At 36.7% G+C, this 58,999-nt stretch overlaps 5 protein-coding genes and 2 pseudogenes across 8 annotated transcripts; 2 read left to right on the plus strand and 5 right to left on the minus strand.

Moving 5' to 3' along the window:
• The first annotated feature begins 3,597 nt into the window (after nt 1-3,597).
• Nucleotides 3,598-3,912, plus strand: LOC143530628 (uncharacterized). Its single transcript, XM_077026114.1, has one exon. It carries the CDS (start codon nt 3,598-3,600, stop codon nt 3,910-3,912), a length of 315 nt encoding a protein of 104 aa, XP_076882229.1.
• Nucleotides 3,913-6,593: 2,681 nt separating this feature from the next.
• On the minus strand, nt 6,594-11,176 carry LOC143530568 (protein EARLY STARVATION 1, chloroplastic-like). Of its 2 annotated transcripts, XM_077026063.1 has the most exons (12): nt 10,747-11,175; nt 10,200-10,291; nt 9,601-9,791; nt 9,087-9,126; nt 8,893-8,974; nt 8,742-8,819; nt 8,194-8,319; nt 7,860-7,981; nt 7,325-7,364; nt 7,143-7,220; nt 6,789-6,965; nt 6,594-6,750 (listed from the first exon to the last, which is right to left on the minus strand). In XM_077026063.1, the coding sequence occupies exons 1-11, from the start codon at nt 10,986-10,988 to the stop codon at nt 6,803-6,805; spliced, it is 1,254 nt and encodes a 417-aa protein (XP_076882178.1). In that variant the 5' UTR covers nt 10,989-11,175; the 3' UTR covers nt 6,594-6,750; nt 6,789-6,802. The 2 variants fall into 2 exon arrangements, with proteins under 2 accessions (XP_076882178.1, XP_076882179.1); XM_077026064.1 differs by having other exon boundaries at nt 6,594-6,965; nt 10,747-11,176.
• A 1,296-nt stretch (nt 11,177-12,472) lies between these two features.
• LOC143530569 (dolichol-phosphate mannosyltransferase subunit 1-like) lies at nt 12,473-14,764 on the minus strand (annotated as a pseudogene). Its single transcript, XR_013134890.1, has 8 exons — nt 14,652-14,764; nt 14,150-14,249; nt 14,022-14,055; nt 13,872-13,948; nt 13,729-13,754; nt 12,941-13,104; nt 12,755-12,869; nt 12,473-12,667 (listed from the first exon to the last, which is right to left on the minus strand). The product of XR_013134890.1 is annotated as a dolichol-phosphate mannosyltransferase subunit 1-like (transcript).
• A 1,385-nt stretch (nt 14,765-16,149) lies between these two features.
• LOC143530609 (BTB/POZ domain-containing protein At2g30600-like) lies at nt 16,150-22,196 on the minus strand. Its single transcript, XM_077026096.1, has 13 exons — nt 22,031-22,196; nt 20,794-21,621; nt 20,048-20,380; nt 19,426-19,656; nt 18,922-19,083; nt 18,190-18,402; nt 18,043-18,090; nt 17,597-17,655; nt 17,371-17,497; nt 17,199-17,273; nt 17,043-17,123; nt 16,867-16,935; nt 16,150-16,438 (listed from the first exon to the last, which is right to left on the minus strand). Exons 2-13 carry the CDS (start codon nt 21,592-21,594, stop codon nt 16,220-16,222), a joined length of 2,418 nt encoding a protein of 805 aa, XP_076882211.1. The 5' UTR covers nt 21,595-21,621; nt 22,031-22,196; the 3' UTR covers nt 16,150-16,219.
• Nucleotides 22,197-32,692: 10,496 nt separating this feature from the next.
• On the plus strand, nt 32,693-37,178 carry LOC143530610 (U-box domain-containing protein 44-like). Its single transcript, XM_077026097.1, has 3 exons — nt 32,693-33,295; nt 34,070-34,376; nt 35,469-37,178. The coding sequence occupies exons 1-3, from the start codon at nt 32,741-32,743 to the stop codon at nt 37,037-37,039; spliced, it is 2,433 nt and encodes an 810-aa protein (XP_076882212.1). The 5' UTR covers nt 32,693-32,740; the 3' UTR covers nt 37,040-37,178.
• Nucleotides 37,179-37,506: 328 nt separating this feature from the next.
• Nucleotides 37,507-40,056, minus strand: LOC143530571 (F-box/kelch-repeat protein At5g42350 pseudogene; annotated as a pseudogene). The gene is made up of 2 exons (XR_013134891.1): nt 39,943-40,056; nt 37,507-39,186 (listed from the first exon to the last, which is right to left on the minus strand). The product of XR_013134891.1 is annotated as an F-box/kelch-repeat protein At5g42350 pseudogene (transcript).
• A 1,554-nt stretch (nt 40,057-41,610) lies between these two features.
• Nucleotides 41,611-45,758, minus strand: LOC143530611 (glyceraldehyde-3-phosphate dehydrogenase B, chloroplastic-like). The gene is made up of 9 exons (XM_077026098.1): nt 45,593-45,758; nt 45,337-45,450; nt 44,641-44,808; nt 43,975-44,142; nt 43,127-43,287; nt 42,963-43,024; nt 42,830-42,879; nt 41,978-42,384; nt 41,611-41,886 (listed from the first exon to the last, which is right to left on the minus strand). Exons 1-9 carry the CDS (start codon nt 45,695-45,697, stop codon nt 41,751-41,753), a joined length of 1,371 nt encoding a protein of 456 aa, XP_076882213.1. The 5' UTR covers nt 45,698-45,758; the 3' UTR covers nt 41,611-41,750.
• Between the last annotated feature and the right edge of the window lie 13,241 nt (nt 45,759-58,999).

Consider the following 58,999-nt stretch of genomic DNA (forward strand, 5'->3'; position numbering starts at 1 on the left):
CTTTAAAAAATTAAGTTAAAAATATGGCGAATTGAATATGTGGAAACTTGCAAGTTACAACTTATGCATGGGGTATGGGCCATGGTGCAGTGTATCGTGGACTCTTTTCCGTGGGCAGTCAAGATGGCCCGTGCCCTGTGAGGATAATTCAAGGCTAGTTGGCCTAGTGAGCCCAATTGAGCCATTACAAACTTCCTACTAGGCTATGTAGAGGTGTACAAATCAGTTATTTTTTAAAACTGGTTCTGGTTTTTAACCGGTTCGGTTTTTCTGTAACAAAAAAAAACCGTTTTTTTTTAACCGTGACCGGTTTAAACCGGTTTCAGCAGTAAAAAAAACCCTAACCGTTACTAACCGGTTAGAACTGGTCTGGTAACTGGTTTTAAAAAAAAAACCGGTTATTAAAACTGATTTTTAAAACTGGTCTGGTAACTAGTTTTAGAAAAACCGGTTATTAAAACTGATTTTTTAAACAGGTCTGCAGAATAGGACTATAAAACCGGTCTGCAGAATAGGACTTTAAATTCCAAAAAAACGAATGTTCGGTGGAAAGTTCGTTAATGAAATAGCACAAATATGTTGGAGGACTTGCCTTTTTGCCCCTGCATTTACACCATTACCTTAATGAACCAGCACAATTACCTTTTTGCCCCTGCTGAAATTTACACTAGTAGCATCTATATGCATATTTAAGGTAGTCTTTTCGCCCCTGTGTATTTAAAAGCAATCTGTTTCATGAGAACCACATAACACTATTATGATAATAACCATAATAACTGGCCCATAACAATCTGTTATGATAACATGCCCTGAACTGTTCATAACTGGAAGAAAATTAATAATAATAATAATAACAATAAAAACATCATACGATTAAGTCTTGGAACAAACGGTTACATACATAACTGGTTAAATACGAACGCCCACTAGGTTATATTTTATTTAAATATGACTAATATATGTCTTGATGAGCTGCGTTTAATCTTCTTAGTCCGAGCCCGAGCCCGAACCCGAACCCGAACCCGAACTAGAACTATTGCGTAGGAGTTCATCTAGTTCGGCTTCTTCTTCGGTCATTGGGGTAGTCAATCCGGCTTCAACCTCGTCCTCGTACACTTCGGCTTCGTAATCTAATTCTCCCTCGAGTGAGCGTATGTGTTGCCATCTCTCCGCCGCATCCAAGCAATCTTTCAAGCAAATCGACATCTCAACCGCCTTTGGTGTTAGTCGAGTCCTCCTTATCGAAATCACCCTACCACTTATAGAAAAAGCACTTTCCGAAGCTACCGTGGAAGCTTGGACCGTTAGTAAATCTCGGGCCATGGTGGCTTAGATCGGAAATTGATCTTCCTTACTTTTCCACCAAGCCAACAAATCAAAGTTTTTAAATTCTTGTGAAGTCATCGATCGTAGAAAGTTCGACCCACCATACCGACCGAGTTCGCTACTACTAGTGTTACCACGTTGCATTTGACTCGACTCATCAAACAATTGGTTATAAACATACAAATCTTGATCTTCCATAGTTGATGAACCTTCGCCGAAAGCGGCATTTCTCATTGACTCGTGAATGTGTAATGTGCAAGAACCATATTTTGATACATAAACATCAAACATTTGGTTAAGTTGAGTATTGAATTTGGCACTTGCAGCTTGTCCAAAGTTTGGGTCTTCGGGGGTGTTTAAATCTAACGCACTTACAATTTTTTCAATCAAAGACCCGGTTCCAAAAATATTAAACAAGGGTTTTAAAGCGGCGGAACAAGTGAAAACCGCGGGTAGTTCTTTAAAATATTTTCTTAATTTTTCCTTCATCGTATCCGCCATATCACAATATGGTCTACCTCTATCTGCCAACTCGTTTAATTTTAAACACATTTTAAACAAATTGTGAAGTACCAATGAACTTGTTGGGTAGTAAACTCCCGATAAAGTCTTTGTTGAAGTTTTGAAAACTTGAAGCAATTGTGTAACCGATTAGATAAGGTTTGTAACCGAACCGGTTATAAAAAAACCGGTTTTCCATCCAAACCGGTTTCGTTTTTTTTTTCGATTTCAGATACATGATCAGTTTTTTTGTACATCTCTAAGGCTATGTGTAGTGGAGGGGTTACAAAATGGAACGTTTTACGTAATGTGGTGCAGTCAGCAAAGGGCAGGTTTTTGTTTTAAGGGTATAATGGTATTGTAGCCCCAATATATATATATATATATACACACACATATATATCAACACACATTTGAATATAACAATATTTAAACAAAAGAATGTTTGGGCGACGGCTGCTTCTCGCCCCCCCCCCCCCCCCCCACACAAATCGCCCATTTGTAGCCTGGGGGGGCAGTGTTGTAGCCCCTTTTCGCCTCAAAACATCACTTTGTCGTCCTTTTCTCCTTACCACTACACACACCCATATAGAACGGCTCGGGTTTGGTCAAAACCAATTCGGTTTAAGAAACGGAGTTCTCAAACCGATATCAAACATTCAAACTGGTTGTTTGGTTTGAAACCAGGACTGGTTCTACCAAATCGGTTTCGAGTACGTTAAAAGTTGGTTTCAGTTTACAAACCAGCCTATATAAACTTAGCATTTTTTATCTTCACTCCGTCCCCGGTCAAAGTGTCTTAGTTTGAAAAACACAAAGTTTAAGATAGATTAAATTATTTTTTTCTTTGCTTACCAAATGACAATAATACCATTGGAAATTGGGTCCATCAATACTGCTTATTAATGTTAGTTGTGTGTGTTTAAGGGTTACTTGAAAATTGACTAATAAGTTTTGAAAGTGAACATTTGTAATAGGACAAATAAAAAATAAAATGTAAACACTTATAATAAGACAACAGAAGAAGTACTATTTATTTGAATGGGGCAAAATTTTACTAAAGAATAACATGTGTTTTGATATTTATTTATTTTTAAATTTTCCGGAGAACCAAACAAAAATGAGAGCGTAATGCTGCTTAAATAGAAGTTGTCCGGTGCATTTATTATGATATAGTGTGCAATACTGCACCATAAAAAGGTTATATATAATACATGTAACATGTATTATTATTACAAACCTTTTAACGTGTATATAAGTATTTTCCATTCTTGGTTGGCCTTAAAAGGTGACTCCTGTATTTATATTTATTTTAATATCATGATGATTTTGACTCCTGTATTTATATTTATTTTAATATCATGATGATTTTGAATCTATTGCTTCACTCTTCTACATTTTGTAATATATCCATCGACATGCATGTATGTGCAATATAATATGTCGCACTATACATATCGTATCAGCTATACTATGGTTTACCGTTACGAAACAATCCAATTTAACTAGAGTTGTAAACAAGCCAAACAAAATTAGAAAACGTATAAACTCGAGCTAATTACATGTTTTAGGCTCTATTTATAAATCTCATGCTATATTTATTCGACTTTGCTTGATGACGTCTTTATCCTGTTAAATACGTGGTTCTATTGTATTAACAACACGTGTCAAGTAACACACGTGGCACTATATTTCCATGCGAAGTTTCTTATTATAAATAACAAAATTCATCCACCAACTAATTATATTTTATCTTACAAAACACACAAAATGCAGAAAGAAGGAGATAAGGAAGAGACCCGAGTGAAGGCGGAGGATGTCGGTGCCGGCGAAGGCGAAGAAAACCGGCTGAGGCACCCGGTGATATCAACCATGGAGCCTCTCACACATGAGGACTACGGTGGTGGAATGTATGGTAAAGACGACGAGAAGCCGCCACCGAAGAATCCGAGGGAACTACTGGCTAGTGTAGCACAAAGTGCTGATGGACCTTCGGAAACGAATAAGACGAAAGCTATGCGTAAGCCGCCACCGTCTTCGGGTGATCGGGATATTGATATCACCGGCCAGTCTTACATCCAGTAGTACTGTTTCAAGGAATCAATTAGTATCTAAGTTTTAGTGCTAGCTTCTTTAGTTTGTTATTTACGGTTTTTTTTTATTTCTTTGTTTTGGGTTAGTTTTTGTATTAGAAGCTTTTATCATGTATGTTGAACTATATATATTCTGATTCTGTATCGAGTATCAAGTAGTTTAGTAAATGTGAAGTTTGTTTTAACCATAATCTATACACACAAAATGAATTTAGATCATAAGCTTCATCTCTACTTCTTTACAACAATAATCTTCATTAAACTCGAAAATTAGTACAAGTAAATCTAAATAGTTAATAAATTCGTTGGTCCAGGTAAATCTAGATAGTTAATAAATTCGTTGGTCCAGGTAAATCTAGATAGTTAATAAATTCGTTGGTCCTTCTCTCGATTTATTTATCAAGTAATTTAGTTCTAATTAACCATTTAATGGGTTTAAGTACTTGATAAACAAAACTTCATAATGGGTGTAAGTACTTGATAAATAAAACTTCAACCATCATAGGCTCATTTGAGTCGCCCAAAAGACATGCTAGCAAATGTTAATGTATCAGCTAGTGTAGTAAATGTATAAAGCAGTAGAAAGGCCATGTGTAGTGGAGGGGTACAGTTGGGGGTGAATTGTGACACGTAGCGCCCAGTCAGTATGGAGTGGAAATTTGTTTTTGGGTATTTCTTTTTATAATTAGTGGAAATTTGTTTTTGGGTATTTCTTTTTATAATTAAACTGATTAAATAAAAACCAATTTATTCAAATAATTAAATAAAAATGCATTAAAATTATAAAGAAATACAAAAAAAATACATAACTAAAAATATAAAAAAAATATAGCTCGGTTGGCGTACATGTTTAGGTTCGGGTCGGGAAATTGAAGCAGATGGCTCGGTTGGTTTAGGTTCATCGGGTTCCATTGTAAGTTCACGTTTGGTTGGTTTTGCGAACCATGGTGTTGATCGAAAGGAGAGAATGGGTGGTTCAGTTGGTTCGGGTTGTTTCTAGGATTCATTTTGCATATACATATATACACACACAACATATATACATATACATACATATATATATATATATATATATCACACAACATATATACATATACATATATATACACACAAAACACATATACATATATATAGAAAAGGATTTAAATAAAAATAAACAATTTCATAAGAATGGTAAGAACTAATAGCATTTTGACACGTAGTATAGTTCTTAAATTAAACTAAAGGGTATATAAGTAACTTTGTATTTCCATTAAATTTAAATAAAATAATAATTATATGGTTAAACTCCTAAAATTATGGGATTTTCACGTGAATCTTGTTTCCACATATTCAAAACATTATTTATCAAAAACCGATTCCTCAATCTTTACATTTCTTATCTGCTTAAATGATCTTAATCCGAAACCCTAAAAAGCATGAGTACTTAAACAACATCCTTTTAAACACACCTTATTCCAAACATATGTGGCTGGCCATAAAAAAAATCCCTTTCAATCTGACAAACTATATGCCTAAAAAATCAATGAATCATAAAATATACTTTCATTTATAACAAAACTATTGAATTCCATATCCAACTCTTACACACAATAACAAGCATCAAGCCTTTGAATTGTAAAACACTGCGAACTTTTTTGAAAGCAATTATGTTTCATTATATTGTTACGATCAGTTTTCCTTTGAAACATAGTTGATTTGGACGATGATATATCTACCAACGATGAGTGAAATATATATTTTTAAACTTATTGATGGAAAAGCCTACATAGTAGGCATAATCATTGCACACTCCTAACATATGGTTTTGGCAGTTATGTGTATTCTTAAAACATTTAGACAATATTACCCCTAATAAATTATATGGGAAGGCTAAAGTTAAGAAACTATATGGTTTTTGGTAACTTTTAATCTGGACCATTGGATGTGATGATCTAAGGACTCACATTCATTCTTACGCTTCTTAGGAAACATTGTGTTTTTACAATAACTCAGCCCTATATATATATATATATACACAATAGTAATATAATAATAATATATAATATAATAATAATAAACTTCTTCTTCCCGGCGATAAGTTCACCCCGCCCCCGCCCCAAACGCCCAAATATCGCCCAGGGGGGCGGTGTTTGCGCCCTTTGTCGCCCAAAATCGCCCCTAACCGGCGCTCACTACATATAGCCTAATGGTACGAACTATCAACCATCATAGGCTCATTGAGTCGCCTAAAAGACATAAATGTATAATGTATCAGATAGTGTAGTAAAGGTATCAAGCAGTAGTAATGGGACGAACAACAAGGTTAGTGTAGTAATGGCACGAGCGAAGTAGTGTAGTGAAGATATCAAACAGTAGTAAATAGTAATGGTACGAACGGCAAGTCGTAGCAAGTAGTGAAGGCATCAACTAGTAGTAATGGTACGAGCAGCAAGGCTGTCCACAAATTTCAAATGCCCTAAAATAGGCCATTAGATAGATTATAGAACTCAAAAGCTCACATATGTTGTGACGAGCGCAAATCCAGCTTTATAACGGACTAGGACACGAGTAGAGGCTATCAATATCGTCACTTCGATCTGTACCTTTGAGTTTAAATTATTTACCATCTTTTATTACTAATCATTAGACTAAAAAGATAAAAAGACAGTTAAAACTTAAAACATAAAAAGAACTAAACTACTCCTAGAAGCTTGCATATCAAATGAATGAACAATGTCTATCAATGAAAGAAATTAAATCAAACAAAAACAATTAACCAAGAAGAAAACTAACACCAATATGCCTAAACCAAAATTCAAATAAATTGACTACTAGATCTTCCATGGACCTGTTTCTCAGGGGTCCAGATCACAAAAACGAACACACGGTTCGAATCGGTGTCAAGGCGGTGAAGGATTATCATCGTTTTTAGGTAGTGACGGGGCAGAAGACGACTTGAAGTCAGGATACGAGTACACACCGGGTGGTTTCTCTTGTGGTTGGATAGAAAGTAACTGGCTCGAGTCACCAACGACATCGGCCCACCCGTAATGCGGTTCAGCCCTTTAATCATAAGATAAAGTGAGATCAAATTTAGTTTTAAGTAGCCGACAATGTTCATAATTTAGAACTAAATCAACGAGCCAAATCCGTTCTAACCTGTTATCCAACTTGTGTTCGTTTTTTTACCACATCAAATGACGAGTTTTAACGATTAAGATAAAAAAGAAAACAACTTACTCGTAATAAGTTTCCTCGTCTACTACAATATCCCAACTTTCGCCGGCTGTGCTTTTTCCATACTTGTGCACCTTGCTGCTAAAAACCAACAAGTACATGTATCAGATTTTAATTCAAAATATCCTTACAAAACTAAATAAAACCTATTATTAAGTTGTTTTATAATCATATAAATATTATACCCGTTTCCAAAGTGTTCTTCACCCCATGTCCTTGACCAACCTGATGCATAAATCAAACATCTTTTTTAGTAATAATGATAAGTGTTTTTATAAATGGAGATTACAAAAGTATGGTCTTTTAGTTCTTGTAATTTTTCTAGAATAAAACACGGCCTGTTTTGTTTAACAGAACACAACGCATTTTGTCAGCTCCACATCGTATCTTGCTATTTTATGTAAAAAGCCACAACTAACAATGCAACAAATTCACTTTTATTTGAAAATTTCATTAAATTTCATGTTTTAATGTAACAAACAAGGAAAATATTGTCAGCTCTACACAATAACTTACTATTTTATGCAAAAGACCACAACTAACATTGCAACAATTTTAATTATTTGATTTTTATTTGAAAGTTTCATTTTTTATAGAATTTCATTTTACCATTTACCTATTCGAACATCTTCTTCGTCATTTAAACGAAAAAGATATAAAACTGTCCTATTTTGTAATAGGACTAAAGAGCATTTTAGTCATTCAAAGAATGAGACATACGTTCACCAGTAGGCGATACATGCCATGTTTCTCCTTGGCGGGATCCGATACCCGAAAAAAATTTCTCTTCCCATTTATCTCCCCACTTAGTCCCGAATTCAGTTTCAGCCCATTTGTCAGTCCTGCATAGAAAAAAATAAAAATAAAACACAAACATTAAAGTCCAGAAAACAACATTTAGAGACCTTGTAGGTCACTTTCTTAAAACAATCAGTATTAGAAACTTGATCATCAAATAGTAGTATTGCACATTGAAACTACCCTGCCTTGATTTGTAATATAACTATTATTAAAGAATATTTATGTAGTGTGATTAAAGAATGTATGTATATACCATTTGAGAACAGATCCTCTTCCATCATAATGCTCACCCCATTTCTCCCACCATGATTGTTCATTTAATCTACCATATTTATGTGCTCCTTTTTCGGTCCACCCTTTCGCATCATATTTTTCCCACCTACATTAACACAATTTTGTAAAAAAGAAAAATATGTTAAGTTTTATCTCAAATGGGTAAATATATATATATATATATATATATATATATATATATATATATATAAAGTAAAAAAAGAAAAAGAATAGCCAAACAAGGAATAGTCAAACGGATTGGAATTGCCTGAAGTCAATTTTTCTAAAAAATATTTATTCTAAGATATATATTTATGTAACTTGTAACAATATCGTTTATATAATCGTAATTAACACATTTACTATTAGTAAAAAAAAGTTAAAACATCAAAGCAATCGCGTCAAGGAGACGTGGCAAATATTGACACGTTTACTAATTAACGGGTCGATTTCGGTTTGTTTTCTCTCAAACGAGCCAAATCCACATTTTTTGGTTCCATAAATCTCATTTACATATAAATTACATACCAGTTCTCGTACCAACCGGCATTTTCTGTGCCTGATTTTGCTTGTTTTGTTGCACTCCTTTCGATTCTTGCTAAATTACTACAATACAAAGAACCAAATTATTGCATTAAAATTAACATGAGCGTAAATTCATTTTTATTATAATATTAACCTCCATTCATCTTGGTAAAGAACTTCTCTCCATGTTTCCCACCATGAATCCCCTTCAGAATTTCTTCCAGATTTCTCAACACCTTCATGATCACCATAGGATTATCTTAAAATTACAAGCTTGCCCTTTGAGCCTTTTTCTAACTCTATAACGTCATTTGTGCGATTAAATGTATTTACTAAAAGATAGGTTACCTAGCTCTTTGTATCCACTCCAATCACTTTTCTCCCACCACTGTCAATGACATCAAGAAATCCAATTAACGCATCCACAACTGTCAATGATACTTTATAACGTTATTTAAATAATACATCTAACAAATGAATGATATTAATTATTTCACAAACACCATTCACTAAATGTATAAGCTTACATTGTTAGCAGATATGCAAATGTCAATTACACTACATATACACAATTCTACCATGTTGAAAGCAAGAAAAAAAAACATTTTGATGATAAATGCTTCTTCTTTAGGTGAAATTAAGAAACATTTTTAATTCTTTGTTAAATGTCTAAACTCTAAAATACCCTTTTAATAAATACAAAGAATAAAGGTTGTAATGATGATAATGAGCAAATAAAATAGGCAACTGTAGTAGTTTTCTATAATCTAAAGCTTATAAATCAAAGGCCAATTCTATAATCTAAACTACCATCAACAAAACTTGTACATAAGAATGAGATGATGGTTAAAGTAATTAGTACCATTTCTTTCCATTCTGAAGAGCCATCTTGACTTTGACCACCCATTTTTGACCATCTACATCTTAATCCATTTTCACCAAAATCTTCTCCACTTTCTCTATACCATGTACTACCATCCGCATTCACACCAGATTCATTCACATGCTCATTTAAACTAATGCCCCAATCCTTCTCGTTCGCAATCCCAGTGTCTATAATTCACAAAATATGAAACAATAATTTTAATATAATAGAAGATACATTAGCAGCAGACATAAAATACCAAAACAAAACACACCGATTATGGAAAATGTCACTAGATAGCAATCAAGTTTCAATTTTGTTTAAATACTGTGAAAATCTTTAAAAATTTGACCTCCAAACTCTAATAAAGCTTGTGCATATGTTGATGTGGCATGTCAGTTGTGTAAAGCTGTCGACTTGGCGTCCCATGTGTACAAAATTGGGACGCCATGTCATTAGTTTTACACAATCGGAGAGACATGTCAACTATTTTACAACATTTGGTCAAGATTTTTACGAACATTTCACACCATTGAAACAATATTGAAAGTTTGAAACTTGAATAACTACAAGTTCAAGAAAGAGTCAAAGATTACCTCTTTTTGGTGGACCGTCGCGAGACTGGGGCCCCGGATTTTTAGGGGTACAGCGTGGAAAGAATTTATCTTGTCTAGAATACATCAAAGACCTGCACCAATTCAAATGCAAATCAAATTTCAAAATGCATTTGAAAGTACCAAATTCACACATTTTATGATCCAATGTTTTAATTTTGTCACAAGCAAGTAAAGCTAATAATTCTACAAATCAAATTCTCCATTTCTTTACTGCTAGCATAATTTGTGATATAAATTTTTAAATATCCAGCAATATCATTATAGGGTATAAATCCTGGCGGGTTGCGGGTTAGCTCGTTATATTGCTCAACCCGAACACAACCCATATATTTATCCGTTAAAAACATCAACCCTAACCCGCAAACACTGAAAAATGTGTAACCCAACACGACCCGGGTAATTGTTAAGTTTCTAACATGTTAATCTAATCCGGTTAATACATTGTAAAAAACGGGTTAGTGGGTCGGCCTGTTAATTAACAAATTAAAATATAAAAAAATGTAAAAATAATAATCAAATAGCATACTGTGATGATGCAAAGGGTAAAGCAGGTGCAGCTTGAATTCCAACTTTTTGATTCAATTCGACCGGCCAATCTTCAGCATTCCGACCCGGCCCGGTTGCAATCCTCCGGATCGGGGTTGCCTTCCGGGAGCAGCAACACCGAACCAAAACCCTCCGCCGGAGAAGCACCGAATCCACCTCCGGCCGCCGCAGCCGCAACCCGAACGCCGGCGGATTGGACGCCGTGATCGAGAACTCAGTCATGATTATTAATGTTAGTAATAATAATAATAATGAGGAAATGTGAAGTGGGTTTTGGGCAGAAACCCATAAAAACTAAAACCCCAGTGGGTATGGTTTTGTTTGGTGGTTGAATGGAAGATAGTGTGTGTGTTTGAATTGAATTGATCGGAATGGGTGTGTTGAGAATCCCGGTGTTGAAGGTGGGCTCCACCATTCTTGCTCTTATTTACCACTCATTTCCTCACACGTCACTAGAAATACTAATAATAGAATAGAATGAATTAGCAAGCAATTTATACTTCACAAAACCTGGAACCATGTAGACTTGGTCACGAGTTATGGATCAAACAATAATACATATTTTGGTTTTCAACCTTGAGATTTAACCTTACTCAAAAGGATTCTTTTCCGTTATAAGACCAAGTGTAGTGGGCGATATTTATTTATCGGGCGTAAACACTGCCTCCTAGGCGATTTATTCATTGAGAATGGCGGATAACGTTTTTCAAAAAAAAAAAAGTTCCTCCTAAAAAAAGTTTATGCCAAAGTATGATTAGTTTTTTTCTTTTTTTTGAAAAACATAATCCGCCGACGGATTAGGAAATAAAATATTTTTTTTTTCTGGTACATCTTCTCTCTCCGTAACCCTACAACTCATGTGGTTCATCTTCTTTCTGGTTCACGGGTCTTAAAGGAACACTGCCATGTCAGATTTAAACAATAATTCATGTGATACAGTCAGGCTTTAATAATACATGTGATATGAATCTGAAACATCTCTTAATAATACATGTTTGATTTTATCATACTTTGGCACCTATCATAAGGCACATGTGAGCAGCTTTGCATGCAAGCTGCACATTAGATTGGTTAGTTGGGAAGTTTTAACTAGGTTAGTTGGGTTAGTAGTTTCGTTACTGTGGTTAGTTTTTCCGTTTGTTTGGTTAAGTGGTACATAACGGTGCATAACGGGGTTAAATAAGTTGTTCTTCTAATCCGCCATCGTCAACAGTGGATTAAGGTTCAATGATTGATCCAACGTTACCAATGGCGGATCCATTTTTACTTTCCTCCTAATCCGCTATTACCAAACACGGATTAACTAGAATCCTTTTTTTCTACTATCCCATTATCCTTTTTTTATATATAATATACACCATTTTGAAAAAAAATCAGTTTTTTTTTTAAATTAGGTTGTCAAAGGCAGAGGGTGAACTTGATCCTAGCCCTCTACAAGATAGAAGCACGGGTGAACTTGGATGAACACAAAATGCATATTCTACAACACGACCCCGGGCTCTTGACCTTCGTGTCACTTGATCCTAGCCCTCTACAAATTTGTAAAGTCGATAACAAGTAACTAGTAACTATCAGTGTTATCAAGGTGGTTGTTTTCGTGTTTTGTACGGGTTCATGAATAAGGGTTCCTTGTGTATAATGGGGCATCTTCCACGTTCTTAGATTTATATCTCATAAATGCAATAATGTTGTATTCCAATATGCGATTAACAAAGTTGTTAGAATGCTTTATCAAGTAAAATGAACACATGTATCAAAATTAGAATCCCAGTCGAATGGAAGCTGCATAAAAGCGACTATGTAGTAAAAAGGAGGTAAACTAGACCCTTTAAATACTCGACGATTTCAGATCCACCAAGCTTGGAACTTCCATAAACTCGGTCAACAAAAGTTATCGGGACCTAAAAGTCAAAAAGTCAAAATTAGTAAGTTGCAGATGAAGCTGCATGGTCAAAATGGGTTTGGGTTGAAACGGGTAATGATAGTACCTCTTCAATACGGTATCCTTTTCTCGAGGCCCGAACAATCATCTCCATTTGGAAAACATATCCTTTGCTCACACACGAGCTTATAATGTCTTCAAGCACGGATTTCTTGTAAAGGCTACCAAAACAGAAAACAAATATTAAATTACAAAACTTCTAAATAAGTTGATAATATAAGTTTCTATGTACCGAAACGAGCCCGTCAAGTCTGATACACCAGGCCAAAGAAGAGTATGGGAAGAACATTAGCCCCTCGACTCGTTAATTTGCGCATCAGTGTCCAACCATGTACACCTCCACCTTTTACATAACGGGTCCCGGTAACAATATCCGCTCCTGTTTCAATTTGCTTCCTGAATTTAAGGGAGTTTATTAGTATAGTTGTCATTTTCTGACTCATTTACTTGTTAATTTGATCTATGATTTATCTCTAACGAGACATGCTGATGTTAGACAATAAATTAAAGTGCAATGGATCAAATGAATCGGAAGGGTACGGTCAAAAATGGCTCAAAATGTGTTCTTAATGCATAATACAACTTTATAACCACAGCTGACATAATGATCATTGGGAATTTGTACTGGTTTTTATTCACGCGACTAAATCCCTAAGCTTTTAAAACTTAACAATAAAGTCCGTTGACTTTTTTGAGCATATCTTCCTTTTCTGCACCGTTATATGTTTAACATTTTAACTTTATACAAATAAAATAAAAAAAACCTTTATTTTTTGGATGATCAAGTCCGTACACTTTATAAAAAAATACACATCCGGTTTTAAAGTCCAAATTTCATATGTGCCAATTCAGAGAAAGCCAATAGGATTTTCTTGAACAGTTGACCTTAAATATTTTAATAAAAAAATATCGAAAACTTGTTTTAGGCTATTCTTACCCAGGCCGTTCCCCTCATATGCAAACTCTAATTATCAAGCAGTAGAAAAAATTTAAACATCAAGATTGGGTGAAGTTTCTTACTTTATAAAGTGTGGAAGGTACTTTGGCTGCACAGACAAACATACAAAAAAACATCATATTAGTTGACTTAATGCAGAATTTATTAGTTAAAATAATGCGAATAATATCTATGTAAATAAAGAAAAACTTGCGAAAATACTTACATGGTGTGACAGATCAGCATCCATGATTACAACAAAATTTCCCGAAGCATGCTTCAGACCATGAATGTAAGCAGTCCCTAATTAACGAAACAATCAGTTTAATTTTCATGCTTATTATTTAAAAATGTAAAAAGATAAACAATGAGGTACCTAATCCAAGCTTCTTAGGCCTAGCTCTTAACAGCTGCATTAGCAAGATAACAATATGAAACAACCATAGACATATAGGAAACAACATGAGATATACAAAATAAGAATTAACTTAAAAATGCACATACAACACGGTCTTCGCCATAGACTTGCTGCAACTGTTTGACAATATCTTGAGTTCCATCAGGGCTACCATCGTCCACGATTATTATTTCAAAGTCAACATCCCTAACAGCACAACAAATTGTCAATACACGATCATTATTTCAAAGTCGGACACATAAATCACCATTGCTTTCTTTACATATAAAGCTGGAGATATTTTATTAAATAAATGTGTAATGATCTAGCAGCAATGGTTTATAAATCAAAAGCATCCAATAATAAGTATAATTTTATAATATTAACTGAATTGGGGATAAATTTAGGGCAATCATAAGAGCAGTTGATCTAGATCCAATATAAAACTGGAATTAAGTGAAATTGTGGGCAGATCTAGTTCTGATTCGAAGCTACAAAATTAGGTTTATTTAATCTGAAATTAAGTCATCACAGGGATCATCGTATGAGTAACCAATTGAACAAAACAGAATAATCGAAATGAATAGAAATAAAGAGAGAGTAAATTACGGAATGTGTTTGAAGACGATGAGAGCGATGTTGAGGCGTTCGTTGTAAGTTGGAACGATTATGCTGTACTTGTTCTTATTATTCTGCTCTTCACCCATTACTTCAATACTCGATCTCAAGCTTTGAAAGAGGTTGCTTAACTAATGACGATGAACAAGTAAACTCGTTTGGTAGGTATTTTTGACTTGCACACTTGGTTTGGTTCGGTTATGCGGGTTTAACCATGACCGTAGCTGAGGTTACGTAGTTGAATGGTCGAGTGCTTAACCATAACCATAGCTTAATGGTCGGTTTCGGTTCATTTAGGTGAATTGTCTAATGTATTCTTTTTATGTTATTTATCCTTTGTTTTAGTTGAAATCAGTTTGATTATGGTGTTTCACGTTTAATTATGAAATTTCAAAGCTATGTTATAGATAATTGCAACATAAGTTTAAATGCTCGAGGTTGAATAAGGAGGTATAAAATATTGAAATGGAGGTATAAAATTTGGAAAAACATGAACATATGAGGTTCGGTTCGGTTAAAGGACACACATTAACCATAATTGAGTAGTCGGTTAATCGTATTCACTTAACCATTATGGTTGGTTTTGTTCGGTTATGGTTGAATTTTTGGTTGACGGTCCAGTTTTCGGTTAGACTGACATGAAAAAAATGTGTCCATATAACCTTGTTTTATAGGCGTGGGCCATGTGACGAACTGGTAATCTTGTTGGATGGCAAGTTAGCAGGTTGAGCTGACATGACATGTATTTATTGATGTTAAAGACATCAATCATAACCAGACACATTTAAAACCATCTTACACGAACATAGTTGCAATCATATTGTAAGTCATACTAAATCGAGTCATAAACGGGTTGAGGTTGTTGTACTACGTACATTGGTTAAACTTGATGTAAAATAGGTTGGTGGTACAACCTGTTTAATTACAAACGGGTCTAACTGTTTAATTAAATGGAGATAACATGTCAAGCCAAACACAGCATGTTAACTATGTAGGTTAAACGAATTAAAGAATCAACCTAAGCACGACCAATTAAATTAAACAAGTCAAACATGTCAACCCAGACACAATTGGTTTATTAAATGAGTCAGATATAACAACCAAAAACTAACTATTTCCGTCTTGTGTCGACTCACAGGTTAAAAGTTTACGAGTTCGATACTATGTCATTAGTGTTAAGTTAAACTTATACTCAACTATATATTCAAACAAAATGAATATTAATCACACACTTTTATTTTAGCTTTCATATCAACAAATGATATGCACCATATTGAAATCAAAACTGATCATCTAAACTGATAGAACTGGTTCAAAATCGAAATCGTGTTTAGTGTTCAGGGTTTAAGGTTTAAACCTGATTTAAGTCTTCGATTTGACCATGAAATAAGCAGTTAAAACACACTATGCACACAATTGACTCAAAACGACCCGAAAACTTGACCATTATTATTCTTCAAAGATTCACAACACCAGAAACCAACAAATCAAACGGGTTACATACGTACACTGTGACCTAATCTCAAAACACTGAAAAAACAACCTAACTTATAGGACATTCAGTGCAGATAACCATAGAGTTCCAAAAAGCAAATGCAAAGTGTCCACGGGTTCATATCGTCTGTTGTCGGGGCCATCAGAGCCACTCTGAAGTATCTAAACGGGAGCAGAGCGTTAGGTCCTGTAACGGGCCATGAAGCAAATTGTCCCGGTTTGCTTATTGTTTGGTCATTCTCGTGTACCCTTAAGTTTGTCCAGTTTTTACCATCAGATGAACCCTGAAAGTTGACTTTTATCTATCAGTAGACTTTTTATGGTCATAGTCAAAGCATTTCCTTCAACATTGAAAATGTTTATGATTTGGAAAATAATAACTGAGAAAAAATTGATAAACATGAGGGAATTGATTTTTGACTTTGACTTCACTAGTACAATCAGTCACTTTTTAGGCATAAAAAGAGTTTGCTATATTATGAGAATGAATTTATAGGAATCCAACTTATAATTTGGCACAAAATTGAAACCATCATAATCTTGTTAGCAATTGGTAACTATCTTTTACGCATATGCGCATATACATGTTAAAAACATCAAAATTTTCAACCTTGTAAATAAATTTTATTTATTTTTTAAATAAGCATTCTTTATTTATTTTTCAAATTATTATTTAGTTATTTTTCAACCTTAAAATAACTAATGACTGTACCTGAAAATTCCAGTATCTCATGAAAGCCTTCGATCCATCTTGTCTCAATGTGTAATAGTTGCACATGAGCTGTTTCAAATTAAGAATATAAATGTAAGGTTGACCCGAGTTAACTGGACACGTAGGTGCAATAAACCTAATCCTGAATATTATTAATGATTAAGAATGGATTAAACCTGGTGGTCAAGGCCAAGGTCAACCATCCACCATGAACAGTTCTTCCCGTCCTCAATACGGGGCCCAGCAAAAGACGTTCCCTGTTTCAAGATTAATATAATTCAAGATCAAGTCTTCAATTATATTAATATTATATAACTGTAACTATATCATACCTGGTAAGTTCTTGAGGCCAAGACTTTAGGATCTGTGTATCTTGAAATAGGATTGCTAGCCATAATACTAATTTTCTGGAAAAATAATCAAGAAAAAAAAATCATTTTTTTTTCTTTTCCTTTATTCTTTTTACTATTTTACTAATTAATGATAATAAAAGAAAAAATTTACCTTTGCTAAAACAGGATTAACCCATTGGTGTTTACCATATGATGTGCCTGCATAATACAGAACTCCGTTGCTATCACCATCGCGTATGTATTGAAGCTCCTTAAAACTCGATTGCCTATGTTGGAACCTTAAAAATCGAAAAAGATAAATTAATAAAAAGTGTCTAATACAAAAATATATTATAATGGATTAGAAAAGGTATAAAACTAAATGCATTTGAACATACTTAGGATGACTTCCTGAAGTTGGTAAACCCGATTCCAAGAAAGTGATAGCCTCTTTCACCTATAAAACGAACATATAAAAAGTTGGTGAAACGACTAAAATGCCCCTAATTGTTGTAATATTACTGGGAGAGGAGATTTGAAGTGTTTTATGTTAAAACATGTCGATTTTGGTCACATCTTATTTATAACGCGTCAAACTAGTTAAAAATGAAAGTATTCAAATCGGTCAAAATGCCGTACAATGTGTAGTCAAGTTTTTGTAACCTCCTAAACTGATGTATTAAAAAATGAGCCATAAGGTTAATAAATAGTGTTTATAAGTCATATTGCATACATTAATTACTCATGAAATCCCAAAAAAAAGGACAAAAAGGTGTTGGCAGGTCAACCCAGCCCGTTTTGACCCGCCTAAAGTTTACCCATTTTGACATGTTACCCAACTCACCATATGATAAAAAGTACGGATTTTCAAGCTAAGATTGCTATTCTCCATCTGAAATACAAAGCAAGATATTAAAACAAAAAAAATCCAAAAAAAGAACATATGAGAAAACCTCAAGATCACATCATATAAATCATATGGTATATTTACCTTCTTTAGCAAGACCAATGGTAACAATGAAAACCGCACAAGTGGTAGCAGGACATTTAGTGAGTGAACTCTTGTACCAAAAAGATCTTCGGGTGTCATGTTTGAAAGCATGTCATTAATTGTTTCCCAGCTGGATAATTCATTTGGTTGCAAACCCCACATTAATATGGCATTAAGAACCCTTTCTTCAGAAGAAACCGTCAAATCTTTATGCTGCAAAATATACAATTACACTATAAAGACATGTTCATTTCTCAAATGCAAGAGAAGTGCCCACGGTCTTAATTAACACAAAATCCCTAAAGTTTAATGCTTTGATACTTAACAGCCCAAGATTAAATTGTTTTTAACAAGATTACATGACTAAGTAAGATAATAAGGGGTAAAAAGGTATTTTTACTTAGAGATAGTTAGTCTAATAAACACAAGATCCTTAAAGTTGAATGCTTTAATACATAACAATTCAAGATTAACTTCTTTTCATTAGATTCCATACCTAAGTATAATTATAAGGGGTAAAAAGATAATTTTACTTAGAAGTGGTTATGTTCATCCAAACACTAAAATACCAACAACTATGGGAAAACAACTGTCACATTAGTTGTACCGTTCATCTTGCTGACGTGGGCCCCATGCCAGTCATCAAGATGACACATAACAGCTAGTGTGACTGTGACCCACATTCTTAAACATGAAAAGTAAAAAAATTTGGAACTTAGAAGTCGAACCCACCTGTAAAATGTTATAAAAGGTTGATTCGTCTAGCAAGACGAAGTCAGAACTAGCCGTAGTACAATAATCAAAGTGCTTTGTAAATATCCGTTCACATGTTTCTTCTATAATCTTACAAGATGGGATGGAGGGAATCACTTGAAGAATTAAGCATACCGAACCCTGCAACAAAGCATAATAATTAGATAACAAATTCAATAATTTAATTACTTGGCCAAAAGTGTCTTCTTCCTTGTCCATTTAAACTTGTGCATAATACAAAAAATGTTCTTGTAACATCTTCATCCACTACTCGATTCCTGCATTTAATATATAGATAAGAGTAATTAATATTAATAATTCATTATTATAAATCCATCTCTCCGTTCTAACACGCCTGAATCCGCACTTCCTTGTACGTTTAGAGTTACACTTCAAAACCACGGTAGTCAAACAAAATATTAAAATAAAAAAATACAATATAAAGCATTTAATTGAAAGCAGAAAAAGGGTTATCAAAACTACCTCAGAAAGACGCTCTAAAAGCGTTTTGCAACAATCTTGATGAAGGAGAGAAACACCAAATTGATCTGCTAACAAGAGAAGCTCGAGCAACAAGATATTACTTTCAACGGTATCTTCCAAATTTAGTCCACCATTATAGAAGTAATCGATCATAAATTTGAAAGCTTTTGGTGATACGTCTTTTAAGCATACTTCTGAAGAAACACTCTCACTCATACCATTTGTAAACATCTGTAATTCAAGTATTTTCTTTAGATCATGTGAACATAAGTTGTTTAGAAAAAATTTTACATTTTCCCGATTTTAGCAACTAACTTTTATGCGTGAAATTGACACCATCTAAAAAAAGCTTATGGGTAAAAAAATTGAAAATAACTTTATTGAAAAGTTGGAGAAGATGTCGCATTTACTGCCACTTAGTAAATAGATAAAATGAAATGCCACATAAGCAATTATTGAAAAATCAACAAAAAGAACATGCTACCGGTTAAACATGTTGTTCATTACTAAAACCAATCAAATTGCGCTTTATTTAAAAGTTTGTTGCTAAACTAAAGAAAAAGTATAACAAGCTCTATAACCATAAATTAATAAACTAAATAAACGCAAATGAGTAGCTCACCTTCATAAATGGTAAACTCCATAAACCAAGAATAACTTTATGAGACCTATCAATGAGACCATGACCTTCAATGCTAATATCAATATCACTAAACGCACCCGTTTGGTGAAAATGTTCAAGCTTTTGCACACTCAGAGGAAGCCATAAAGGAAAGGCGGGCCCACCACAATGAGGTTGAGAATTAGGGTATGATATCTCAACATTCTTGCCAGAATCAAACAGCTTCTTGTTGAGTTTAAACCGGTCGATTATATTTTCACATTGTTTTACCAATGACGTTGCTCCAAACCGAAAGCTTAGATCCCTTAAGGATGCTAGTAGTGACTCTGGAATCTACAAATAAATATAAGGATCATTAGAGGTCAAAATTGTAATAATCACTCTCTTTTGATACAGTGTTGAACATTATATTAGTACGAAAAAAAATGTTTTGAAATGGGTATGTGATATGAATTGTAATAATCATAACCATATAATCAAATGTAACACAACAAACTACCAAAGATAATGTTTTAACATTCTTCTAGTGTTTGAAGTTGTGATAATCTAATAATAAATCGTTTCATTGTTCGGTAAATTCTCATTATTTAATAAATTGCATATATAAATAACTCTAAATAATCACATAACCAGATTCAACTTGTTGTAACTTGTAACTACTCCTGAACTGATAATTCAAACTAATAATTTCAAACAATTTTGAAAATAAGAAAATGAAGATGAATCAATATAGGATAGACATTTACCTGTGTGAACCCTGTATAGATAAACCGAAGAAAAGCATGCAAAACCGGATAACTCACATCCTTAACCAGTATAACATCTTGATCAACCAAACATAAACTAATATCATCAACTGCTGCAAGGATCACCTTATGAGCAGGCACAGGCTGCTCATCATCACCCACAACAAAATACACATCAGACAACTCCCAATTTTCAAGAAAGCTTCCAAGCCCCTCGTGATTATCAAAGTTACCAAACTCATCCCTCAACTCTTCATCAATATCATCTTCCCCCTTATACTCTCCGCAATCAACATGCTTCCAAAGTGATATATGATTCTGAGTTAACGGAAGCACGTTAACGTTTCTATACCCGACATGTTTGTCCCAACTACTAAGCCCAACATACTGCACACTACAATTCGGCTTCTCATCGAGCCATTGAAAAACAAGATTTTGAAAAGGGTACCGACCCTTTCCGATGCTAATCAACCCGTCACAAATACTTATCCAATAACTTTGGAATGCAGATGAACAACATAAACCTAGTCCCGCTTCATCGACAGCCGTGATTCCATCCACCTCGATCTTGAGCCGTCGGTTCCGATGACTACCGATGATCACAGTGTAATGCGGACTATTGTCGCGTTTGTAATGGTAGTGTTGACTACCTAACTGTTCACGAAAGACCACCGTGACATCGTTGTGTGCAAATGCTTCAAATGCAACACAACCTCGCCCCGCTTCCTTAAACCTCAAATCGTCACGCCACGCGCATTCGAACGGTGCGACGGTTAGGAACTTCTTCTGCTTCTTCTCCATTGTTTTCCTCTGCTTCAACTCTTCAATCTATTGAATGTATAAAGATTCAATATTTATGAACAACATTTAGGGATGGTCACAACTCACATGTGCACTTAAATAAAGAATGTGTTTTTAATTTATACACGTAAAGTAATCAAAGAAAAGGACAATAATAATGAGGTTGGAGATATATATATCTTTGATTCTTTTAACAAAATGTGACAAGATAAGATGAATTGCAGCACTACTGGAAACACAATTTAATAATCAAAAGCAAGCAAGTTGCTTGTGGGTGCATCCCAGACCACAATTTTTAAACAACTTTCACCATCAATCTGAAAAATATCTTGCATAATAGCCTCAAGTTGAGCTCAAAGAAACGACAAAATGAAATCTTGAAGAAACCCCACGTCAAAATTATATCAAATTGATTGAAAAAACCCAAACTTTTTACCTGATTCGGTAATATTTGATCGAAATCGGATGAACCCAGAAAGAAAGATAAAACCCCAATTTGGTGTAATCGGAAAATCAAGAAAATTGGGGAATCTTGATTTATACGGTGGCAATAATATTAATAATAAAATAATAATAATAATAATAATTGGATGACGTGTGACGTTTTACCCGCGTAAAGGTAAAGGAGATCTGTCTCTTCCTAGTTCAGTCGCTCTCCATCCATCAAACGAAACGAAATTATTGGGAAAGTTGTACAAAAAACATATATTTTGCTCAATGTGGTAAAATAATTATGTAACTAATAAATATTTGGTTCCTTGAGTCTTGTTGTTTTCAGGTTTTGTCATAGTTATCTTTAGGTATTTGGGATTTGTTTAAATGAGTAATGGTTTTTTACCTTTTTAAGAACGGCGGTTTCATTGTGGTTAAGTTATCGTATTTTTCAAAATGTGAAGCTATGTTGCTTTATTTTGAGCAGACTATGTTGTTATTTTAACCGGGTTCACGCTAATTTCAGAGTATGGTTTGGTCCCCCAGAAATACCATATCGTCGTCTGACACTTGACAATCGTTATGTCGTCACAAGCAGAACTTTATAGCATATCACATAGGGAGACGAAAACTCGTGTGAACTAGAGATTCAATTGGCAAGACCTATCCGAAATCTTATGAATAATGGATTTTTTTTCTAAATAACTTATTATTTTTTTATATTTATATTGTTTTTAGAAACAGATTAATAACTATTTTAATAAAATCATCTGCATAAAAATATAATAAAAACTTAAAAGCTAAGATATGTAATGTAAAATAATATATAACAAGTAGCAGCCAATGATTCTCAGCATAAGTTGTTAAAGTGAGACACTCATAAGCTTTATGTAAAAACACATGAAGTAATTTTGAGTTCAAATCTCATCATCGACAAAATAAGGGTTCTAAGTTAAGCAATGAGGTTTTCTCATCTATATTATGTTTCCTCCTGAATGTGGTCTTCAAATTGAGACCGACGATGTACGAGTGTTTCTTTGAGGACGTGCCAGCCTAGCTCCCCTATGTTCTATACTTAGAAAATAAAGTCTTTAATCCAAATTGTTCACGAAAAAGGTAGCTAGTATCCTATTTTGGTAGGGTGGTAAGGTGATTAGGGTATCGAATAGGATATTATGTGTTCAATCTTGGATCTCTTATAGAGTGTAACATTTAACTGGTTAAAAAATAATACAATAATTAATAAATATATAAATAACATATTTTTAAACTACTTCAAACTTATAATCTGTAAAAGAAAATTCGAACATATATTTTTTAATAAGAGTTTATAATAATGTGGAAACTTAAATATCCATAGTTCCATACCAAAAGAATGACCTACCTCAGGCCTCACATGGGACCGTTAGCAATCAAGCTGCTGATATCATCGTACTTAACTATTATATTAAAATAGATGGATAGCAACTACTCCATAAATCCTATCTCAGGTGACTCACTACTGACTCAGAATGATGTGTTAAGTCGTCTTTTCATTTCTATGTTACACAATTTATCCATTTATTTGAGGCATTTGTCATCCTAAGCCCTTCGCCCCTTCATAACCATTATCTCTGTGGATGTTTATATTATATTATTTTAAACATGTCAATAATGTGGCTATAGATTTAAAATACGTGTTGCGATTTGTTTATGTTTATTTTAAAATATCTTTGTAGTGCATCCCTTATAGGACCATTTTCAACCAAAGGGATGCAAAGACCATGTGGAAGAGAGGAGTTATAAACAACGGGTTATCCATACAGATAATAAGTGATCACAAACAAAAACCATGAAAGAGGGATGAGAGAGAAAGGAAACGAGACACATACAACAAAGAGAGTGAGAGATGATTATGTGGTCACATGTTTGATCATATGTGAGTTCTCACGTTAAAGATGTCTATAACAATTGATAAATCTCATATTATAAAATAAGGATTGAGTAGCGTGTAAAAAAAGTTTTCATACTAAATTTATATTTTTAAAATAACTACCCTGAGAATTACTAGTGTAAAAAGTTTATTTTCATTATCTAGTCACGATCCAAGCTTGCATGGTTTAACTTGTTTCAAAACAAGTGTGTTTTAGGGCTTTTAAATCTTATTAGAGTTGAGCCCAAACATGTTTCATGATTAATGGATGATTACCGAGTTATCGGATCTAAGTCTGTCCAGTCAAACTCTATTTTACTTCAAACAAAAATCTGAAGCGAATCAATATAGGCTAAACATCAAACATGAGATATGAGAAGTAATCGTTCATAGCTCATTGATTCAAAATGAATTGGTTACAAGAAGAAGGGGATGAGAATAGAATCCTGTTATAGAAAGAATGAGATGGGAGATAAGACTTTCATCTACAAATACATTCCTAATCTCTACGTTATCCATCTGCGTTCCTTTTAACCTACAAGTAGAGGTGCACAAAAAACCCAAACCCGGAACCGGACCCGTAAAAAAACCCGGAACCGGTTTTTCTAAAACCCGGGTTTTTAATACCTGAACCCGATCAACCCGACCCTACCCGTAGGGTACGGATAGGGTATGACTTTCAATGTTGAAACCCATACCTGATCTAAACCCGATAATACCCGAAACCTGGTTCTAGTTATACCCGAAACCCGGGTTTTTTTCATACCCGAACCGGATTTTTTTGCAAGCTATGATAATAGTGTTTGTGCACATGTTTTTGTGTGGCTATCCACAGATTATAGTCGTTCTCCAATGGATCTTTTTTGGATCACGCATATGATATAAATACTTGTTTAGAGCAACACCTTTTGATGTACCAAACAACAACTGAAAACACATAAAATATATGTTTTTTGTATCGTTGTTTAGTTGTTTATGTATGTTTGAATGAACTTTGAAGTTAGTATGCAAAAAAATGGAGTTAGGATAAAAAAATGAAGCAGACCCGTTAATAGAAGAAAACTGTAGAAAATGAGTTTTTTATAATACCTGGAAAATAGGGTATTCAAAACCTATAAAACGGGTTTTTTTCAATACCCAAAAATAGGGTCTTCAAATACCCGGGTATTGAAGACCCGGTTCAATACCCTACCCGAACCTGGTACACAGGGTATGGTTTTTCAAGCCAATACCCGACCCGACGATTATTGTTAATACCCGATTTTTCAATACCCGATCATACCTGAACCCAATTCCATACCCGAACCCGGTCTTCAATAATACCCGATTTGTACACCTCTACCTGCAAGGAACCCCTCACCGCCTTGTTAACTTGATGGATCTCTTGGGCCGGGCTACCTAACTGGGTCCATCGATTTAGATCCATTAGGTTCATAACAAAATCATAACCACCATATCAAAAAAACCATGAGTCTTACCATACCTATACTAAACCACATAACTAAATTACACAACTATGTTAACACCAAGTCTCTAAGTAGTCAAAGACTCAAAGAGAAGTGTATGAAGTTGAGACCACGTGCCATATCTTTTTGGATTGGGCTTGGGGTTTGGGTTGTGGGCTTTTGGGTTAATATCAAAAGAGTGGCTTGGATATAACCATGCAATTGCTAAATCGATTTGAGAATAGAGAATCTAAAGGTAATACACTAGTACATCTTGAATTTAACCGATAAATCTCTATGACCATGGAGCTCATGCATATTCAAATCTTGCATATTGCATGTACCAGCTTACCTAGTGCTAAATCCATTTAAATAAAGGGGAAATAAATGAATAAAACAAAACTTTAAGGTGTACGGGCCTCCATGGTTGCTGCGGCCGACATCACCCCTACCAGCCACCACAACCCCTGGTCACCACCATCGGAATATTTAATATTTAATATGACAAGTTGTTAAAGAAGTAACCTTCTGACAATTGCAAGCTAGTAGTAAAGATGAAGATTTAATACCGAATAGTGAAGTGATGACAGGAACACTTACTATTAAGGATTAAATACAAGATGACTGTTGATAATTAATCTACATATATTATAATGATGCGTGTCATAAACATATTCAATCTTATAATTTTCTTCATATTTTTTAATCTTCACACTTTCTTTAATCCATGCTATCCATGGATCATGTGTTTAATTGGTATGATCCATTAGTTGTAACCCATATGAAAAAAAAATATCTAATTTTACTATTAGACATCGAGAGTTTGATTGTGATTTACAAAAAATACATACAAACTATTGAATATATATATATATATAATTTTAAAATCAAACAGTGAATTATTAAATTAGTTAAATAATGATTTACGAACTATTGTCGTATAATAGTTAGTGACCTATGTTTATAATAGATATTTAATTATGTGTATACTTCAAATTTCGTTGAGTAAATACAATATTTATAATGTTACAATTTGTAAAACACTATTTAACTTACATTCGTATTGATCATATAAATATCTTTAATATGTTTAGGTATTAATAATTGATTTTATGTCTTCTTAAAACATTATTTCAGTCTTAAGAAAATGTAAAATTTAAATATGTGGCATTTGAAGTATGTGTGATAATATTAAAATTAATCTATAAATTCAAAAGAAAATCCCCAAATTACGTATGTTTAAATACCTTAATTTTAGTATTTTGACAAATTCCGTGTAATACACGGATTTAAAAGCTAGTTTAAGTCAATAAACAACATTAGGTGTGCAATACATTTTTTTTACCAAAAGTGAATGAGATAGAGTCCGTTTGAATGAGGTAACAAAACATGTGAGTGAATCAAATGAAATGAATGTGGGATTAGAATGGACAAGATAATGAAATACATCATTGTCATTCAATTGTTATGTTTAATTATCATACGGGAATGAAATAAATATTTGCTTTTACTGTTTGGTTCATAAGCCGAAAAGATGAAAGAATAAAATAAAATTTATTAAAATTCGTAAAAAATTTTACAACATTATTTAATTAAAATTATAATAAATTAATATTATAAAAACTACTTGTAACTAATAAAGTTTAAAAATCATAAAAAAAAAATTAGTTACTAAAAAAAATTATTTAAAATTTCCTAACTGGAAAAGATTAAAAATCATATCATCAACGCACTGGAGGGAAAATAGGAGGGTAAAATCGAGAACGATTGAGGAAATAAGAAATTAAATGAAGAAATATGTGGGGAGGAGGAATAAGGTGGTGGTAGGTGTTTTCTAAAGGACATAGTATGATGGTAAGGTGTTTGATCTACTCTATTTTAAAAGAGATGGTTCAAGTCATGCGATGCGCACGTGTTTTAAATAAATATTTAATAGATTATTTATCTATTAAAAACTATGTATGTAAATTGGTAATTTGATTCCATTTTCTAATCATATACTCATATTCATTATCTTTGAATGAGTAATATCGTTCCTTCTTCATTACCTAATAGCTAATACTAAACGCTATCTTAATACCGACTAAAGTATATCATTGAACACATGTTTTAACAACATTTCACATCATCTGTTCGATGAACCACACACATAGCAATATAGCATATCCTTGATATTATGAGATTCTTTTCAAATAAAAGGATCCAATTACAATAAAGATGCAGGTAAGCGAGCAAATTGCGCCGTCACCCCCTTTTGAATGACAAAACCGATCCTACTGAAAATAAAATTATCGTTTTTCGACGTCGTTGAGTTACTGTGCACGACCCGATGGATATTAATATTGTCCTTGAACCAAAATTAAAATTTCTTTCCGGTTGCTAAAAGGCCTAAAACTTTGATAAAGAAACAAAAAGAATTCTATGTTGGCCCAAATAGAAGCCCAAGCCCATGGGTAATGGATCATCCGACATTCACCTATAAATATTTAATCACATTTGCTTCTTGATGAAACTAAACTGAAACTCTTTAGGGTTTCTGGCCGTCATTCTGTTATGTTGCACAAGTATGGCGTGAACTTGTTAAACTTGTGTCCAAACGTATGTTTATTATGCTTCGATTCTATTAGAAATTGATTTGATGTTTTATTTCATTTCGATATTTTGTTTGTTCCTGAGTTTTCATTGTTTTTTTTTTTTTTTTACATTTTTGTGGATTTAGTGCCCGATCATGAACTCAAATAAATTAAAACGTTAAAAGTAGTGAACTGATCCCATAGAGGGATGAATATTATCTTCTGAGGGCAAATCCACTTATTGTTTAATTAATTGTTATTTGTTTTGTACGGTTCAGTTTCTGAGATTGATTATTTGATTTATATATTTTGATTAATATTTATTATTAATAAAGATAAGTGACATGCTTATTTTCAAGCTTGTTTTTGCTCACTTGTAACATTCTTTTGTTTTGTATTACTAGTTGTCAGTTAGACACAGTATGGTCTGAAAATTTAAGATTGATAAAAGTAAAATGCAAAATGCTCTTAAAGTTAAAAGTTGAATAATTTACGAGCTAACTTTACACAAGACTACAATATTAAACTTAACAATGAAGTCCGAAAGTTTGTGCACAAAGAGAAAATTATTGAAGTGAAGTTTGTTGATATAACTTGAGATATTAAGAACATAAAACTTGATAACTTGTAGATTGTATATGACGAGACGAGTAGAAGTTGTTGGTGCGATTTGGTTTTGTTATTAGCCAATCGGTTTTTGGTTAATTTAAGCAATCAGTTTTTGGTTAATTTATTTGTTTTTAGTTTGGTTATTTTTGTTTAATAGTCAAAATTGAATTTGGGCTACATTTTTACTTGGAATTACATGCAATGAATGTAAATTTGCATGAAATAAAGGTTCAATATATGAAATGGTGTTATAAATTTGAGGTACTAAAATGGGAAGTTAATTTTGGTTAACAGATGGTATATAAAAGAACCGTTGGTTATTTTGAAGTTGGTTATTGGTTGATTCGGTTTGGTTTTGAAGTTTGTTGGGTTAATTGTTACGCTACTGCTCACCCCTGGTAGGATTAAAATGCCAATGTGGGTTGCAAACGATGGGAATTTGTGAGAAAGATTAGAATGCGTGACCGGTTTACTTGGAAGTTTTGTCAAGGGAGATAAGAGAATACAAACCACCTTTTATGGAGCCACACATCTTTGGAAATCTTTAGACAAGTGCGTGCATTGTGTGGTCTTATTGTAGGTGGAAAAGAAGTACTGTTGGTGTTGGCGGGGCACTTGATAACGCCATTGCAGTCGTAAAGCGTTGGAAAGGAATGGTTGTCTATTGTTTATGCCACTTGTTGGGTATCGTCGAAGAAAAAAACGAGACAGTGTTCAACTGGTTGAAAATCCAAATTGATTTTTATAGTTTGTAAAACTAGTCTTTTTTTTAGTCTTGCTTCTATTAGCAAGTTTTGATTTACTTATGTTCCTAGCTGCTAGCTATATCAAGTTGAATCTTCAAAGGGTATTTAGTTTGTCACTATGTTTAGGAAGGTTCATGGCGCATTGCGCTGGGTTGATATTATTGACAGTCGTATTCGTAAAACTTATCAAATCATGCAATGCGTGTCCGCAAGTTGGGGTAAATTCGATTGGTGTCGGGTTACGAAACTTGTAATAACCCGCCCCTCTCCCAAAAAATAATAATTTTGTTAACACAAAATACAAAAAATTTAACATAACAAAATACGTGTTGCGGACTGCGGTTACGAACTGATAACACTTCGATTGGTATCTTGTTATGGAGCCAAAATTCAAGCAAACCATAAATTCATCCACTCCCAAATACAACAATTTAACATATTTAAAATGTAAAAAAACATGGTGAACAAAAAAAACACGTGCGCTGCAGTTGTGAACTGATACGAATACGTTGATTCAGGAATTAAGGGACAAAAAAAGTGATAAAAACCCACGGGTTGCGTTTGTGAACTATTGTGAATTCAATCGTAATCGACGTTGCCGGCACTAAATCATACACAGAAAACCATGTTTTGTGGTGGTGAACCGACACGAGTTTGGTTGGTATTAGGTTACGACACAAAAATTAAAGCCATAAGTTAATTCGTCCACCCTCAGAATATCACAATTAACATTTGCATAAAAAATAACGTGGCGAAAACAAAAAATATACGCATGTTGTGGCTATGACCTGACGCGACCGCGAGCTGACACAACTTTGGCCGGAATCATTTGACGGTATCATTGGTAATACAGCGGCGAACCGATGCAAATTTAAAAACGAAAAACAAATTAAAATCAAATAAAAAGGCCAACGAACCACGTGAGTCCACGTGGACTAATCACGTGGTTCTTTAATGAAGGCAAGTTCAATCTTAATTTGTGTGACACTTTGGGTGGATATTAATAATTAAGAATTTTAGTTAGGAATTGTGAGGTTGTCGGTTGAATACTGAGTCTACCCAGGTTTTAGTCTCACTGAGTGTTACGTCAAAAAGTTATGCTCTTTTGGTGGCGACTGTTAAATGGTAGCCACTCAGCCAACAATATGGTTTCCCCATAAACGACCTAGCCAAACTCTCTAAAGCCAACGTGTGCGCCTAGTAAAGATAACACAGTTCAGGATGGCCCTTACGGTATGCTCACCAAAAGAATCCAAACAAACCTTACGGCAAACCGGGCACGGCTCATCTGCCGGAAACAAATGGATCATTAACCGATACTTCAGGATGGCCCGGTACTCCAAAGCCGACATATATTGGCCCAATCCTTCAATAGGGAGAACACTTGAGAAATCTTGAGCCCGAGGAGCCCGAAGACACTCAAACACCGCTTTCTGACGAGGGGATAAATCAAACTTCATTTCCAAACTCTTAATGATTCCACTATAAAGGGCACTCGTCAAAGCATGTTGAGCTTTAGGAGGCGGTTTCTTTTCCTATTAGATGTTAATATGTACAAGGTTATCTTCTATCCTCAAAATAGGATGACACCTTCTTTTCATAGGGTCTTGGATCAATTTGGAAGGGTGGCTTGGAATGTGATGAGTGTACCTATACCTATATAAACAAGAGGACTAGATGTTTGAAATTGTTACAATTCACTATTGATCTTCTAGTTTTGGTGTTCAAAAAACGTGAAGTAAGCATGATGCCTTTATAAAGGAACGCGCCAAGACTTGATGACTCGGTTGAAGTTAATCCAGAAGAAATGATCCAATAGTTGGCGTATGCATATTACTTTGCAATTTAGGAGTTTATTTTATTAATTAGAGTTTTACTTTTACCGGTTCTTTTAAATATTTTCTTTATGCTTATACATTCATTTTTAATAGATAAAGGTTAAATGGAAATTAACAAAATTTTCGAGTATATCATTGGGTAAACAAATATGTGGTTTCGGGTAACCGGGGCGAGGATCACCTAATCCCATATTCTGCCCAATACAAGTCCTCCCATATATTTCAGGTTTCGGGTCCAGCTCGGGCATTGTTAAAGCTTTTACAAGTTGATGTTAATAATAATAATAATTAAGTAAGGTTAATAAATTGACAAGTTGAGCATATACAATTAGCTCACATCTCTAGATAATTGGTAAGTAAATTCCATGGTGATTGATGAGCATCTGGACAGACTTTCTTTCTAGTCAACAAACAAACACACAACTGTCACACACGCATATAGATAGATATACAGATTAGTTTACGTAGTAATATAATAGCTGTACTTTGTGATCGATCAATTTCTATCTCTCTTTCTGCTGTTCAGACGAGACGCTTGATTGATTTTACACTCTGTGCAATTGACGGAAGAATAATTACAAACCCTAGCTAGTTAGTTTCCACATTTGCATCCATTTTTATTATGCAGAATTTGAAGTAAGCTAATTCATTTGTTAATCACACTGCCAATTTATTTAGTTAGATTTATCATTGGTGTAGTAGGTGATCCATGGATAGATTGCTGTGACAATTACCTTTTGTCAATTTCAATTTGAAGGCATTTAAATATACACCTGTTTTCGATTCATGAATGTGTATATGTTTCTATCTGTATCGGTTTTTTAGCATCAATTTCATATATTATATCTCTTGAACTCAACTTGCTTTCATTCTGTTTGATAGATAGATAGATAGATAGATAGTAAGTAATCTATTAGATGCTCAACACCAACTGTTTCCTAAACACTTATTCGTTACTCACAATCTGACACTTATTATTATTATTATTATTATTATTATTATTATTATTATTATTATGGTTTAATTAGTTTATGGCCGTCGGTCCGAAATAGGGTTCCTTCATTGTACAGTGTTCAGATATTTAGTTCTCAGTGTCTTAACAACCCAAGCTGTAGTTTAGTTTCTTGTTAATTATTTGTCTAATGCACACTCTCTTCCCGGTGCTGTAGTAATCGCTAGTCGCTAGTCAGGCGGGGATTAACTGGGATTAATCAGAGTTTAGTCAGGATTAATCAACGATTAATCGGCTCCTAGTTGGGATTTTTACAACCATGCTTCCATATGCAAACTTATGTTGTAGTTTTTTCAAGAATTGTAATGCTTCATGTTCTTCCTGAAGGAAAAACATATCTTTATTGTCTTTTCAAATGCATTTCAATTAATGTAGTTGATAAACAAAATATAATACTGAACTATTGATTGATAGAAATGCCAGATGTCTGATCTTTATGCCCTTTTTAATTGGTTTGGCACATATAAATCATATATGAAGGTTTAAGTGCTTTTGTAATATCCATTTAAGCAACGGTAATTTTGATGCAGTGGCAGGAGTGTGAAAAAGAGTTCATAATTTTGGTTATATTTGGATTTAATGTCGGGAAGTTGGATTGGGAATCGTGACATTGGCAGCCAATCTGATGATAGTTTTCAATACGAAAGACAACATACAGAGCCTATATATGATGCATTCATATGCCCTCTTTCGAAACAAGTTATGAAAGACCCAGTTACAATAGAAAGCGGTCAAACATATGAACGCGAAGCAATTGAAAGATGGTTCAACGAATGCAAAGAAACTGGAAGAAAGCTTGTTTGCCCTATGACATTAAGAGAGTTAAACTCACTGGATATGAATCCGAGTATTGCTTTGAGAAAGACAATTGAAGAATGGAATGCTAGAAACGAAGCTGTTCAGCTTGATATGGCCCGCAAGTCTTTAACTTCTGGCAGTTCTGAAAGTGATATTTTGCAGACTTTAAGGTTTATTCAACAATTTGCTGCAAAAAATGTTTCAAACAAACATTTCATCCATAATGCTGACCTCATACCCTCGATAGCTGAGATGCTGAAGAGCACGGTTCGTAAAGTTAGGGTTACAGCTTTGAAAACTCTTAGGATTGTGGTAGAGGATGACAATGATAATAAGGTAACTAAAAAGTTCATATTCGTTGAAATGGTTTGGGTTTACAATTATTTTTATATGCATTGAAATGGGTTGGGTCAACTTACTTTGCAAACACATTTCTGTCCGTTTTTTAATCTTTTTATGTAGATTTAATGTGTTATCTCTGACTACAAAGACAATATTACTTCAGTAATAATAATAATCCAAATATATGAATATTTAGTGACTTAATAATGATTATAAAAGTATTATTAGTACAATAATAATCTGAACTCTGAAGTTTGCAATATAAGATTTAGGAGGTTGCACACTTGTAAGCATTAAAAAGTACACTTTGGGCAACTTTCTATCCACTTGACCTGTTCCTAGGCCTGTAAACGAACCAAACGAAAATGAATGAGGCTTGTTCATGTTCATTCGTTCGACTTTAACCGAACAAACACGAATATTTACACAAACGCATTGTTTTATTCATGTTCTTTTGTAAGGAAAATAAATGTGTTCCTGTTTGTGTTCGTTTATGTTTGTTCTTCTATATTTTAAAAGAGCACAAATGAACGGACATAAACGAACGTAAATGCACAAACATAGAAACATATATAAACAAGTATAAACGAACTTCCCATTGAGCGGTTGATGAATAGTTCACTGAAAGTTCAGTTTGTTTACAGGCCTACATGTTCCTCTTTTAGCTTAACTTTTCCATTTGGCCCGTTTGAGACAAGTCACGACCCATTATAATTAAATCAAAATTGTCCCTCTAATTGTAACAAAAACATTTTACTTGTTTTGCAGGAAATAATGGCAGAAGGTGATAAAGTGCGCACGATTGTTAAGTTTTTGAATCACGAGCAGTCAGAAAGGGAAGAAGCCGTGTCATTGCTTTTTGAGCTCTCAAAAGCCGAATCTTTGTGTGACAAAATTGGTTCGGTTAATGGAGCAATTCTTATTTTGGTTGGTATGACAAGCAGCAAATCAGAAAATCCTTTAATTGTTGAAAAAACTGAAAAAACTCTTGAGAATTTGGAGAAAAATGAGAATAATGTCAGGCAATTGGCTGAAAATGGTAGATTGCAACCTCTTTTGACACTTCTTCTTGAAGGTACTTCTGTCTATAATTTCTGTAGTTGTTAAAGGTTTATATTACCTTCCATAACGATAAGTAGAGGGTGTTTGAACCATTTAAGCCCTATTGTATTTTAATGGCAAATTCTAAGAAAGTATGAACAATAAAATGTTGATTTTGAAAATATGAATCATAAACTGGAAATGGGCTTAGGTGGAAACAGTTAGAGAACCATTGTAGTTTACACTTGTAACTAAATTTTTGAGTAGCTCATACTTGCAAAATATAATTTAACTTTTGCAATTTCTTTAAGTATAAGTACAATGGTTGAAAATGTCAGCCTCTCCACCTTTAAATAGACTAGGGGTGTGCATTGGTTAGTTTGGATCTCTTTTGGTCTAAAACCGAATCAAAAGCAAAGTTTTGGTTTTAGAAAACTGCTCGTTTTCGGTTTTTATGTGTGTTCGGTTATGGGTCCGTTTTTGGTTTTACATTCTGGGATTGAACTGTATGGGCTCAAAACCAAACCATAAGTGAAGTTTCAGTCTTTTGGATTTTTTTGTGGGTTCAGTTATGGGTCGGTTTGGGGTTTTACATTTGGGCCCAAAAAAATGACCCAAAATATTGAATTTGTGCCTAAAACTTTTGGGCTAAAAAATTTGTCAACCACATATATATGAAATTGGGCATGAAGCTTTTGGCCCAAAGTAATAAAATTGGGTCATTAATCCATTAACAAAGATTCAAAGAAGTTCATTAGGGGTTGTTGTCTACTTCGGTTCGGTTTTGGAGAGTGGCATACCAAATCGTAATTTTCAGTTTCTAAAGAAAACAAAACCGAACAGTTGGTTATTAGTTTTCAGTCAGTTATTTCAGTTCGGTTTTGTTGGTTTTTGGGTTTTGGTTCGGTTAATTGATTTAGAGGTGGCAATTTTCACCAATTTTTTTTATTAGAGTTGTGTTTTTATCTTTTAACGTGTAAAGTAAAATAATTAGCTGATAAGGGAAGGGGTCAAATGGGTCGAAACATAAAAACCTCTCAAATCATTTTATTCACAAAATTAAAGTCTTATAATGAAATTATGGAACAACTTTTAACATGCGGATTTGGCAATGAATATCTTTCAGGTTCACCTGAAATCAAAGTGTCAATGGCTTCATACCTCGGTGACCTGGCTCTTAGCAACGATGTTAAAGCACACGTAGCAACAACAGTCGGTTCATCATTAATCAACCTAATGAAAAGTAACAACATGCAATCTAGAGAAGCAGCTTTAAAAGCCCTAAATCAAGTTTCTTCATGTGAAGCAAGTGCAAAAGTGTTGGTCAACGAGGGCATACTTTCACCACTGGTCAAAGACCTCTTCGCGGGCCCCACCCAACTCCCAATGCACCTAAAAGAAGTATCCGCCACAATCCTCGCCAACATAGCCAGCTCTGACTTTGACTTTGGCTCCATCCCAGTCAACCCGAGCCACCAAACCTTAGTGTCCGAACCCATAATCCACAACCTACTTCAGTTAATCAGCAACACGGGCCCGTCTATAGAATGCAAACTTCTACAAGTTCTTGTTGGGTTAACGAACGCTCCGACCACCGCTACCGCTGTGGCTGCCGCCATCAAAAGCTTAGGTGCAGCCATAAGTTTGATCCAGTTCATCGAGGCCCCGCAAAATGATTTACGTATGGTGTCGATAAAACTTTTACAAAACCTCTCAGTCCACATGGGCGTAGAGTTAGCCGATTGCTTATGTGGGCCTGCGGGCCATCTTAGTAGTTTGTTTAGAGTAATTGGCGAAAACATCACGAGCACCGAAGAACAAGCAGCCGCGATATCGATTGTTGCGGGCCTACCCGAAACCGACGCCGCGCTCACGACACAGATGTTAAACGATGGCGATTTCATAATTGTGGTCTCGAGAATTAAAGTTATTAGGCAAGGTGAAATGAGAAATAGTCGCTTTGTAACACCGTATTTAGAAGGACTCGTGCGTGTGCTATCAAGAGTTACGTTTGTTTTGTCGGACCCAACAGCTATTTCGTTTGCCCGTGATTATGACCTAACGGGCTTATTCTCCGAGCTCCTTCAAGCAAACGGGCTCGATAACGTGCAAATGACTTCCGCTCTTGCGTTAAAAAACCTTTCAAAAGAGTCGACACACTTGACAAAATTACCCGAACAACCCTCGCCCAGGTTTTGTGGGTCCATTTTTTCTTGTTTGAGTAACCAACCCATGATGACTGGTTTGTGTCGGGTCCACAGAGGGACGTGTACGCAACTTGATACTTTTTGTTTAATAGAAGGACACGCGCTAGCCCGTTTAGTAGCTTTATTAGACCATACAAATGATGAAGTAGTTGAAGCATCGTTAATGGCTCTATCGACTTTGTTGGATGATGATGTGAATATTGAAGGGGCGGTGAGTGTTTTATGTGAAACCGAGGGTGTAAAACCGATTTTTGAAGTTTTACTTGAAAAACAAACCGAGAGTTTAAAGACACGCACGGTTTGGATGGTGGAAAGGCTTTTACGGACCAAAGATATTGCTTCTGAAATCTCGGATGACCCGACCGTGAGCACCGCACTCGTTGATGCATTTAAACATGGCGATTATCATACCCAACAAATCGCCGAACGGGCCTTGAAACATATTGATAGGATACCTAACTTTTCAGGTATCTTTTCTAACATGGGGTAGGATGTAAACAATGTATGTTCAAATGTGCCGGGCCGGGCCGGCTCGGGCGGCCCAAAAGGTAAGACCTCAAAAGTTTTGTGTTATTGAGACAGGTTCAAACAGGATAATGGAATGAGGTATATATATGGATGTATTTTATGTAGAGTTAAGGGGTGTTGTATCAACTAAATAGAGTCAAATTGTGTAGGTTCTTTGTATCTGTGGATTTGTTTAATTCTTTAAGGACCAATTCTTGATTGAACACAATAAAGATTGTTGTCTGATTATTATTTTTGATTCAATCAAGCTTAAAATGTGAGAAAGGAATGGGTATTTAAAAAGATTGAATAACTGTTCAAAATAAATTTTTTTTCTTAACATGTATCAAATCAAACAACAAATACAATGTTCATTATGTCTTACTAGTTATTATACTCCATTCTATGAACAAAAACAATTTAGATGGCCAAATTGAAACAAACAACATTACATACCCTTGATTCACAAGCGCACAACCGCCAGCGATTTAGTCGCACACGAGCTCGCATCCAACTCATGAGCCACTTGGTTTCTTGAAACATGAACCCAGTTCTTTGACCCACCAGAAACATCAAACATGGTCAAAAAATCCAACACCGGCTCAAAAATCTTGAACATTTCAACTCCAAAAATCATGTTTTTGTCACCAACAAATGTTGTGTTCCAGTCCATAGGTGCATCAGGATGTGTACACACTTCTACCCACTTGAGATACACAAGATCAAGCTCCCATAACTTCCTAACCGCTTTGTTTCTCCTCCCGATTTGCCCGTCACCTTCGCACCAAGAAACTGATACCATAAACAACCGGTTTTCACACGAAATAATATTCGGGTAGTACTCGTGCACGCGAGGTGGTAATGTGGTTGTTTGGATTCTAAACCAATAACCCCGGTCTATATCATATGCTGCAAGGTTATTGGTTTCCGAGTACGCGTAAAACAACCCGTTACAAAACGTTCCAGAACACACAACCCCAAAATCAACCGGTAACCTCTGGATTTCGGTCCATTTATTGGTTAAAGAATCATAAACTTCGCATGAATCTAACGGTTCATCCCATGATCCGACACCACCTAGAGCAATTATTAAGAACCTTTTAGAATCTTTCCCACTTAGGTTCTCGTTTTTCGGTTTAAACGATACCTAAGGCTCATCAAACGAGTATCTTAGTTGACGCCTAACCGAAAGCCGATGTGGGTCCTCGTAAACATCGGACACTCCATTGGTTCGTGTTCTGGTCAAACGTCGGTCCTCTCGAATATGTTGACTTTTGATGGCTAAACTATCAGAGTTGACTTCACATACACCAAGAACCGGTTTTGACCTCGCGTGTTTCATGGATGCAACCTTATGCCACGAGTTCATTAATGGGCTAAACACCAAAACACCTTTGTGGGTCTTAACCGAACTTCGGTCAACTTTACCGATATTAGTCAAACTAGAACAACCTCCCACAATGTACACGTTTTCTTGAACACTAACAACCGAAAACATGAACCGGCCTTTAATAACATCTGAACTGATCGTATGCCATTTGTTTGATAACACATCGAACACGTGTATCTTTCGTGAGCAAAAACCGGATTTAACCGCCCCGAAAAGAAACAATCACGGACTCTGATAAAGCCTGTCACGCCTCATTTGCAAAAACCGAGGCGTGGCGGTTAAAGCCCGCCATTTTTTGCATACTAAACGGGCCTTCATAAGACTAGTCAACGGGAGCCGAACCAAACACATTTCCACAATATCATCCGGAAGAAACACGTGCACGGTTTCGGCTTTCTGAACCTTCCGGATGCTTCTCTTCAGGAATCTTTCTATAAACCCAGGCCTGTTTACGGGCTTATACCCTTTCCCAGCTTCAATGGAACTTGAAGAACGCCTTCGACAACCGATTTCATTAAACTCATCACTGGTGGTTGCGCCAACTTTGCAACCGCCACCACGCGTATATAAAGATGGGCACCTCAGCGACATCCCATTTGGGTCATCTTCTTTTTTTTTTTTAACTTTTGGCTTAGGCTTCTGACTAAACGCTTTGATACGCTTAAAACCGCAAGTTCTTGGTGAAGTGATGTTTCGTCCTTTAAATTTTCAGTCACCATCTAGTGTTCTTAATATAAAACCTGTCATATTATACGAAAACATGACGTGAATCTAACATGAACTTCATAGGGCTGTGTTTAGTCTTAACGGGTTTAGGTCAGCTTTGGGTCGAGCCCGAACATGTTTAGCTAAACATGCTGTTTTCGGTTGCTTGTTAACTCTGTAAGTTGACCTATTTAACCTTTTAATTTTTGCTAATTTTTTTCTGAATGTAGTTGATGAGATAACTTAACTTTTATAAACCATTTGTTCTTTTAATTTTAGCAATAAAAATTAATATTTCGAGTTAAACGGGCCAATTTCTTGTCATCTCGTCGAGTCAGAAAAATAAAACAAAATTTATTGTTTAAACGGGCCGTGTACGTGTGAACCTGCAAAATCTTGTGTTAAATCTTGTGTTGAGTTCGACCCGCCAACCCACGAACACGACCCAGTTTATCGGTTTTTACTTTTTGTTGATATATACATATTTCTAGTCCTCAAATTTTCTAACTTTCTGCAGTTTTAGGATTAATAATTAAGCTTTAATCAAACTGGGATTCAACCATTTGACAAAATAAACCTTAAAAATCAGAATTTGTTAAAAAATTGGGGATAAACCCTAATGAGCAACTCACATAAACAGACACCCAACAACTGAATTCAAACAAATAGTAAGTATAATAACAAATATACTACACATGAATGCACTAAGCTCAAAATATACATTTGGGCAAGAATACATATAATAATCTGTAAATTGATGAAATTTATGAAAAATTAAGAACAAAACTGACCTGATCAAGGTTTTGCAGGCACCAATTTCCGATTCAAGATTCTTAATAAAGACAGAATAAAAAAAAACAGAAACTTGTTGGGTAGAATTGAAGTGATTTTGCAAATGGGAGTGATTCTTGAAGTAATGAATAATGAGATGAAATTATTTGTTTTCGGTTGATTTTGGTAAAGCTTTAAAGGGAAAGAAAAGAAGAAAATAAAGGATATTCAATTAACTTTTCTTTCTTTTGGTTTATTATTCATTAATCAATAAATCATCATTCCAATTTTTCGGTTCGAATCCCGAGCGCATCTAGGTTTTCGTCTACTTGTTTTACGCCAGAGAGTTTTGCTCTTGTGGTGACACAATGACTGTCAAATCACACATGACAAATTGACAATATGATTTTCCTAAGAAACATTTATGTCAAACTATGAAACCAACGTGAGATTTGTTAAGATAACATAGTCGGACCGAAATTGAACAATACGGCTCTTCAAATTTAAAGAATACGTTATCGTAACACAAGAAAATTATCTTTCAAAAAAATCAAGACAATTGGGGTAGAGTTGGAGCATTTATTATTGTCACCTTTCCTTTTCTGTAAATAATATAAATTAATTTAATATTACACCAAAGAAAATTGATGCATATTAAATAAGTTGGTTGTAAGACATTTAAATCTCTACTAAAATACATTTGATTGGTTGGGAAGCAGGCAATTTAGCTTAATTTAGAGACATTTTAGCCATTAAAAAATATACTCCTTCAAAATATCTATTTTTTTATTTTTGGTTATTTTAATTTAAATATCATTTTTATACATATAAATTTAATTTTCAATTGTGCTCTTACTATTAAATGTCAAGAAAAAATTGTTTTTAGTCATAATAACTTAAAGGACATTATTGTCATTTTACAGCTTATAAAATAAAATGATCAAACATTTCTTAATTTGTATGTTTTGGGTCCCATGGCATTTAAAATGGGACGGAGAGAGTAATAATAAATACGTCAAGCATTTATAAGAAGTAGGAAAAAGTTAACGTGCAAATAAAATTAATGTGTTAATTGTGAGAATCAAGTAGAGTAATTACATAATTACTCTACTTGCATATATAATTTACTCTATTTGATTCTTACAATTGACACGTCAATTTCATTTGTATTTGATCCCTACCAGACACTTGTCCCAATTTTTTTTAATTTGTTTTTGCCTTCAGCTTAAAAATTTGTATAACTCTCAGAGACGACCCTGATATTAGTTACACGAATTATTCTTTATGAAAAAGAAAATGTATTGCAGTTATGTATATGCAATAATTAAAACAAAAACTAGTCTGTTAGAAAGACAATTGGTACAACCATGTCTAACTTGAAATTGGTAAAAGACAATTTGCAGGCAGCCCACCTATTCGACTTGTTTTAAAAACTATCTATTTTTAACCATTACCTAATTTGTTCATTTCACCACCTTCATAAAAATAGATCGTTTGGTGGTAACTATTATGTCACCACTCATTCATGAAACAATTAGTTTGAATGTCACTTTTACTAGTTATATTAGATCATTCACCAGTAATCGCACCACAGGGTACGTCAAATATTTGACAACACGCTACCACATATGTACCGAAATAAGTAACTGTATGTCTAAAAGTTAATATAACAAGAAGAACAATGTGTGTGATAAAAGCTAAAGATGAATATAAGAGGTGGAAAATGTCTAAATCATGTGTTTTATATGGTTTAGACATAATATATATGACTATGACACTTTATAGCAAGCTCAAAGAGAAGAAAATATTATGGACAAGATAGAGATAATTAATCTTTGAAAACTTTGCACTCTTTTTCGTCAGGATTCGTCTTGCAGTAATCCTCCAATGGATCTCCACTTCCCGTGGTGGTAGCCCCCGCCCATTTAGCTGCCACTAGATGCGCCAAGTCAACCACACGTTGACTACAACCCAAAACGTAACACACGTTAGCTTCTTTCGAGAATTATAAAAAAAACAGGAAAATCTAAAAACCAGATATCCTTTGAAACATACCTGTATCCCCATTCATTGTCGTACCAAGCAACAACCTTAACCATATCATCACCCATGACCATGGTCAACGACGAGTCAATAGTGGACGAAACATCAGAGCATCTAAAGTCGACTGACACAAGTGGCTCATCACAAACCGACAAGATTCCGTTCAATGGCCCGTCAGCCGCTTTCCTAAAAGCAGCATTTACATCATCGGCTGTTAAACCCTTCTTACCAACGTTGACCACAAGGTCAACGACTGAGACATTAGGTGTTGGAACACGAAGTGCTATTCCGTTGAGCTTTCCCTTAAGTTGGGGCAGGACCAAAGACACGGCCTTGGCTGCGCCCGTGCTTGTTGGGACTATGTTTAGTGCTGCCGCTCGAGCCCTCCTCAAGTCCCTGTGTGAAGCATCCAATAGCCTCTGTATAAGGCACAAATGAACGGACGTGAACACATGTTTTGTTTGTTCATTTATGCTACGTTTATTTGTGTTAGTTAACATTTGTTTAAGTTTGTTCGTTAACATATTCATTTTAATTTTTTGGCTCATTACAACTTAGTACAGTTTTGATAACTTTTTTGGCCTAACATATTGTTTTCTACAATACTTTTAACTAGTTATAACTCAGTTATGTTCGTTGATCTATATTAAGCTATGTTCATTCCTTTACGGTCGTGAACCGTTCGTTTCGTTTAACTGTTAACGAACAAACATAAACGAAATGTAAAAGAACGAACAAACATACCTTGTTTGTTTAATTGTTCATGTTTGATTGTTTAGTCATTTAAAGTTAAATGAACGAACGCAAAATGCTACGTTCGTCTTCGTTCGACTCGTTTACAAGCCTGAGTAAAACTCGGTGTACCTGATCACCAGTGTAGGAGTGAGTTGTAGTCATCGTTCCCTTCACGATGTCAACAAATAAATAAATAAAGTTTTAATTTTTACAATAAAAAGGTTGTACAAAATTAAATAGCCAGTTATATATATATGCTTACTGAATTCTTCATCCAAGATCTTCACAAAAGGGGCTAAGCAGTTGGTAGTGCAAGACGCGTTGCTGCACGAGTAATATTATTATTATTTCACAAATTTAAATTTGGTAAGTGAAATTATCATGTGTATAAGATTTATATAAAAAGTTGCATAATATTAAATGTACCTAACAATGTTGGCAACATCATGATCATAGTCCTGCTCATTAACACCAACAACATATGTTGGAATGTCTGCACCTTTAGCGGGTGCGGTGATGATGACTTTCTTGGCACCAGCTTGGATGTGCTTGCCCGCTCCTGGCCCGTCCACGAACACCCCAGTTCCCTGGCCATTACATACGATTTTTAATTAAACTTTAAACAAGTTAAACTGAACACGACATGTTCATTTAAACAAGTTAAATCAAACATAACCGGTATATATATAAAGGCTGCCATTTTTTAATACGTACACGACACGGAGTTAAATAGGTCTGGATTTGAGCTTAACGGATCTCATGTTATCGATCGGTCGACATGTTTTTAAGACACATTTAAATATCTTAGAATTAAATATGTTTTAACGTACTTAACCTGTTTAGACCCAATTTTACCTATTTATATATATTTTTTTCTTTTTGGAAAATATACATATATTATGAATTGTTAATTAAGTCTATGAACCGTTATTTAAACAAATGTTAACGATTGTTCTTTATTATTATGGATCTTAATTTTTTTGGTGATCTTTATTTTATCTTGTTATTTGTTAATTGTTGTGTCACTAAATAGGTAGTATTAATCGTGTTAAACAAGTCGTGTCATGTAACATGTTTATAAACAGGTTAGTATTCGTGTTCAAAAAAATGATACGATTAGTTCATAATGTCATGTTCCTTTTTAGCGCTCGTGTCTTGTCTGGTCTGTTTAACACATTTAATATTGATTTAGACATGTCTGCTAGACCTACACTATATGACAACCTAAAACCTAATTATTTCTATGTATTGACAGTTAAAGAAACCAGACATACCTCGATAACAATATCAATACCGAGTTCAGCCCACGGAAGCTTAAGTGGGTCCCTGCTCGAAACAACCTTAATCTGCTTTCCATCAACACTAATTGTCTCGTTATCAACAATCTTAACATCGGCTTTGAAGGTACCCAACATGGAGTCATACTTGAGCAAGTGAGAAGCCTACATGTATCACAAGTCACAACCTTAATTAACCAAGCTTTGGACAACCTGTACCATTTGCAATACTAACCATCATAACAATATTCACTTATAGCCCTGCTTGCGGTGCACACATATGATGTACATATGTGTGAACCCTCGGGTGGGCAAAAGTGAAATTGCACTAATTTTGACGTTATTTTACTAATCTCGTGAAAATAACGTTAAAAGTGACGGACGGTTAATCAGGCATCATGTAGTGGCGTTGATAGCCGAAAGACAAGGGTACATGCACCGATCAGCCGGTGTCTCGATGATTGAGTGCTATGTGCCTTATGTCCAAGGCTTGATGCAAAACTACTATCGAGCCGGGGGTCTCACCGGAAGCAGCCTCTCTATCCTTATGGGGTAGAGGTAAGGCTGTCTACATCTTACCCTCCTCAGACCCTACTATAGCTTTGCTATTGGTGGGATATACTGAGTACGATGATGATGATGATGATAACAATATTCACTTACATTTTTCACACCTCCACTGTCATTGACCACCACTACCTCTAGCGGTGAGTCCTCCCGACCGTGCCAGCACCGGAGAAAGTTCCGCCCAATTCTTCCGAATCCGTTGATTGCTACCTTTAGTTTTGCAACGGTTTCTACCTTAACAGTACCTGATCCTGATACTGCAGCCTGATTCACATTGTGTATACCCGAAAAGGTTGTTAATGTGTGAATTAATGTACAAAACATTAAATATAAGCTGCATAATTATTTGTATAAGTTGCGTAATTATTTATAAATATATTGTGTGTAATTTGTTATATATATATACGTTACGTAATTATCTAGCCTTATAGTTATCATTGTGCATAATTAGTTGTATATGTTGTGTAATTACGCTTCACATATTAATTCTTCTTTGTATGTTAAATCACCCTTACGTATGTCCTATACAGCTATGCCTGTATAGGAGCGTAACCAAGAATTTTTTTTCTACGGGTTTGTAAAATTTCGATGGAGGGACGGCCGGTTGTCTATTACTTTAGTTTGGGATGTCAAAATACATGAATATATAACACTAAAAAAATTTTGTACGGGTTCGACCAAACTCATTCTTTAAAAGCTGCCTACCCTCCTGTGCCTGTATGGCTGTATGTATACATACATATATGCATGCACACACACGACACACGAGTATGTGAGAGAGTGAATGAATACCTTGGTGGTAAATTGGGCGGAGACGGGGTCAAAGAACGATGAGTCCTTGACATACTTGCCGAAGGTCACGCTGCTGCTGGATCGTAGGCCGGAGAATTCCGCAACTTCCGGTCTCTACAAGTTATAAAAAAAATACCAATACCGAAAATGAGTAAAACCACAAACCGAATACCATAATGATGTTTTCAATTTTGTACCGATCAGTACAGACATTTGCGAAAACATGAAAAACGAGTATGAAACGAAGGATTCTTACCTTGGCGGAGCACTGAGAAGGGAAGGAGGTGGCGAGAGAGGTTTTGGAGGGGAGGCGAGTGACGGCGGGGATTCTGGTGGAAGCCAGAGCTGCATTGGAAGCCATGGCTGCAACTAAAAACACACTCAGAGGTGTATATCGATTCTTCACCTTATATATACAAGATATATATATATATATATATATATATATATATATATATGTTTGAATTAATAATAAAGTTATGGGGTTGAGAATTTGGACAAGAATTGAGTGGCGGGAGAAATAGATAAGAATAAGATGATGTTTCCAATATAATCCATCAACCAACCAACCAAACAGCCAAAAGCTACACCACAATATCATCCTCTGCACGTTATGGTACTAACATTTAAATTGTGACATGGATAGAGTCGTATAGCAACTTAAATGAAGCATCACCCGACCCGACCCGACCCATTATTATAAACTATGACCCGAAATACAGTTCTAATGGAATAAGAATAATCATGTGTGCGAATCCGACCCTACAAACTATTACAATCAGGGTCTTTTTTCTTTTCATCTTTTTAATGGCAAACTATTCTACTTCTAACTCGTCATAACTTTTTAATTAACTTCATGCCCAATAGTTAAACCTGTTTATTGATGTATATGTTTAATCGTTTTGGTTCGAATTATACGGTTGCATTACAGATAAAACATATAATTGTGCTAGAAGTACTACAATATTTAGGCCACCCGGGGCACTGAAGGCCCATCACGCGTGATGGGTTCACTCAACACCGCCGCCGGTGGTGTATCACGCGCGTGATGGTGTGGTTGAGTGATGGCCATCACGCAAGTGATGGTGGGTTTCCAAGAAAAAATTGATCACTGGGGGAAGGAGCCGTTGGGAGGGGGGAGGGGTTAAATAAAAAAAAAACAATATAAAATCAAAACCAAAACCAAAACATAAACCAAATCCAACTCAAAAACACTCTCAAACTTCCCCATCATTCACAACAAAAAAATATGACGTTTCCGAATTACTTGCTTCCCTTAGACACCGATAGCTCTTCGTCTTCAGACGATGACATTCTCGAATGGTTCCCGTTGCTATATAACGAACTTGAAGGCCCGAGCCGTCCAAAGAAAAAGTGGTGGAGCGTGATCGTATACATGCCCACGACGTGCTAATGAACGACTATTTTGTGGAGGAGCCGAAATACAATTCGTTTGCCGAAATCTTTATTTTTAAAGATTGTAGCCGACGTCGAAGCAAACGAAGAATGGTTTCAAGAATCTTACGACGCGAGGGCCAAACGAAGTTTTACGAAGCTTCAAAAATGCACATCCGCTATTCGTCAACTAGCGACAGGTAACCCACCCGAACAATTCGATGAATACTTACAAATGTCTGAGAGAACTTCACGTGAATGTCTACAATTCTTTTGTAACGCGATTATAAAATTGTATGGCAAAGAGTTTCTACGAAAACCAACAAGACACGACATTACACGTCTTTACGCCGCACACGAGGCTAGATGGCATTTTCCAGGGATGTTCGGTAGCATCGATTGTACACATATCGAATGGAGGAATTGTCCACGGGAGTTGCGAGGGGCGTATGTTAGGGGTGATATCAAACGACCGACCATCTCACTAGAAGCAGTTGCTTCAAATGATTTATGGATTTGTCATTCTTATTTTGGTGTTCCCGGCTCAAACAACGACAACACTGTTCTGTATACATCACCGTTGTTTAAGAGCGTAACAGATGGCACTGCACCTTTCTGTCTGTATTTTATCAACGGGAGATATTACAGACGTGGTTACTATCTTGCCGATGGTATCTGTGACACCCGGTAATTTCCCAATCCTATAAACTAAGTAATCAACCTAATAATTAGGTGATTGTAAATATTGAGCGCGCTATGTTAGAATCAGCGCGGGCATGTTATGTGCGCCCTGCGCGAGCGCGCTATGTTAGAATCAGCGCGGGTATTTGTTATGTGCACCCTGCGCGAGCGCGCCATGATAAGAACCAGCGTGGGCATATGTTATATGCGCCATGCGCGAGTGTTTTGGCTTTATGTTTTCATGTAACTTAACTTTATGATGGGTTGACCGTCCCGCATGATGCTAAGGCGGGTGCATCCCAAATTGTTTATGCGCGTGCGGAAAGGGAACTAACCTCCCCGCATGGCGGGAACATTGAGAGCTAGTTTGTCTGAAGCTCCAAGATGGAATTGACTTCAACATAACTGATCACTATGTTGAAATACCAAGACCACCTGGAGGATCTACAAATGAAACTCAATGTCCCTGACTGCGAGAAGGTTACGTACCTACCCGCAGCAAAGAAATGTCCTTCACGCAGAAAGCTATGCGCACAAAGTGATACGCGCAGAACACTTAGTCTATTCTCCAGATGTAAGGAGATTTCTCCCGCCCAAAAGGAAACAGTAGCGTGTTTCAGAGATTTTCCACTTTTTACTGTACACTGACAAAAGTAACTGAAAAAGCACACTGTAACATGAAAAGTCAACTGTCAGCCACCCTACTCCCACCAACCACAGACCTGCATGTCCTGTCCAAATCAAATCAAAATCTTTTATCCACTACTCCACTTTTAAATAAATAATAATAATTTCCATACTTTATCATCATTACACCTAGATATGAAAAGATTACAATCCCCTAAAGCAAGGGATTGTGTTCCCTTGAGTTTGCCTATAAATATGTAACCTAAATTATCACCCAAAACACACTTCAAACTTCTCTCTTAAGAACTGCAAACTTGCACTAATCATCGCCCAAGCATCCGTTGTTTTCATTTCCGATACTGTTACTAGGTAAGCCGAGAATATAACCTTGAGATCTGCTTTCCAACCCTTATATTCTCCTAATTCTTGATCTTAATATATATACTTCTTGTTATTTAATCGTATTCTAGACCTTCAATTCCAAGGCCAACACCAAGAAAACCCGAATCTCGATTAATCCCTTAACAAGAACCACAGGTGAGTCTCACAGCCCCTATTTTCACTGTTTTCACTACTTTTAAACTGTTTTCGGAGCGAGGGACACGTACTTAAATAATGTTTTATCATGGTATACTTACAAGCTATGCAAGCGATTATGTGTTTAAATTATGTTTCATGATGAGCAATGCGAACGGTTATCTATGGTTTTCGATGTATGTGCGCTAGAATTCGAGTAAGTGATCACTTTACCATTGGAACTCTAAGGGTAGGGACTGCTGGTTTGATCCACCCACTCGTAGGGGTCGCACCTCTTTGCATGGACGAGTGCCTAGTATGGTCATGGGGCAGTACTACGGGGTTGAGCCCGCTCGTAGGGGTCGCGCCTCTTTGCATGGACGAGCGCCTTGTTTTCCGGCACAACGTCCGCGCGTAACTCGCGGGACGGAATTATTGATTAGCTCGTAGGGGCAGCGCCTCTTTGCATACACGAGTACGGTTTTTCAGAAATGTCCACGCGTAACCCGCGGGACGGCATTACATTATTTAGCTCGTAGTGGCAGCGCCACTTTGCATGGACGAGCACGTTTTCCAGAAACGTTCGCGCGTAACCCGCGGGACGGTATTACTTATTTCGCTTGTAGTGGCAGCGCCACTTACACAGACGAGCACGGTTCCCAGTAATGTTCGCGCGTAGCCCGCGGAACGATTTTTATCAGAAATATGTGTCAGATCTATGTTTTCATACGGATTATCAAGCATATGTTTAGACATGAAATCAGAAATGTGTTTCAATATGATTTTTATCAAGTTACTAAAACTTGTGAACTCACTCAGTTTATACTGATTCAAATGTTTTACGTGTCTTTCAGGAGATAACTAGGTAGCGCATGGAGTCACACTTAGAGCACCTCACGCTGAACATCTAAAACTAGCTTTTTGGAAGATTTTAGTTCTATCCCTTCGATGCGCGTGGTTGTTCCCGCCGCGCAAGGGGATATGGCGTGGAAATCTTCAACAGTTTTATACTTGGATGTTTTTATGTAATTTTTAAACAATGTAATGTATTTGTATTAAACATTTCATGCGCAATGAAAATCTTACTTTGAATGTTTGCAATGGCCCGTGCTTAATTATCAATCCCCACTCGCGCGCGCCCGGCTGTTTCCGCCGCTCAGGGCCGGGTGTGACAGATTGGTATCAGAGCACTGGTTATAGCGAACTAGGAAAAGAAGTTTTAACCTAGACTATAACCGTTGGGGAAATCGCATGAAATATTTTTTTCAAAGAAAATATTTTCAAAAGAAACTATGCACACACTTAGGAACACGGGTCACACAGTGTCTGGTAAATAAAGATAAAAACATTATGTGCTCAGAGTACATGCGCTAAGTTTGACATATTTTCACTCTTTTAAAGCGAGAATGCCTCCAACTAGAGCCAAGGGAATTACCATGACACCCGAGGAACTCGCGGAAATAATCGCGCAAGCGATCGCAACACATGAGGCCAGCAAGGCCGAATCTAGTCAGGGTCGTCAGGAGAACGAGACCCCATAACCCGAATCAGGAGCTTTGGACAAAGGATGCTCCTACAAGACATTTATGGCCTGTAAACCTTGGCCATTCAAGGGTACTGAAGGGGCCATTGGGCTCTACAACTGGATTGACAAGATGGAGACAGTTCTCTCCATTAGCGGATGTAGTGAGAACCAGAAGGTCCTTTACGCGACCTGCATGTTCCAAGAAGCAGCTTCGTCTTGGTGGAAGCTTCAAGTGAAGACCTTGGGGCGAGAAGTTGCTCTTCACAAGACCTGGGAGGAACTGAAGGAAATGTTGATGAGAAAGTTCTGCTCTCGCGCAGAAATTCAGAACCTACAACAGGAATTCTGGAACCACACCATGGTAGGAACGGATATCGACGCCTACAACAACCGGTTCAACGAGCTTTGCCAGTTGGTGCCAGACATGGCAAACACGGAGGAAAAGAAGATCGAGAGGTATATCTTTGGGTTACCTCCTGTTGTTAGGGTTCCGCTCAACGCCGCAGCGCCTCCAACCTTTGATGAGGCGGTAGCGCGGGCCATCACCCTTACAAGGGATACGGTCCGTGCGGGTATGTTGACTACGCGCGGAATCGAGCAGCGAACCTCTGATCCCAAGAGGAAGTGGAACTCTCACCACCGAGGGTCCGACTCCAAGCAGCCACCGTCCAAGAAGCAAGAAAGCGCAAGGGTTTACGCGATCCAAGCCGCGGAACCATCAAGGAAAGGATACAGCGGGCCTCGCCCATGGTGCAACAAATGCAAGTATCACCACGAGGGTGAATGCGCAAGAATCGAATGCGCCAAATGTGGCAGACCAGGACACAAGGCGATGAATTGCCGTATCAGAGAAGCTGGAGTGAGCGACAACTGCTACGCATGCGGGAAGCCGGGGCATTTTAGTCGGGATTGCCCGCAAAAGGGAAACCAAGCTCGCGGGAGAGCTTTTGTGATCGGCGCAGGCGAAGCTAAAGAAGAGCCGAATGTGGTAACCGGTACGTTTTTGCTTAACGGCCATTTTGCATCTGTCTTATTTGATACTGGCGCTGACCTAAGTTTTATATCCGCTGAGTTTAAAGACTCCCTAGGCCTAGCAACCAGTAGGCTAGACACACCTTATACTATAGAACTAGCCAATGGTAGGCAGTTATGCGCGAACGAAAGAACTGAACAATGTGTAATAGTCATGGGAGGTCACGGGTTCAATATTAACTTGTTGCCAATAGACTTGGGAAGTTTTGACATTGTGATAGGTATGGATTGGTTAGTCGAGAACCACGCGGAAGTTATTTGCCATGAGAAGCAGGTTCGGGTCCCACTGTTGAACGGAGAGACCTTGGTAATTCAAGGGGAAAGAAGGGGAGTTGCGACAAAACTGATTTCGTGCCTAAAGGCGCGCAAGTGCCTAAGGAAAGGGTGCTACGCCTTCCTGGCGCATGTAGTAGAGAAGAAAGAAGATGAGCGAAGAATTGAAGACTTGCCAGTAGTGCGCGAATTTCCGGAAGTTTTTCCTGAAGATTTGCCCGGATTACCGCCACCGCGACAAGTCGAGTTTCGTATTGATTTAGTCCCAGGAGCTGCGCCAGTAGCTCGAGCGCCTTATCGACTAGCTCCATCTGAGATGCAAGAGCTATTCAATCAGTTACAGGAACTATTGGATAAAGGTTTCATACGCCCAAGCTTTTCACCTTGGGGAGCTCCAGTACTGTTTGTTAAGAAGAAGGATGGTTCGTTCAGAATGTGTATTGACTACAGGGAGCTGAATAAGCTGACAGTCAAGAATCGGTACCCCTTACCGAGGATTGACGACTTATTTGACCAGTTGCAGGGATCCAGTTATTATTAGAAGATAGATCTACGGTCCGGATACCACCAACTTAGGGTCCATGAGGAAGATGTGCCGAAAACAGCCTTCCGAACTAGATACGGCCATTATGAGTTCTTAGTGATGCCTTTCGGGCTAACTAATGCGCCGGGTGTATTCATGGATCTGATGAACCGCGTGTGCAAACCATACTTGGACAAGTTTGTGATTGTATTTATAGATGATATTCTGATTTACTCTCGGACCAAGGCCGAGCATGAGCAACACCTGAGATTGATTTTGGAATTGTTGAGGAAAGAAAAGTTGTATGCGAAGTTTTCCAAGTGCGAGTTTTGGCTTAGAGAAGTTCACTTTCTCGGTCACGTTGTAAACGAGAAAGGAATACAAGTTGATCCTTCCAAAGTCAAGGCCATCGAAAACTGGGAAGCGCCAAAAACCCCAACTGAGGTGAGGCAATTCCTAGGACTAGCTGGCTACTATCGACGCTTCATTGAGAACTTCTCCAAGATAGCTCTACCTCTGACCGCACTAACTCAGAAAGACAAGAAGTTTGTTTGGGGCGAAAATCAGGAAGCAGCGTTTCAAATGTTGAAACAGAAGTTATGTAGTGCGCCAATTTTGTCTCTGCCCGAGGGGACGGATGACATCGTCGTTTACTGCGACGCTTCACATCAGGGACTCGGATGTGTCCTTATGCAGCGAGACAAAGTCATAGCGTATGCCTCGCGCCAACTCAAGACCAATGAAAAGAACTACACAACGCATGATCTGGAACTTGGAGCGGTTGTCTTCGCGCTAAAGATTTGGCGCCATTACCTCTATGGTACGAAGTGTATAATCTTTACGGATCACAAGAGCCTTCAACATATATTTGATCAAAAGGATTTAAACATGAGGCAACGAAGATGGGTTGAATTGTTGAATGATTATGATTGTGAAATAAAGTACCACCCTGGAAAGACGAATGTGGTAGCAGACGCGCTAAGTAGGAAGGAGCGAATAAAAACACTACGAGTCAAGGCTCTAAGGTTGACCATTCGCGCAGATCTCTCTACCCGCATCCGAGACGCTCAACAAGAAGCCTTGAAACCAGAGTTCGTTAAAAACGAATCCCTTGGGGGTATGATTAAGAGCTTGGAACTTAAAGAGAACGGCAATCTATATTTCGCTAACCGCATATGGGTCCCTCTCAAGGGAGGATTGCGCGAGCAAGTATTAAACGAGGCTCACAAGACGCGGTATTCCGTACATCCTGGCGCAGACAAGATGTACCAAGATGTTAAAGCGCTGTATTGGTGGCCCAATCTGAAGGGCGCCATCGCGATGTATGTCAGTAAGTGCCTGACGTGTTCGAAGGTAAAGGCTGAATACCAGAAGCCGTCGGGGTTACTTCAGCAGCCAGAAATTCCCATGTGGAAGTGGGAACAAATCTCTATGGACTTCATCACCAAACTGCCAAGGACACCTGGGGGTTACGACACGATCTGGGTTATTGTAGATCGGCTAACTAAGTCAGCGCACTTCCTGCCGATCAAGGAAACCGATAAGATGGAGAAGTTAGCCCGATTGTATATTCGAGAAGTAGTTTCAAAACATGGAGTCCCAGTGTCCATCATTTCTGATAGAGATAGTCGGTTCACCTCAAGGTTTTGGAGATCGTTACAAGGGGCTTTAGGTACTCGTCTTGACATGAGTACGGCATATCATCCCCAAACGGATGGGCAAAGCGAGCGAACAATCCAGACATTGGAAGATATGCTGCGCGCGTGCGCAATCGATTTCGGAGGTAGCTGGGATACTCATCTCCCATTGGTTGAATTTTCTTACAACAACAGTTATCACACAAGCATCAAGGCTGCGCCGTTTGAAGCTTTGTATGGGCGCAAGTGTAGATCCCCACTGTGCTGGGCTGAAGTGGGTGACAAGCAAATGACTGGTCCAGAATTGATCCAAGAAACAACAGACAAGATTTTTCAGATACGGGATCGCCTTAAGACAGCGCGTGACAGACAGAAGAGTTACGCAGATGTGCGAAGGAAACCGTTGGAGTTTCAAGTAGGGGATAAAGTACTTTTGAAAGTCTCTCCATGGAAAGGAGTCCCCCGTTTCGGCAAGCGAGGAAAGTTAAATCCGCGCTACATTGGACCATTTGAGATCCTGGAAAGGATCGGTCCGGTTGCTTATAAACTCCGTTTACCCGCCGAACTCAGTGGAGTTCATGATACGTTCCATGTGTCCAACCTCAAAAAGTGCTTATCTGACGAAACGTTGGTTTTGCCGTTGGACGAGATTCACATCGACAAACAACTGCACTTCGTAGAAGAACCTATAGCAGTAACCGATTGGAAAGAACAAAAGTTACGCAGAAGCAAAATCAAGTTAGTAAAGGTTCAATGGAACTCAAGGCGTGGGCCTGAATTCACTTGGGAAAGAGAAGATCAAATGCGCCAGAAATACCCACACCTCTTTCAGAGCATGGCTTCTGCCAGCGACGTCTCCTAAATTTCGGGACGAAATTCTCTTAACAGGGGGAGAATGTGACACCCGGTAATTTCCCAATCCTATAAACTAAGTAATCAACCTAATAATTAGGTGATTGTAAATATTGAGCGCGCTATGTTAGAATCAGCGCGGGCATGTTATGTGCGCCCTGCGCGAGCGCGCTATGTTAGAATCAGCGCGGGTATTTGTTATGTGCACCCTGCGCGAGCGCGCCATGATAAGAACCAGCGTGGGCATATGTTATATGCGCCATGCGCGAGTGTTTTGGCTTTATGTTTTCATGTAACTTAACTTTATGATGGGTTGACCGTCCCGCATGATGCTAAGGCGGGTGCATCCCAAATTGTTTATGCGCGTGCGGAAAGGGAACTAACCTCCCCGCATGGCGGGAACATTGAGAGCTAGTTTGTCTGAAGCTCCAAGATGGAATTGACTTCAACATAACTGATCACTATGTTGAAATACCAAGACCACCTGGAGGATCTACAAATGAAACTCAATGTCCCTGACTGCGAGAAGGTTACGTACCTACCCGCAGCAAAGAAATGTCCTTCACGCAGAAAGCTATGCGCACAAAGTGATACGCGCAGAACACTTAGTCTATTCTCCAGATGTAAGGAGATTTCTCCCGCCCAAAAGGAAACAGTAGCGTGTTTAAGAGATTTTCCACTTTTTACTGTACACTGACAAAAGTACCTAAAAAAGCACACTGTAACATGAAAAGTTAACTGTCAGCCACCCTACTCCCACCAACCACAGACCTGCATGTCCTGTCCAAATCAAATCAAAATCTTTTATCCACTACTCCACTTTTAAATAAATAATAATAATTTCCATACTTTATCATCATTACACCTAGATATGAAAAGATTACAATCCCCTAAAGCAAGGGATTGTGTTCCCTTGAGTTTGCCTATAAATATGTAACCTAAATTATCACCCAAAACACACTTCAAACTTCTCTCTTAAGAACTGCAAACTTGCACTAATCATCGCCCAAGCATCCGTTGTTTTCATTTCCGATACTGTTACTAGGTAAGCCGAGAATATAACCTTGAGATCTGCTTTCCAACCCTTATATTCTCCTAATTCTTGATCTTAATATATATACTTCTTGTTATTTAATCGTATTCTAGACCTTCAATTCCGAGGCCAACACCAAGAAAACCCGAATCTCGATTAATCCCTTAACAAGAACCACAGGTGAGTCTCACAGCCCCTATTTTCACTGTTTTCACTACTTTTAAACTGTTTTCGGGGCGAGGGACACGTACTTAAATAATGTTTTATCATGGTATACTTACAAGCTATGCAAGCGATTATGTGTTTAAATTATGTTTCATGATGAGCAATGCGAACGGTTATCTATGGTTTTCGATGTATGTGCGCTAGAATTCGAGTAAGTGATCACTTTACCATTGGAACTCTAAGGGTAGGGACTGCTGGTTTGATCCACCCACTCGTAGGGGTCGCACCTCTTTGCATGGACGAGTGCCTAGTATGGTCATGGGGCAGTACTACGGGGTTGAGCCCGCTCGTAGGGGTCGCGCCTCTTTGCATGGACGAGCGCCTTGTTTTCCGGCACAACGTCCGCGCGTAACTCGCGGGACGGAATTATTGATTAGCTCGTAGGGGCAGCGCCTCTTTGCATACACGAGTACGGTTTTTCAGAAATGTCCACGCGTAACCCGCGGGACGGCATTACATTATTTAGCTCGTAGTGGCAGCGCCACTTTGCATGGACGAGCACGTTTTCCAGAAACGTTCGCGCGTAACCCGCGGGACGGTATTACTTATTTCGCTCGTAGTGGCAGCGCCACTTACACAGACGAGCACGGTTCCCAGTAATGTTCGCGCGTAGCCCGCGGAACGATTTTTATCAGAAATATGTGTCAGATCTATGTTTTCATACGGATTATCAAGCATATGTTTAGACATGAAATCAGAAATGTGTTTCAATATGATTTTTATCAAGTTACTAAAACTTGTGAACTCACTCAGTTTATACTGATTCAAATGTTTTACGTGTCTTTCAGGAGATAACTAGGTAGCGCATGGAGTCACACTTAGAGCACCTCACGCTGAACATCTAAAACTAGCTTTTTGGAAGATTTTAGTTCTATCCCTTCGATGCGCGTGGTTGTTCCCGCCGCGCAAGGGGATATGGCGTGGAAATCTTCAACAGTTTTATACTTGGATGTTTTTATGTAATTTTTAAACAATGTAATGTATTTGTATTAAACATTTCATGCGCAATGAAAATCTTACTTTGAATGTTTGCAATGGCCCGTGCTTAATTATCAATCCCCACTCGCGCGCGCCCGGCTGTTTCCGCCGCTCAGGGCCGGGTGTGACAGTATCTACCCGCAATGGTCTGTTTTTGTGAAAGCCTTTTCGTTTCCTGTCGAGACCAATGAAAAGGCGTTCAAGAAGTTGCAAGAATCGGCAAGAAAAGATGTCGAGAGAGCTTACGGTGTTTTAAAGGGTAGATGGTGCATACTTAGTCGACCGGTTCGTACAATGAAAAAACCCACGATCTCTAGCTACGTGTATGCATGCATCATATTACACAATATGTTAATAAAAGAAGATGGAAATGCAATTTCTCCAGATTGGGTACCGGATCCTCCAACTCAAGTTCCCGTTCCCGATAATGTCCAATTAGATTTGCGGGATGAAGATATTCATCATCGGTTAAGATGAGATCTAGTTGAGCTTATAGGTTCTTTATGTTTGGAATTTCCGGATTCAGACGAGGAGAAGACGTTTATTGTAACTTCTATTTTTTATTTCTAATTTTTAAGTTGAATTATGTTCTAGTAAACTATTTTTTTTATTTTTTAAGTTCTAGTAAAATATTGTTTTAATTTTTTAAGTTGCAAAAAAAAAATACAAAAATACTCCTATCACACCCCACCACACCACACCACACCACCACCCCTAGTAAAAATCCATCACATGTGATGAATTTGGGGTTGGTGATGTGTGACATTCGTCAAATTCAGATCTCGAATTATATTCGTTTTTTTAAACTTTTATTATGTAAACCCAACTCAACATTTTAGAACCTTATTTATTTATTTTATAATATTATAATAGACCTCGACCTTATATAAATCGATGTTTGTCATATTATACTATCGTTAAGAAAAACATATGGGGTTCAAAATGATTTTCGTAAACTAGTTACAAGCTTTGGAAACCTTTAAACTTACATTAAACATTGATTAGAACTTGAGGGGCCAAAGGGAAAAAATTTATACCCATCCATATAAATAAGATAAAACCCTAAACCTAATTTCACAAACACTAGCCGCCCTTTCTTCTTTCTTTTCGTTTTCCGGCGCCGATTTCCGACGTCCGACGACCTCCGCCACCACCATCCACCACACCACCACCTCCATCGTAGCCATCACACAATCCGCCACCCATTGTCGTTTTTCCGGCAGCCACGTAACCCGACACCACCGCCTCAGCTCTCCCTCTCTCTCATGCCACCCCTGTTTCCGACAGCCTTATGCCGCCGCCGCCATCAGCGTGCGTTGCCGCCCCGCTGACGTCGGTGCACCGCCGTGCTCTCTATGTGCCTCTCTCTCTCCCGCAACTCTCAATCTCTCTCTCTCTGCCTCTCTCTCTCTCTCCGTATTCTCTCTCTAGTCGTGCTCTCTCTCTCTCCTTCCGGTTGCTGTCAACAATCTCCGGCGGTCTCAGCTCGGGTTTCTTCGCGGTGTAGAGTCACGAGTGTATGCACATCTAATAGCTTTAAAGTCGGATCTCTTAGTTTACCGTTCGAGCTTCATTTATTTGTCTAATTAGTTCTCTCAATTCATCAATCGAGGTGAGTACTTTCATACCCCTTTTTCCATCTTTCGTTTTGGGGTGACATTTCATACTTATCAAACTAAATGCTTTCATTACTTGAATCTTTAAACCCACAAACGTGATTGTATACTTTACTTAAATAATTGCTCGATTTGGTGTTCTATGCTTACATGCTTATGTGTTTACTGCTTTTGGAAGGTTGATTCATAAATCCGTGAACTATTTGGTATTCTCTTATAGCACGGTGCCGTTAATGTATTCTTATTAACGACCTCATGAAATCCGAATCTATTTATAGACGGTGCCGTTAATGTATTCTTATTAACGACCTCATATAAAAATCCTGAACCATCTGGTATTCTCTTATGGCAGGTGTCGCTAATGTGTTAGCGATCTCATATTATCCATATTGTTGCTTTTATTTATCGTTTCGTATACAAGTTTTGTGGCTTTTTATTACTATATACTTATATGCTCAAACTTATGAATTGCTCACCAACCTTTGTGTTGACAAACTTTATTTTATGAAATGTTACAGGTTTGGCTTTTGTTGACTCGAGGACTTAATGAAAACGTTACCAAGACCATTAGGGTATTAGTAAAATGAATAATATAATTGTTACTTGTATTCAAATTGTTGTGTGAACAAGATGCGTTGATTATTGATTTATGAAATAAATGAGTTGATTAAATATTGTCACTTTAAATAGTGTCTTGTGTATTTGTCCAATCACGTTGCACCCCGGCATGTTCCGCCTTTGGTCGGGGTG

This window comes from Bidens hawaiensis, unplaced genomic scaffold, assembly GCF_021521415.1.
Source record: "Bidens hawaiensis isolate Kalapana, Puna unplaced genomic scaffold, B.hawaiensis_p1.1 tig00008951_1, whole genome shotgun sequence".
NCBI classification, from domain to species: Eukaryota; Viridiplantae; Streptophyta; class Magnoliopsida; order Asterales; family Asteraceae; genus Bidens; species Bidens hawaiensis.

Bases quoted from the DNA above. Each gene is read 5' to 3' on its own strand.
- LOC143530628 (XM_077026114.1), top strand. From the start codon at position 3,598: ATGCAGAAAGAAGGAGATAAGGAAGAGACCCGAGTGAAGGCGGAGGAT.
- LOC143530610 (XM_077026097.1), top strand. From the start codon at position 32,741: ATGTCGGGAAGTTGGATTGGGAATCGTGACATTGGCAGCCAATCTGAT. The intron at 33,296-34,069 runs GTAACTAAAAAG...CTTGTTTTGCAG, and splicing joins AGGATGACAATGATAATAAG to GAAATAATGGCAGAAGGTGA. The intron at 34,377-35,468 runs GTACTTCTGTCT...AATATCTTTCAG, and splicing joins TTTGACACTTCTTCTTGAAG to GTTCACCTGAAATCAAAGTG.
- LOC143530611 (XM_077026098.1), bottom strand. From the start codon at position 45,697: ATGGCTTCCAATGCAGCTCTGGCTTCCACCAGAATCCCCGCCGTCACT. The intron at 44,809-45,336 runs GTATTCATTCAC...AATGTGAATCAG, and splicing joins CCGCCCAATTTACCACCAAG to GCTGCAGTATCAGGATCAGG. The intron at 43,288-43,974 runs GTATGTCTGGTT...TGTAATGGCCAG, and splicing joins GTATTGATATTGTTATCGAG to GGAACTGGGGTGTTCGTGGA.
- LOC143530568 (XM_077026064.1), bottom strand. From the start codon at position 10,988: ATGACTGAGTTCTCGATCACGGCGTCCAATCCGCCGGCGTTCGGGTTG. The intron at 8,320-8,741 runs GTATGTAATTTA...GTGTTAATGTAG, and splicing joins GCCGGTTGGTACGAGAACTG to GTGGGAAAAATATGATGCGA. The intron at 7,221-7,324 runs GTATAATATTTA...GTTGGTTTTTAG, and splicing joins GAAGAACACTTTGGAAACGG to CAGCAAGGTGCACAAGTATG.
- LOC143530609 (XM_077026096.1), bottom strand. From the start codon at position 21,594: ATGGAGAAGAAGCAGAAGAAGTTCCTAACCGTCGCACCGTTCGAATGC. The intron at 19,084-19,425 runs GTAGTTTTGATA...GCTTTGTTGCAG, and splicing joins TTTTAGAGCGTCTTTCTGAG to GGTTCGGTATGCTTAATTCT. The intron at 17,124-17,198 runs GTATGATATAGT...ATCTTGAAACAG, and splicing joins TGGCCTCAAGAACTTACCAG to GGAACGTCTTTTGCTGGGCC.